This window comes from Mytilus trossulus, chromosome 7, assembly GCF_036588685.1.
Source record: "Mytilus trossulus isolate FHL-02 chromosome 7, PNRI_Mtr1.1.1.hap1, whole genome shotgun sequence".
Classification (NCBI taxonomy): domain Eukaryota; kingdom Metazoa; phylum Mollusca; class Bivalvia; order Mytilida; family Mytilidae; genus Mytilus; species Mytilus trossulus.
The window spans coordinates 19046833-19105852 of NC_086379.1; the positions used below are offsets into that span (position 1 = coordinate 19046833).

Consider the following 59020-nt stretch of genomic DNA (forward strand, 5'->3'; position numbering starts at 1 on the left):
AGCTTTATCGATGAACCATGAGAATGAGGTCAGATCAGATGAATCTTACCAGAAATACATGTACACCTTACAGTATGTCCATATACCAAATATTTGGTTGACATGTTACTAAAAGTATTGGAAAAAGAGATCATTGCTGAAGGCCGTACAGTGACCTATAATTTTTGTGTCATTTGGTCGCTTGTGGAGAGTTGTCTCATGATGGCAATCATACCACATCTTCTTTTTATTTTTATATAGATATATTATACATTTGTACAACCATGAAAATCTTAATGATGATCATCAATTCAAGAAAAAAGGTCAAGGTAAAGTGATCTCTGTCTGATGGATATGTATAGCATTGCAAAGTTTCTACACCTCCAATATACATGGGTAGCTGCCCTATAATTCATAAGTATGAAAATCATGTGATAAAAAAAGCCAAACTTTTCCAAGCACCCTGAACCATGAAATAGTTTTTTATACGACCGCAAATTTTGAAAAAATTTTCGTCGTATATTGCTATCACGTTGGCGTCGTCGTCGTCGTCCGAATACTTTCAGTTTTCGCACTCTAACTTTAGTAAAAGTGAAAAGAAATCTATGAAATTTTAACACAAGGTTTATAACCACAAAAGGAAGGTTGGTATTGATTTTGGGAGTTTTGGTCCCAACATTTTAGGAATTAGGGGCCAAAAAGGGCCCAAATAAGCATTTTCTTGGTTTTCGCACTATAACTTTAGTTTAAGTTTATAGAAATCTATGAAATTTTGACACAAGGTTTATGACCACAAAAGAAAGGTTGGGATTGATTTTGGGAGTTTTGGTTTCAATAGTGTAGGAATTAGGGGCCAAAAAAGGGCCCAAATAAGCATTATTCTTGGTTTTCGCACAATAACTTTAGTTTAAGTAAATAGAAAATAATGAAATTTATACACAATGTTTATGACCACAAAAGGAAGGTTGGTATTGATTTTGGGAGTTTAGGTCCCAACAGTTTAGGAATTAGGGGCCAAAAAGGGACCCAAATAAGCATTTTTCTTGGTTTTCGCACCATAACTTTAGTATAAGTAAATAGAAATCTATGAAATTTAAACACAAGGTTTATGACCATAAAAGGAAGGTTGGTAATGATTTTGGGAGTTTTGGTCCAAACAGTTTAGGAATAAGGGGCCCAAAGGGTCCAAAATTAAACTTTGTTTGATTTCATCAAAATTGAATAATTGGGGTTCTTTGATATGCTGAATCTAACTTTGTATGTAGATTTTTAACTTTTGGTCCCGTTTTCAAATTGGTCTACATTAAGGTCCAAAGGGTCCAAAATTAAACTTCGTTTGATTTTGACAAAAAATTAATCGGTTGGGTTCTTTGATATGCTGAATCTAAAAATGTACTTAGATTCTTGATTATCGGCCCAGTTTTCAAGTTGGTCCAAATCGGGGTCCAAAATTAAACTTTGTTTGATTTCATCAAAAATTGAATAAATGGGGTTCTTTAATATGCCGAATCTAACTGTGTATGTAGATTCCTAATTTTTGGTCTTGTTTTCAAATTGGTCTACATTAAAGTCCAAAGGGTCCAAAATTAAACTTAGTTTGATTTTAACAAAAATTGAAATCTTGGGGTTCTTTGATATGCTGAATCCAAACATGTACTTAGATTTTTGATTCTGGGCCCAGTTTTCAAGTTGGTCCAAATCAGGATCTAAAATTATTATATTAAGTTTTGTGCAATAGCAAGTCTTTTCAATTGCACAGTATTGCGCAATGGCAAGAAATATCTTATTGCAAAATATTGTGAAATAGCAATTTTGTTTTTAATTAGAGTTATCTTTCTTTGTCCAGAATAGTAAGCAAGAAATATCTAATTGTAAGAATTTTTTTTATTTGGAGTTATCTTTCTTTGTCCTGAATCAATCTTTGTTATATATACAATATACAATGTATATATAACAAAGATTGATTATTTTAATTTATCAGTTGGTAGTAAAAAGTGAATATACAATATACAATGTATATTCACTTTTTACTACCAACTGATAAATTAAAATAATCTTTACCATTCAGTGATAACAAGCATTTTTTTTACATCTTAATATTTTATGATGTATTTAAATGAGTAGTAATTGTTGCAAACTCCATTAGAAATTTTAATTGAGATTAGTTTTGGAATAAGGGAAAGGGGGATGTGATTAAAAAAATTGGGTTCAATTTTCTCATTTGAAATTTCATAAATAAAAAGAAAATTTCTTCAAACATTTTTTTTAGAGGAATAATATTCAACAGCATAGTGAATTGCTCTAAGAGAAAACAAAATTTTTAATTTCATTAGAACGCATTCATTCTGTGTCAGAAACCTATGCTGTGTCAACTATTTAATCACAATCCAAATTTAGAGCTGAATCCAGCTTGAATGTTGTGTCCATACTTGCCCCAACCGTTCAGGGTTCAACCTCTGCGGTCGTATAAAGCTACGCCCTGCGGAGCATCTGGTTTTTAATTAAAATTCCTATGTCACATACTGTATATTCAGAAATTATTGTGAGGCTTTTATTATTGCGAAAAATACCACAGACTTGTAAACACAATAATTAAAACTCGCATTGTGTAATATTTTATCTGAATTAAACAGGATTTTTCTCAAAATCGTAAAAATTAAAATCACATTTAACAAAATCGCAATAATAAATGCACCCAATAATTTCTGAAATTACTGTATTCTTGGACTTTCTTTGCAGGCAAAACAATAACACACATATTCATTTAATTGTAAATATACAAAATTCAACAATTTATTGCAAAACATGATTATTTTTGGCACATAAAAATACAATATTCTATAACAAAGAGTATTTGAACAGTTATTGCAAGTTGTCATGACAATGGCAGAAAACAACAATAGAATACATAATGGACTCAAATTTTATATAGAAAAAGAAAAACTTAAATGAAGTGTCTAATTATTGCTATTGAAAAGTTTTAGTAATACATTTATAACTTTATTAACACAATTTTATTATTTACTTTTTCTTTGATTTCATGTTAATTTTAATCACTCTGTTTACTCCAGCGAAAAACTAAATCTGTACAACTCAGTTGAGCGAAACAACCTGTTGAACAATCTAACATGACATTATTGTCTAGATTTAAGACAAAAACAAAACAATTTTAAAATGAGGCAGTGTCAAATGATGAAGGCAAATTTATATCTTAACAATAACAGACCTTTAAAAGTCTGGAAAAAACAAAAAACAAAATAGAAAATGCAGCAGGTTTAAGTTAAGTTTTGTTCCTTGGATTTCAAAATTCCCAAATTCTATAAAATGATGTCACCAAGGCGTTTGCAGTCATCATTTTAGTATTTCAGATATCCATTGTTACAACCCTGATCTAATCAAAGATGATTTGTGAAACTGCTATTTTTTGTCAAATATGCAGACTGGGTTTTCGCATTAACTAAGTAAAAAACACAACTGCACTTTAATAATGGAAAGTCTATATTATTATATCAATAAAAATAACATAACCGTGATTGAAGATTCCCCACCCCCTGAAATAAAAGAGCAACCATAGTTCTTAACATTTAAAACAACACAACATGTCATTAACGAGTGATGTATCGGCAGCCCATGTTTTAAAAATATTTCTTAATTAAAAGAAAATAACTAAAAGATAATTTTAAAACAAAGATGTAACATTAAAATCAAGTTTGAGGGAATTCTGCAAAGAAAGTGATTTTCCTCATAATCTGGAATGACTCCTCTGGTTTAGGACTTTAATCTGAAAAGAAAGATAGAAACAATTTAAAAGCAGTTAGCAAGAACAAAATGTATATGTATCCACATATAAACTGCTGGTCTTATGTTTAAAAGTGAAAACCTCAAAGATTAAAGTGGTTGAAGGCTGTGGTACATCAATCTAAAAAAAAATATTAAAAAAACTTCATGATTGTAGTAAAATATTTTGATATCCAACAAAAGAGTTGGAGTAAATATCTATGACTTCGGAAAATTTAAGTGTAAAAATAGAGATTAAAACAAGAATGCCCCATCTGCACTATCATTTTCCATGTTCAGTGGACCGTGAAAATGGGGTAAAAACTCCAATTTGGCATTAAAATTAGAAAGATCACATCATAAGGACAATATGTACTAAGTTTCAATTTGATTAGACTTCAACTTCATAAAAAACTACCTCAACCAAAAACTTTACCCTGAAGCAGGACAGGCAGACCAACGAATGGACGCACAGACCAGAAAACATAATGCCCATAAATGGGGCATAAAAAACAACACAAAAATATAAAAATTAATAAAAAAAAACCTGGAGTTTTGGTTTACTAAGCACAGTACTGTCAGACACATGTAATTCCAACAGCAACAATTCTGTCAAAAAGTTACATAAATAAGATAAAATGTGGCCATTACTGGAGTAAGTCACCCAGCCTTTATCACCACCCTGTCTCTCCAAATTATCATCTGAGACATCTGGATAAACAGTCTGTATACAATATCTGTCACTGACATGGGAGTCTGGTAATTATCCATAACAAGATAAATGCAGTTTGTTTCTCAACATGTGACCTCTGGGAAGAGGTGTTATATCAAGTGTGTGTTATGATATTTTTAAGGGAGAGGATATTGCTTATGTTGTTATAACTTGTGTTCAATCCCTTTTTGCTACTTTTGCAAATACAATGTTTAAAAAAAAAATAAAAAAAAAAAAAATGCCTGATATTTCTATAGAAATATATATATTGTTTGGGACTTTAGGTGCATATTTCTAAGAGCGGTCACAGTGGCACAAAATGAAGATTCAAGCAAATTTGATATTTTTGATCAATGAGTGATACATGTATTTGCTATAAAGATAAAAAACCTCATTCAAAATTCTGAACATATAACAAGTCTGTAAATACTTTATAGATATTGTTGTCAAATATACATTATGCAGTATTGTTGACGGCCCAGTTACCTATAGTTGCTATTTTCTGGGTCATTTGGTCTCTGGTGAAGAGTTGTCTCATTAGCAATCATACCACATCTTCTTATTTATTAATTATATTTACTGCTTGACAAAAGTATCCATCAACAATTTAATGTATAAATAAAACTGACATGGAATCTTTATCAATACACTATAACTCAATGACACAACCACTAAACGATATCTAATGATCCACATATTGTCTTTAGCAATATACAAGTTTCTACCCTATATGTCAAGCACAGGGGGGGGGGGGGGGGTTCCAACTACATGTCCCCATTCAAATGCATTGTTCGTCCAAAATAAAGGGAGGGGTTCCAACCCCCGGAACCCCCCTCTGGATCCGCGCCTGAAGCATACTGCAACTTAACTTTCTGGATTTGTTCATTATATATATCATATGCTCTGCTCATCAGTTGCTTGTTGAGCAATTTCTATGAAGTTTGTATTTAATTAGTGAAAGGTCTCGCCTAATTAGAATGAAAGAAAATTATTTTTCAGTTCAATTCTTACACAATTTAAACAACAAATTTTAGAAGGCTATATTGGATAGTTTATGGATTTCATGTTTAGAATGAATTCTATTATCTATCAAAAAAAATTGTAAAATAGTTTCAACATTTAAAATAAGTACTTTTTATACGACCGCAAATTTTGAAAAAATTTTCGTCGTATATTGCTATCACGTTGGCGTCGTCGTCGTCGTCGTCGTCGTCAGTCGTCGTCGTCGTCGTCGTCGTCGTCCGAATACTTTTAGTTTTCGCACTCTAACTTTAGTAAAAGTGAATAGAAATCTATGAAATTTTAACACAAGGTTTATGACCATAAAAGGAAGCCTGGTATTGATTTTAGGAGTTTTGGTCCCAACATTTTAGGAATTAGGGGCCAAAAAGGGCCCAAATAAGCAATTTCTTGGTTTTCGCACTATAACTTTAGTTTAAGTTAATAGAAATCTATGAAATTTTGACACAAGGTTGAGGACCACAAAAGAAAGGTTGGGATTGATTTTGGGAGTTTTGGTTTCAACAGTTTAGGAATTAGGGGCCAAAAAAGGGCCCAAATAAGCATTATTCTTAGTTTTCGCACAATAACTTTAGTTAAAGTAAATAGAAATCAATGAAATTTAAACACAATGTTTATGGCCACATAAGGAAGGTTGGTATTGATTTTGGGAGTTTTGGTCCCAACAGTTAAGGAAAAAGGGGCCCAAAGGGTCCAAAATTAAACTTTGTTTGATTTCATCAAAATTGAATAATTGGGGTTCTTTAATATGCCGAATCTAACTGTGTATGTAGGTTCTTAATTTTTGGTCCCGTTTTCAAATTGGTCTACATTAAGGTCCAAAGGGTCCAAAATTAAACTTAGTTTGATTTTAACAAAAATTGAAACCTTGGGGTTCTTTGATATGCTGAATCTAAAAATGTACTTAGATTTTTGATTATTGGCCCAGTTTTCAAGTTGGCCCAAATCGAGGTCCAAAATTAAACATAGTTTGATTTCATCAAAAATTGAATAATTGGGGTTCTTTGATATGCCAAATCTAACTGTGTAAGTAGATTCTTAATTTTTGGTCCAGTTTTAAAATTGGTCTAAATTAAAGTGCAAAGGGTCCAAAATTTAAACTAAGTTTGATTTTAACAACCAGATGCTCCGCAGGGAGTAGCTTTATACGACCGCAGAGGTTGAACCCTGAACAGTTGGGGCAAGTATGGACACAACATTCAAGCTGGATTCCGCTCTAAATTTGGATTGTGATTAAATAGTTGACACAGCATAGGTTTCTGACACAGAATGAATGTATTCAAATGAACTTAAAAATTTTTGTTTTCTCTTAGAGCAATTCACTATGCTGTTGAATATTAATCCTCTCAAAAAAATGTTTGAAGAAATTTTCTTTTTATTTATGAAATTTCAAATGAGAAAAATTGAACCCAATTTTTTAATCACATCCCCCTTTCCCTTATTCCAAAACTAATTTCAATTAAAATATTCTAATGGAGTTTGCAACAATTACTACTCATTTAAATACATCATAAAATATTAAGATGTAAAAAAACTGCTTGTTATCACTGAATGGTAAAGATTATTTTAATTTATCAGTTGGTAGTAAAAAGTGAATATACATTGTATATTGTATAACAAAGATTTAAGTTGATTCTGGACAAAGAAAGATAACTCCAATTAAAAAAAAATTCTTGCAGATATTTCTTGCTTACTTTACTGGACAAAGAAAGATAACTCTTAATTAAAAAAAAATTTGCTATTTCACAATATTGTGAAATAAGATATTTCTTGCCATTGTACAATACTGTGCAATTGAAAAGACTTGCTATTGCACAATACTTAATATAATAATTTTAGATCCTGATTTAGACCAACTTGAAAACTGGGCCCATAATCAAAAATCTAAGTACATGTTTAGATTCAGCATATCAAAGAGGCCCAAGTTTAATTTTGGACCCTTTGCACTTTAATTTAGACCAATTTTAAAACTGGACCAAAAATTAAGAATCTACATACACAGTTAGATTTGGCATATCAAAGAACCTCAATTATTCAATTTTTGATGAAATCAAACAATGTTTAATTTTGGACCTCGATTTGGGCCAACTTGAAAACTGGGCCAATAATCAAAAATCTAAGTACATTTTTAGATTCAGCATATCAAAGAACCCCAAGGTTTCAATTTTTGTTAAAATCAAACTAAGTTTAATTTTGGACCCTTTGGACCTTAATGTAGACCAATTTGAAAACGGGACCAAAAATTAAGAATCTACATACACAGTTAGATTCGGCATATTAAAGAACCCCAATTAATCAATTTTGATGAACTCAAACAAAGTTTAATTTTGGACCCTTTGGGCCCCTTTTTCCTTAACTGTTGGGACCAAAACTCCCAAAATCAATACCAACCTTCCTTTTATAGTCATAAACCTTGTATTTAAATTTCATAGATTTCCATTCACTTATACTAACGCTATGGTGGGAAAACCAAGAAAAATGCTTATTTGGGTCCCTTTTTGGCCCCTAATTCCTAAACTGTTGGGACCGAAACTCCCAAAATCAATACCAACCTTCCTTTTGTGGTCATAAACATTGTGTTTAAATTTCATTGATTTCTATTTACTTTAACTAAAGTTATTGTGCGAAAACCAAGAATAATGCTTATTTGGGCCCTTTTTTGGCCCCTAATTCCTAAACTGTTGAAACCAAAACTCCCAAAATCAATCCCAACCTTTCTTTTGTGGTCATAAACCTTGTGTCAAAATTTCATAGATTTCTTTTAACTTAAACTAAAGTTATAGTGCGAAAACCAAGAAAATGCTTATTTGGGCCCTTTTTGGCCCCTAATTCCTAAAATATTGGGACCAAAACTCCCAAAATCAATACCAGCCTTCCTTTTATGGTCATAAACCTTGTGTTAAAATTTCATAGATTTCTATTCACTTTTACTAAAGTTAGAGTGCGAAAACTAAAAGTATTCGGACGACGACGACGACGACGACGACGACGACGCCAACGTGATAGCAATATACGACGAAAATTTTTTCAAAATTTGCGGTCCCAACAGTTTAGGAAAAAGGGGCCCAAAGGGTCCAAAATTAAACTTTGTTTGATTTCATCAAAATTGAATAATTGGGGTTCTTTAATATGCCGAATCTAACTGTGTATGTAGGTTCTTAATTTTTGGTCCCGTTTTCAAATTGGTCTACATTAAGGTCCAAAGGGTCCAAAATTAAACTTAGTTTGATTTTAACAAAAATTGAAACCTTGGGGTTCTTTGATATGCTGAATCTAAAAATGTACTTAGATTTTTGATTATTGGCCCAGTTTTCAAGTTGGCCCAAATCGAGGTCCAAAATTAAACATAGTTTGATTTCATCAAAAATTGAATAATTGGGGTTCTTTGATATGCCAAATCTAACTGTGTATGTAGATTCTTAATTTTTGGTCCAGTTTTAAAATTGGTCTAAATTAAAGTGCAAAGGGTCCAAAATTTAAACTAAGTTTGATTTTAACAACCAGATGCTCCGCAGGGCGTAGCTTTATACGACCGCAGAGGTTGAACCCTGAACAGTTGGGGCAAGTATGGACACAACATTCAAGCTGGATTCCGCTCTAAATTTGGATTGTGATTAAATAGTTGACACAGCATAGGTTTCTGACACAGAATGAATGTATTCAAATGAACTTAAAAATTTTTGTTTTCTCTTAGAGCAATTCACTATGCTGTTGAATATTAATCCTCTCAAAAAAATGTTTGAAGAAATTTTCTTTTTATTTATGAAATTTCAAATGAGAAAAATTGAACCCAATTTTTTAATCACATCCCCCTTTCCCTTATTCCAAAACTAATTTCAATTAAAATATTCTAATGGAGTTTGCAACAATTACTACTCATTTAAATACATCATAAAATATTAAGATGTAAAAAAACTGCTTGTTATCACTGAATGGTAAAGATTATTTTAATTTATCAGTTGGTAGTAAAAAGTGAATATACATTGTATATTGTATAACAAAGATTTAAGTTGATTCTGGACAAAGAAAGATAACTCCAATTAAAAAAAAATTCTTGCAGATATTTCTTGCTTACTTTACTGGACAAAGAAAGATAACTCTTAATTAAAAAAAAATTTGCTATTTCACAATATTGTGAAATAAGATATTTCTTGCCATTGTACAATACTGTGCAATTGAAAAGACTTGCTATTGCACAATACTTAATATAATAATTTTAGATCCTGATTTAGACCAACTTGAAAACTGGGCCCATAATCAAAAATCTAAGTACATGTTTAGATTCAGCATATCAAAGAGGCCCAAGTTTAATTTTGGACCCTTTGCACTTTAATTTAGACCAATTTTAAAACTGGACCAAAAATTAAGAATCTACATACACAGTTAGATTTGGCATATCAAAGAACCTCAATTATTCAATTTTTGATGAAATCAAACAATGTTTAATTTTGGACCTCGATTTGGGCCAACTTGAAAACTGGGCCAATAATCAAAAATCTAAGTACATTTTTAGATTCAGCATATCAAAGAACCCCAAGGTTTCAATTTTTGTTAAAATCAAACTAAGTTTAATTTTGGACCCTTTGGACCTTAATGTAGACCAATTTGAAAACGGGACCAAAAATTAAGAATCTACATACACAGTTAGATTCGGCATATTAAAGAACCCCAATTAATCAATTTTGATGAACTCAAACAAAGTTTAATTTTGGACCCTTTGGGCCCCTTTTTCCTTAACTGTTGGGACCAAAACTCCCAAAATCAATACCAACCTTCCTTTTATAGTCATAAACCTTGTATTTAAATTTCATAGATTTCCATTCACTTATACTAACGCTATGGTGGGAAAACCAAGAAAAATGCTTATTTGGGTCCCTTTTTGGCCCCTAATTCCTAAACTGTTGGGACCGAAACTCCCAAAATCAATACCAACCTTCCTTTTGTGGTCATAAACATTGTGTTTAAATTTCATTGATTTCTATTTACTTTAACTAAAGTTATTGTGCGAAAACCAAGAATAATGCTTATTTGGGCCCTTTTTTGGCCCCTAATTCCTAAACTGTTGAAACCAAAACTCCCAAAATCAATCCCAACCTTTCTTTTGTGGTCATAAACCTTGTGTCAAAATTTCATAGATTTCTTTTAACTTAAACTAAAGTTATAGTGCGAAAACCAAGAAAATGCTTATTTGGGCCCTTTTTGGCCCCTAATTCCTAAAATATTGGGACCAAAACTCCCAAAATCAATACCAGCCTTCCTTTTATGGTCATAAACCTTGTGTTAAAATTTCATAGATTTCTATTCACTTTTACTAAAGTTAGAGTGCGAAAACTAAAAGTATTCGGACGACGACGACGACGACGACGCCAACGTGATAGCAATATACGACGAAAATTTTTTCAAAATTTGCGGTCGTATAAAAATTAAATTCTTGGGCCTCTTTGATATGCTGAATCTAAACATGTACTTAGATTTTTGATTATGGGCCCAGTTTTCAAGTTGGTCCAAATCAGGATCTAAAATTATTATATTAAGTATTGTGCAATAGCAAGTCTTTTCAATTGCGCACAGTATTGTGCAATGGCAAGAAATATCTAATTTCACAATATTGTGAAATTGCAAATTTTTTTTTAATTAAGAGTTATCTTTCTTTGTCCAGTATAGTAAGCAAGAAATATCTGCAAGAATTTTTTTTAATTGGAGTTATCTTTCTTTGTCCAGAATCAACTTAAATCTTTGTTATATACAATATACAATGTATATTCACTTTTTACTACCAACTGATAAATTTAAATAATCTTTACCATTCAGTGATAACAAGCAGTTTTTTTACATCTTAATATTTTATGATGTATTTAAATGAGTAGTAATTGTTGCAAACTCCATTAGAATATTTTAATTGAAGTTAGTTTTGGAATAAGGGAAAGGGGGATGTGATTAAAAAATTGGGTTCAATTTTTCTCATTTGAAATTTCATAAATAAAAAGAAAATTTCTTCAAACATTTTTTTGAGAGGATTAATATTCAACAGCATAGTGAATTGCTCTTAGAGAAAACAAAAATTTTAAGTTCATTTGAATACATTCATTCTGTGTCAGAAACCTATGCTGTGTCAACTATTTAATCACAATCCAAATTTAGAGCGGAATCCAGCTTGAATGTTGTGTCAATACTTGCCCCAACCGTTCAGGGTTCAACCTCTGCGGTCGTATAAAGCTACGCCCTGCGGAGCATCTGGTTAGCTTTGTTTTATATCAGTTGCTAAACATTTCTGATTCTGTTGCTTGTCATACTCATAGCTTTTCTGATGGAAAATATAAAAATCATTTGTAAATGAAAAATAAACATACATTTTGCTGCCATATTTGATTATTTAAAAGTAAAAAAAAATATTTTCTATGGATTTCTTTCCATTTCACCTTGTATATCTTTACAAATTTATATTTTTTTATAAGGCCAAATAAAATAATATGTGTGTTTCCTTTTACATCTTTAAAAAAAAATAGGGTAAAAGGTAGTGAATTCTTTCTAATTGAAAAATGACAAAAAAAAACACTTTAAGATAGGCTATTTTAAGCTTCAAATATCAGGTAGGTAGAGAAATAGGAAGCACACCTTTTATTTTATTTGACCGAATCCTGACTTTTTTGGAAGCAACTTTAAGTACTGTCAAGAGAATATTTTATTTAAAGAATTCATCACTTAGACCGAATTGACCTAATGAGCAGAAATCCCTAATAACTAGCTAGGATTGTGATTTGAAAGACATAATGGTTAGGGAGGTAGTTACACCTTTTTTTTTTTAAATTCATTAGAAATTTCATATTTTATGAACAGCAAAATTTTAATAGCTTGTTCATCAAGGGGAAGTAATTCAAAACTTATTTGAATGAAAGGATGAATTATCTCCCATTATTACTTTGGTTGCAATGAATTATCCTGATTTCCCAGTGAAATAAAAACTCACTTATGAAACAACCCAGATAATTTCAATCCTCTAGATCTGATGTCTACAACAATAATCAGATAATTTCACTCCTCTGATGTCTACAACAATGCGTTTTGATATAACATTGCAGCAATACAGCAGAGAATGTGCAGAAAAATATTTATCTCCATTAAAAACTTCATTGTCCATGCAATAAAAATAATAACTAATCCAAGAAATAAAATATTGAAAAAAAAATTCATGTGACCAGCATCACAGATAACAATGCGTATTCATTAATTGAGTGTTCAGTAACTTTTTATATTTTGAAGGATGAGCTATTCTATACTTACAACATTTGTAGATTCATTCATTTAGACATGTACTTTTCAATTATTTTTTTTAATTTGTTTTTAATTCCTTAATTTAAAAACAAATCACAAAACATAAAAGATTTTTTCAATAATACTTATAGTAATAATAAAATAATAAGATTCCCTTCTTAATTGCCTTTTTTCTGGGATTTCAATTTTTAAACTCCTGAATTTGGGTTCATCATGAATTTTAAATGTACAAGCCATAAAATAAATAGATTGATTTTGTCTGAACTTTGAAATCACTATCATAATTAAACAGCAACCTTTGAATGTATGAAAAACTATAGTAGCCAAAAATTGGATAAGGGACAAAAAGTAAGGGTCAGCAATATTAGATCAATACCATGTTATGCTCATAAATTCTAATGGTTTATTGTAACCTAAAGCAATCACTTTTCAATATTTTCACAGGGGAGATAAGAATGGCACAAATTTGATCAATCTAAGGGAGATAATTCAACTGGATAATACTGGAATTTTGCACAAATCTTACCTTTTATTCATTAGAAAACATTCCTGTACACATTTCTGAATTTTTCTCATTTATAAAGAATGACTGTGGTGATATTCTTGTAGATCTTTTAACTTTGTGTCTATATCTTTTCTTCAAAAATCTGGATTTTTCAAATTTTTCTAAATTATATCTGCAAAAGAAATAATCTATGTAAATACAGTTGAGTAAAAGTCGGATAATTGAGTCTGCATATTTTCTATTGTGTATTTTACTTTTACAACTAAGGTTAAAATAAACAAATGGAGAGGCTTGTATGCACATAAAACTGAAATTGTTGATGCATCTGATGCCATAAAGAGCACATCAAAATCATAGTTCTTAGAACTTTAACGCAGGCGAGATAAAAATAAAATTGTGTAATATACATTACTTGGTGTTTAGGGGACAATTAAAGCCTAATTCTGGATGCAGGATTTTCCAAGAGCTGTTTTCTGCTTTTTAGTATGGTTGTCTTTTTGACACATTCCCTATTTCAATTATCTATTCTATCACTTACTTGTATTGTAATGGAGGTCTCATCATTTGTAAACACATTTTAAAAGGCATATTTGAGAAATCTACATCTGTTTTAAAGTCTATAACTGCTTCTGATTCAGCTGTAAAGTTCATTCCTCCTTGTAAAACTTCAGATTCTAACTTCATCCATCCATTTATAATCATAGCACCACTGCAAATAACACATTTGTCAAAAAATATAACAATAAAACATCTTTGGACAGTTAACAATGTTTATAGTAAGACAATAATCATAGCAGATGCACAATTTTTTAACTATTTTTCTGAATCTGAAACAACTTATACCTTGAAATATAAAGTCATTTCACATTAGAGTTTTACCTCTATTTTTTCTTATTTCCTTTTCAATATGGTACTACTAGAATAGAAATTCACAGTTTTTAAAAAATGTACAGTGTTGCACTATAAAATATATATTAATTTTTTTTTTTCATACTTTTTCAAATATCATATTGTCATTTCTAGTTGAATTTTCATTATGTAAAAACTCAGGAAAGTTTACAATTTATTTAAAAAAAAGTTATATTGCTACCGATATTTATGTCCTGATAGAACTAGTTGCCATTTTTCTTAAAGCTAAGTTATGACTTATTTAAAACAATAAGGGCCGTTCCAGAATTAATTGTATGGGGGGGGGGGGGGGGGGTGTGTGTTCAGAAGGCACTTTAATTAAATTTTATGAATGGTTGTTATTTTAAGAAAAGTGATGGAACTAATATCCAATTAAAAATTTATACAGGGTGGGGTCAAATAAAAAGTGCCTTCTGACATCCCCCCCTCCCCCCATACAATTTTTTTTGGGGAAAAGCTCTAATATATAATTTGTTTTTATATCATTTTACAGAAAAAAGCCTGATTCTTTACATTCTAATTCATCCTGTTCTTACATTTCTATCTAAACACATGGATACAAAATTTTGAAAATAATATTCTAAGTCAATTCCGATTCAGTATTATTTGTTGGATACCATTTTTTTGGATTTCCATACAGGGGAACAACAAATTCAAATTTTAAACACATAATCAATTTGTTCATTGGAATATATGCAGACTTTGAAAAATTTGCAAAATCCCACATCCATGAAAATGCAATTTCCCCCCTAAGTCAAGGTAATTGGTAACCATGGGAAAAAAAGAAACCACAATAATAAATTTCTGATTAAAATCAAGTTCTATACATAAGACTCACCTTGTTTTAATTAATGAGTTAGAGTTTTTGTACCATAAACTAATACTAATGCTGCCAGAGAGATCAATGGAGGCTACACCTGTCACTTGTACATCTATTATTAATCCATTTGATAAATGTAGTTTCTGTGAATGGTCATGTAGTAAAAGATTTGCCTGAAAAACAAAAATTGAAAGTCAATACAAAAATTGTTTATTCAATAGGTAAGGAAAAGATTTTCGGAGTATATCTCGACTGTTGCTGGAGAAATAAAGAAAAATGTAGAAAACGCTTTGAGGTCAAAGAGACAGCAATCCAAGAAAACAACAAAACAATCTAATGGTCAGTGATGTCTTGGCAAACATTTGTAAAGGTAGGATACAGTAGAACTATTCATGTACTCACAAAAATATTCCAGGTTTTATTATATGTTATTAGGCCAATTAAAATTAATTGCTAGATTTTAATCCCTGCCCGCCCCTTTGAAATCGTCCCGCCCCGATTTTTTTTATTTAACCAAAATACGATTTCCGGATTTTGTTCATGTCCGTTACCAAGAACCATCTATAATTTCGTTTCATTTAAAACTTCCTGTTTCAATTTTTTGTATTTCTTCGAGTAATCTAACGAAAATGATTAAGTCGACATATTCTGCTGCTCTATGATGACAACATCATCTACCGAGGATAGAGATTAATAATGAGAAGGGCATGAAATATTCGAGTTACGAGTAACAACCCCTCATTTGAGTAATCATTTCATAGTGCTAAAAACAATATTTTCTAAAAATGGGTCTTTTTAGTTAAAATGGCACCACTTTATAGAAAATGGAACAACTTCTTCCAAAGAACTATATCTTTATTACGGATTTTGAAAAAGTCAGAATTAAGCCTTGAAAAAGTCAGATTTTCTAAGTTTTCATAGGCTCGTATCTTCTCAGTAAATCAAGATAGGGATAATCATCTTTTAGATAATATGCTGATTTTTTCATGAATATGTGCCATTTTACGAAAAAAAATTAGTTTTTTAGCACTACCAAATGATTAGTCAAATGAGGGACTGTTACTCATTTGAGGAACAGTTCCCCATTTCGTGGGTTGTGCCCAACCTGTTATATTTACCCATGGCTGTTGACGAACAACAAACACCCTCTGTATTACTGTCCCAATATCCTCAATTTAGTCATTAAACAACAACTACTTTTTGGTTAAGTAGGATTCCTTATACAACATGAATATACATTATACAAGCTTGTTTTCCACTAGCATATATATCCCGCAGTATGAAGAACTCTTGACTAGGATTTCGTATGTCAAAATAAAATTTAAAAAATAAAATCCTCCCACCCGCCCCATTTAAAAAAAAAATTTGGATGAAAATCTACTAATTAATTTTAGTTGGCCTTAACAAATAAATTAATTTTGGATGTAACGCGTCTTCTGATTGGCTGACGTAATTTTGTTATGAGCCCATAGACATAATTAAGTCATGTGACCGTGACATCATCAACATTTTTTCATGGTTTTCTACGGTTTACAAAGGAATTTAGAATTAAATTATAAGAAATGACTGTAATATTTTTTCTGTCTATTCGAAATAACATAAAAAAATTGGTGCATACTGTTAAATAACTCGCTACACGCGTTATTCAGTGTGCACCAAATTTTTTATGTTATTTCTTCATAGACAGAAAAAATATTACAGACATTCCTTAAATAATGCAATCTTGAAATAAGTAAATTAGATTATCTCCCTTTAATATGAAGTGTAAGGCTTGTATTCCTGCATAAATACCAGCAGGAGGTGATCTGCAAATGTGAAAATTTTCATCGATAACATGCAAGCGGTTTAGAAGTGTTTTCTTACAGGAAAACAAACTGATTCTTATATGATTACAAAATTGGGTCATGAAACACCTGTAATTAATATTTCTGTACCTGTAATGCTGAGATTGGTTCAGAGGGTGCATTCCATACAGCCGACATAAGTCCTCCAGATCCACGGAAAAATTCTATTGGTCGTAATAAAACATCCATCAAAGATAAAGTCATGCCTGCAGTAGCCTCAGGTCCCCCTTCTGGTACCTCCTCATCTCCCCCTCCTATCAAGGCCTCTAAACCTTCTGCATACAGTTCAAACTACAATATAAAGGCATATAACATTTAGACATGATATCAAAACTCTGTATTGTAATCATGTTTTGAATAATGAAAACATTTAATTCAAAAATTTGTGTGCTTTTATTATTGCAATCTTTAATCTGCCAACCTCTGAAACCTTGAGAGAGGTTGACCACTGAGAGACAGATTTTGGGAAACCACAGTTTCAAGCTGTACACTTATATTTTCTACAAAACACCAATAAGAATTAATAAATATATATTTATTTCTTTAATTCATGGTTGTAATCTATACAAGTTCCCCCCATTTCCCCCTCTTTTCAGCAGAAATGATTTTCAATTACAAATAAATTGAACATAAAGACAACTGATCAAAGTTTCCAAATGATCATTGATTATTAAATAATTTTTATTATCGGGAGAGTCTATACTCTCTAATATGAAGTAACTTTGTTTTGTAGTAAGTGAGAAAAATGTGTGAAAGAATTTTGTTGGGAGGATAGTATGGATATATAGACGGAATAAGACAAGGTGATGGCAAAATAGCTCCCACTTTTATGGCGGAAATATATTATGCATCTAGTGCCAATATATACAGAGACTTACATTAAATACAGGCTGTATCATGGCATCATTATATACTCCGACATCCATACCACTTCTCTTCATCACACCAGTTCTAGCTGTCTCTTGATGGAGGTAGTAGGAGGAATTCATATCTTTCATAGCTGAAAAATAAGTTTAGCAATTGAGGCTGAAACGTGTGTAATAAGCTTACGCTATGTGACAGTATTTATCCTTACCCATCGTAATTTTGAGAATTCAGAATGTGAAAATACTTTTCTTTGTTGGCATTAAACAATGTTAAATTTTAGAATTATTGAAAAGCATTTTCGATTTATAGAATTTATAATCTTGTGGCTTTATATATAGACACTTTTAACCTTGAATATAGTTAAAATGGCAAGGTGGCAGGCTTTAATTGTGATTTGTACAATTCAAATGAACTGTGATTCAGTCTATTGTTCCACTAGTTTCAAGAAACAATTTAATACCCTTACCTGCCATTAGTCCTGTATATGCACTTGATTTTCCTCTGTGACCAAAGAAGTTATAGTTGTTTATATCATATCTCTTCAAAGCTGTTAAAAATGATTCCCTGTGGATACAAAACAATCTATTACAGCAGAGACCAGAACAAATATGTATGTAAGCTGTCAAATCTATTTAGTGTAGATCTGTTTCTGAAGCTTTATATAAAACTCGTCCTGAATATGCATGAACTATTTGACACTGGACGTTAGGCAACCAACAATCAATCAATTTATATAAAACTTGTTTGTTGTGATATTCTGGTTAATTTACATCAGGTTTTCTGGTACCTGAAGAAACCAGTTTAGAATTCAAAAGGTCTCATTATAGTTTTGAACAGAACTGACTGAAAAATGACATTGACAAATTTGTAAACATGTATATTACATAACTTTTTTTGTTTTGAATGACTACCTATAATAAAAATTTACATTAATAAATCTTTTAAAAAAAACATATATATTATATTATCTTTTTTGTTTGTTATTTCTGATGTTGAGGATGTATACTTCAATTTTGTAAATATAATAAACATAAAGTATTGTGGCAATAACGTAAAAAGAATTCTAAGCTCTTTGTTTTCCAGGCAAAACAATACTTTTATAACACAAAACGTTCTATTAAATGAAAATAAATATTTACAATATGCATACCTGACATTGTTATTAGAGTTAACCATATCTAAAACTCTTTTCATGGTATATAAAGACAACTCAAACTCCTTTCTATTGTCTAAAGCTGATTTTAATATACTATAGATTTCTTCTGGAGTAGGACTAAGCTGCACCAATAATTCAAGGGCAGCAACTCTGACACTGGAATCATATTCTCTGGTAATCTGTAGATACATCTTGACCAATCTTACTTTTGCCTAAAATAAGAAAGAGCAAATGACTTATTATGTAGGAACTTTAGTAATGTAGACCAACCTAAGGTTGAGGTAAAATTGAAATTGAACCTATAACATGCTAGATCACATGGTATCAACCAGAAAGAAATTCATCATTTGCTATACATATCCAGCTTCCCAGTATATGCTCCTTAATATACAGTTCTTAGAGAATCAAATACTAAAATTAAGTCAGCCTGGGATTTGCCCAACAGCCTCCTTAATTAGTGAGACTTCCAGTACTAATGAATATTCAGATAGGAAGTGAAAGGGACGATATAAAACTAAGACATTATGATAATGAGTCATATACTGTGCACCATCCAAATTTTTGCAAGTGATCATGAATATAAATCATGTAAATATATAAGCTTTGGTGTTCTCTTATATGAACACATCATTTAAGCTTAAAAATAATTAAAATAAATTCCTGCAATAATGGTTATAAGAGTCAATGAGATAAAAAATCTGTAAAAGTAAAAGGATTCCATTGATTTTCATTTTTACTTTTTGCCAGGTTGCTGTAACACCAAAAACAGTATTTTTTTTAAATTCCTAAGACAAACATTGTTACCTGATCTTTGAGGAAATCTTTGTCCATCCTTCTCAGTGCTTGTACAGCAGCCAATGATACGGCTGGGTTTTTATTGTTTTGAGCAATAGTAAGTAACTCTGGTAAGAACTCAGCTAATCCTGCATTCCCTACAGATCTAAGGTGTCTCAATGTACAAATGTCGTCATCACAATCCTTTAACATCTTTCTTATCAATTGTTTGTATTCTTTAACTATCTGTGAAGAAAATATAAATGATATACCCGAGGGTCACATGGCATAAACAACATTGATCATCGGAAAATTGGTTCTTACTGTGAGATAATTACAGAAGCATTTTGACATAAGAAATTTATGGGAAGGTTGTCTATATTCCAGTTTAAGTGTGTCACATAGAATTTTTATATTTCAAATCTTAATCAAAGTAAAGACCTATTTAGAGCTCACAACTTTTTATCCCTGACACATTCTTTAAGTCCTTGTCCATTCTGATTTTTATTGTTATCTGTATTGTTTCATACTTTCATAACAGGGCTTTTTAGTGATTATCATATACAACTTATTTTTCTCTTATTTACCTTCAAGCATTCTCCCTCTTTAATACCAATTTATGATATTTCTATGGAAAAAAGATGGTGTGAGAAATCTTCAGCTGACTCTGTACAAATCTCTGACAAGTTTCAGATCAAGAAGTCTGTCACAAGCCTCTAAAGAATATATTACCTCATGCTGACACTGATCTGGGTATTGACAGTATGTATGTATAACAGCTCCAGTTGCCATGGCAACAGATTCTTGAATATTAACATTTGGTAGTTTCTTTTTCATTAAATTCTGAAAAGACAAAACTATCTATAAATTTAAAATGGACCATTAAATGTTTATTAAAAATTCAAGACATTTTTACTCATTTTAATAATTTAGTTAACAGAATTATTTTGAAAAGTGTTTTTATGAAAAAAAATGTCGAAGTGAGTGGCATAAATTAAGAAATATTTTCCTGCATTTATTATTGCAATTATTGAACAGTAAACAAAAATGTGATATTAAAATTTGCAACTTCAGGAAAATTTTGCATAAAAAAAATGCTTTCAAATATTTAAATGCAAGCCTTCATTTATTCTAAACCAATTGTGTCCAAATTTTTACAGAAATGTAAACATTGAAAAAAAAATTGACACTGTGGACAGGTATTTTAAATATTCTATAAACAATTACTACTTTTTGTATAAATAAAACAAGAGTGTTTTCATATTTGATTACATACAATTAAATCCTTTAAGACATATTCTCCAGGATGAGTACTGTAAGCAAGGGCCAGTAACAATCTCTCTGGGTATTCTGTAGAATAGTCCTGTTCAAACTGGACCAGGTCCATCATTGCTCTCTGTGCAAATGGGGTCTGGGTAGCTGCTCCTACATCTATTAACTGAGGACTAATAAATAAAAGAGACATAAAATGTAAAGTGTGAAATCCCAAATGTTCATAATTTTCATTAAAACGCTTTTTGATATTTAAAAAAAACCCATCTACTTTTTATGTGATGTTGACAATAAGCAATCATTGAACGATCAAATTTCTTTTACAGTAAAATGATCTGTGAAAAATTAGTATATATTTTTTGTGTTTAGATCTCTTCAAAGTATGATTAACACAAGAGGCTGTCACAACGACGGCAAACCGGATTTATTAACATTTATTTGTGTCCTGGCAATATCACAAGAACCATTACTGATGAATGGTGAAAGTGAAAATCGTCAATATCAAATTTGACCTCCATTTTGTCATCAGTATCAACATATTAAAATTTGAAAAGCTTAGATTGAATGGTTCATGTCAGAGTAAATGTAACAATGTGAATGGAAACGCTATTTTACAATCTTTCAAGAACCATAACTCCTGAACGTCAAAATCGTCATTATTGAACTTGACCTCTATTTTGTCATCAGTAACAACATATAAAAATTTCAAAAGCTTTGGTTGAATGGTTCATGAGAAAATGCACGGACACGACTGGAAACACCATTTTTCAATCTTTCAAGAACCATAACTCCTGAACGGTAAAAGTCAAAATCGTCATTATTGAACTTGACCTCCATTTTGTCATCAATAACAACTCATTAAAATTTGGGAAGCTTTGGAACAACAGTTCATGTGTAAATGCACGGACATGACTGGAAACTCCATTTTTCAATCTTTCAAGAACCATAACTCCAGAACGGTAAAAGTTAAAATCGCCATTATTGAACTTGACCTTCATTTAGTTGTCAGTACCAATATATATTAAAATTTTAAAAGCTTTGGTTGAAAGGTTCATGAGTTAATGCACGGACAACATTTGATTGCCGCCCGCCCGACTGCCCGCCTACATCCCCAAATCAATAACCGACATTTTTGTCACAAAAATCCGGTTAAAAATGCATTTTCAACTATTACAATTGCTGAGATATGTTAAATTTCCACATAAGCTTGATGGCATTTGTTTTCTGTTTGATCCATCTCAAATCAGGAACCTCATAATTTGAAAATTTGGTATTGAAGGTAGATATTGGATTGTTTCTCGTCTGATTTCTAACTTGATATACTGATGACCTTTAAATGTTGCCTTCTTAATGTATTTTGGTTTGTGTGTCTTTCAGTTGATGTCTCATTGATGTACACCCCACGGGGGGGGGTCTCTTCCTATATAAAGGTATATACATATGTGCCGCTGGAATGGGTCCCTTTTTTGATCCGTCAAATATATGAATGGGGTGCAATTTTACCGAGGAAATATATCAATAGGTAGTAATTGACCGATTGTGATATATCAATGGGTCATAAATTTCAGTTTGTTGTGCAACGATCTTCACTGAATTTCCCAAACTCTTTGTCATTAAAATTTCCACATCTGCTGAAACTTATTTACACAAGTTTTGATATTGATTAAATTTAATTACACTGTCACAATTGACAAATATATGAATGGGTTATGATTTCGCTGTGAAATATATGTATAGGTAGGGATTTCACAATTATTCAATATATGAATGGGGGTGTTTTTAAAATCCCAGCTGCACACCTGTACCCAAAATCCCATGTTGAGACCCCCTGTGGTACACCCCACATTGTTTTTGTCTTTATTTAAACATGCATGAAAATATTTGCCACTGGACATAAAACAAACAACAATCAATACATAATAAAATTGAGAATAGGAATGGGAATGTGTCAAAGAGACAACAACCCGACCATAGAACAGACAATATCAGAAGGTTACCAATATGTCTTCAATGTAGCGAGAAACTCCCACACACGGAGGCGTCCTTCAGCTGGCCCCTAAACAAATATATATACTAGTTTAGTGATAATGAACGCCATACTAAACTCCAAATTGTACACAAGAAACTAAAATTAAAAAATAATACAAGACTAACAAATAATGTATGCTCCACATATATCTTTTTATTCAAACTTAAAGTAGATACATGTATTAACAAGTCATGATGGTAATCTGTTTTGCCTGTTTCTACTGGAACCAATGTAAACAATGGTAATCTATAAACTTGTTCATACTTACACAATATAATAGCTATCAGTGTTGGTGAGAATCTCTTCAATAGTTAACTTCCCTGTGTTTCTAAAGGTTCTCAATAGTTCTATAAAGGCTTTGCCAGATTCAGCTGTAGCTAATTTATCACTTACTAAGCTTTCTTTCAAATTTCTTAAAACGTCTATTGGCTGTTAGAAAAAATAATTCAGTTATTATACTTCATGTAGTGGAATTGTAAAATACCTCATCTTGGTTGATTTTATGCTTGTGGTATATGATTCTTCTATTTGGTTATCAAATATATTTCTGTATCTAACAATGCGTTCAGAGCAAGTTATTTTAAAAGCAAATGTGTTCAATTAAAAGTTGTTTTCCCCCGCACAATAAATGTATACATATCAAAACTTTGTGGAAAGTTTGAAAGTTATCACAATATATTTAAAAATAATAAAAATTACAACATTACAAATCTACTTGAGTATTAAAAGATGCAAACCTTCTGACAGTTATCTAGACATGATTGTACTTCTGTACCACTTGGCAGTAATGTTGATGTTAAACTCAGACCTAAATCTGGGAAAAAAGAAATTTTATCATGAAACAAGTAACATAGTATAATTTATGAATGGACCTGAGTTATATGATCATAATGGGTATCATTCAATCTTCCAAATATTTTTTCACATGAATACTAATATTTTTTCAAATTCTTCAGTAAATGACAAGAGAGTAAGTAGCTTAGCTATATTAGTGGTAATCCTATCCTTCTTATTTGCATAGGAAGTGGTCTATCTGAACCTTTGCCATGTCAATTAAACAACTTTGAAATTTGTATTTGTTGTTTTGTTAATTAAGTACGCTGTATTTTTTGGAATCGGGAACAAAAAAAATCATAACCACTGATTCTATTTTTTTCCCATTCAAAGTAACTTTTGATAAAATATATAAAAACTTAAAATAAAATGTGTTTTCAACCAAAATTGCTTAATTTACATCTTAATTATATATTATTTTTTTCGCATAAATTTGTATGATCGTCAAAAAATATCTAAATCAGTCAATGTTAATGTGAAAATATGGCAGCTAATTAATGTCATGTTTTAAAGCCGAAGTTTAACAATTGTCACCCGTTTGTAAACATTCAACAAAGAAGCATGTATATTCAGGTAAGCATGTGTATAACAGGTACAATAAGATATAGTGACAGAGAAATGTACTTTTGGTTTTCTATTCGCACTTGCGTATTGTGATCACTAGATTTTTATGAGAAAAGTTGAGCTGTATACGGAAAACATGTCGGCAAATTGTTTTCCGGAAGCAAGCAAATTAAAAAAAGAAAAAAAAAAGTATATGTACACAATATTTATGATAAAAGCTAGCCATTTACTGTAATATAAAAAATATATGCATATTTTTTTTTTAATTTGAAGTTTCATAGGACTTGTTATATATAATTTACCTTTACTAAGATGGGTGACTATATCATCTATAGATGAACCTTGTTCAGTTGACTTCCCTGCTTGTGAACTGATATGTTGTAATGATTGTCTACAACAGAAAAGAAACAGTCCTCACTGTTGTTCATCAAGTAAATAAGAGTTATTTCCCTTGAGGCATTCATTTTTGATAAAGCAACATTTTTCAAAATTAAAATTTTTAAACTTTTGGCTTCACTTTCTCATCAAATCATTATGTCATCAGCATAAGATTGGCCACAATGAAAAACATAATTACTAAGACAAATATAACCAATATTTCAAATATTAAGTGAATCTGCGTTTTCTACCTTCTGTACATAAAGTTTTCATGTGTCGACTGTCAAGGAATTTGTGTTGAGCCTCCACAAAAATGGTCATAAATTTCTACTTAGTACTCTTAGAGTAACAAACTTGAGCTCAAAAAGCTGAATCCAGTAAATTCTCAGTCACAGTTTAATTTTTATGACTGTAAAAGTGTAAGTCTAGAATAAGTAGTTAAAAGATTTTTTTATTTTTTTTTATCATTTATCAGAATTGATTGTTTCTTACTGAGCTGTAGCTGCTGTGTTTATAGATGACTTGATGTTTACTGTAGCTACACTGTGATGTATGCCTTGAGCTGTCTGTATAACAGTTCCTAACATTTCATACTGTGTTGTGGAGGTGCTGGAAACAGATACTCCAAATAACTGAAATTTAATCACAAACATAACTACTTTAATTTCTGTAAATCATAGAAACATGAATTTAAGGTTACATTTTTAATCAAATAACTTGAATTAAAAGCAAAAATTGCATTAAAATGAAACAAATTACTGATATTTTCTATTATTTTGAAAATTATACAATAACTTCCAGACTAAGTACTTCTGCTACTAATATAAACAAACATAGTTTGCTATGGGGTACAGGTTTGGCTCATTCCTGAAGGTTGTACAGTAAACTGTAATTGATTTTATCACTATTTTACATAAAATTTACTTAGATCTTGCTTTCTAATAATTTCCTGTGACTTATTTCTGTACACAGATTTTCATAAAATGGCATTAAATAATCTTAAATTTTGTCCATATTTCAATAGTAAAAATAAATGCACACAATAATTTCTGATCATTATACCTTATTAGGATTTATATACTGTCCAGCGATCTCTAGATTCTGACAGCCATGTTTAGTCTTTGTAACTGTGGACCCTGTTTTTACATAGGAAACTTTGCAATCTCCTGACACATCAAGCTGAAACAAAAACATTTAAGACTTTATTTTTAACTTAATACGTATGTTTCATGATTTGTAAAAGGTCATCATATACAACTGTAGTTGTTTTCTTTTTTTCTTTTGGTGGATAGTTGTCCAATAGGCAACCATACCTCCTCTCCATATTTCTATAAGGGCTGTTACAAAAATAAATAATATATGGGGATCAGAAGGCACTTTTTATTTGACCCCAACATGCATAAATTTGAATTGGATATTTCCTTTAAATGCTTGCTTAAATAACCATCACCCATTAAATTCTAATAATAATGCCTTCTGACACTCCTCCCCCCCCCCCTTTACAATTTATTCTGGAACGCCCTTAGTAGCTTCAGAGGTGCCAAAGAAATTCATACGATGTTTTTGATGTAAATTATTTATTTAGAGCTGTCACAAAGTCTTCTCAATGAAATTGTTGAAGTAATCTGTTTGAAAGTTTTAAAAGATTTGGTAAATCATTATGGAATATTTGTCTCAATAAGATTTCCACTTGTAGCAACATTTCTTCCTTTTTCTCTATTTTTCCTTGCCATGAGAAATTTGACAGGTGCCAATAGTGAATGGTAATATAAAGACCAAAAGTTTGGGATGAAGAAAAAGTTTGAGAAAGTAAAATTGAACTATGGTAATTCAATGGTAAATAAAGCTCTGAGAGTAAAAATGCCCTGTCAGATTTAGCTTTTTCAATAATTACCTCCTCTCTGTTCCCATCTTTATTTTGCATTTGAAATAAAGAAATTATTCCTTTTTTCAAATTGCTGCAGAAGACACTTTCCTTCTCCGGCCCAAATACTCTTCCCACAGTTCCATCAGATAGTTCAAAGTATACTGGGTACTTCAGTAGGGTGGCTAAGGCATTTGTAAGATCTGGTCGAGATACACTTGACAATACTGCACTAGTAACCTGTGGACAAAAAATATTACAAGTTAAGACTCCATCATCAACAAACAATGTTTTCCATCAACAAACAATGTTTATCAAATTCATTTTATAAGAAATATGGATAAAGTATAGAAGCTTATATCTCATTGGCAATTAAACAACATCCCCTTGTTTCATTTTTATGAAATTTTCTTACAATATATTTAATCAGAGTTATCTCCCATTTGCTGTAACAATTTGATGAAAATTCCCCATTACAATTTCAGCAAGAATTAGCCTCTAGGGTTATCCCAGTCAATAAGCATAGTTTACCCTGGCACATATATAACTTGACCAAATGTGGATTTCTGGGATAAAAGTCCGATAAAATACATTTTTTTAGTCTTGTTAGGTATTGTATAGTATATATGCTATGCTACCTTCAGCAGCTTGTAAAACATTTTGCAAATTATTTTTTTTAGAGAATATTCCAAATGGTCAGAAGTTATACACAATAGTCAATATCATTCAAACTTGTCAAGTCAATCTTATTCAAATATCGATAGTGATAGAATTCAGAAGTCAAAATATAATCTATATGTCTATTGTCAATTTTTGGCAAAATATAATCTATATGTCTATTCTCAACTTTTGGCAAAATATAATCTATATGTCTATTCTCAACTTTTGGCAAAATATAATCTATATGTCTATTCTCAACTTTTGGCAAAATATAATCTATATGTCTATTCTCAACTTTTGGCAAAATATAATCTATATGTCTATTCTCAACTTTTGGCAAAATATAATCTATATGTCTATTCTCAACTTTTGGCAAAATATAATCTATATGTCTATTGTCAACTTTTGACAAAATATAATCTATATGTCTATTGTCAACTTTTGGAAACATCATCCTCATGTTGAAGTTTCTGTTGTTTGGTTATTTTATTATTGACATGTAAGCATCAAGATTCCATTCTTACTTGTAGTTTCATCAGCTGTTCATCACCTGCTTGGAAGACAGGTGACAGATCAAATTCTGTACTTAAGTAATATCCAACATCTTTCTTCCCTCCTGAGTTAGCTTCATTGAACACAACATTGGTGGAGTATGAGTATTTATGGGTTTTTCCATTTTCAAATGATTGTGAATGGCCTGTAAAAAAAGAAACATTTTCCTACTGCTCAAATATATATTACAGTGGAGGATCTAGAAATTTTCATAAGTTGGGGCCCACTGACTGCATAAGAGGGGGCCTGATCCCGTCACACTTCAGTGATGCCCTATATAACCAACCACAATTTTTCCCCCTAAATCCTCCTGTGTATAATAACACTTACATAATGTGAAAAGAAGCAACAATTGTATTCTATTAAAAAACCTTTAAGGCGGTTTGTACCAAATTATAATGGTTGTTGTTCTTATTTGATAAAAACAAATTTTCTAATGAGGTTTAAGTGGGCACTCTAAAATTTCATATTCATTTGTTTTGTTTTTTTTGTATTTTGTTTTTATATTTTAAGGACTTTTTAGGGCAACCCCTTTCTTTCTTGATAAAAAATTAGTAAAAGACTTACAATGTGGTGAATTTTTTCAACAACACATCTAATTCAAAGCAAAATAAACTAATGAATGTGGTGTATCCTAACTTAAACTAATACCCAGTAATTTCCAAAATATTGGTAAACAAGATTGTGTCCAAAGTACATGGATGCCCCACTCAATCATTTTCCATGTTCCATGGACCGTGAAATAGGGTAAAAATCTAATTTGGCATTAAAATTAGAAAGATTATACTATAGGGAACATGTGTACTAAGTTTCAAGTTGATTTGACTTCAATTTCATCAAAAACTACCTTGACCAAAAACTTTAACCTGAAACTCCCACTTTCATTTTCTATGTTTTCAATGGACCGTGAAATTGGGGTCAAAAGTCTAATTTGGCTTTAAAATTAGAAAGATCATATCATAAGCAACAAGTGCACTAAGTTTCAAGTTGATGATTGGACTTCAGCTTCATCAAAAACTACCGTGACCAAAAACTTTAACCTGAAGCAAACAAACGAACAGACGAATGAACGAACGGAGCCACAGACCAGAAAACATAATGCCCTTTAATATGGTAGGTGGGGCATAAAAAAGGAACTAATTGCCAGGGCTACTTAGCATTCAGGGTTGACAAAAAATACATACATATACCCAAAGAGGGCAACACACCTTTGCATGCATGTAAACAATAAATAACTTTTTGCACAATACTATGTAAGTTGTAACAAATATCAAAAATATTAAGACTCAATACATATATATAAAGTTTGAAAATGTGTTTATCCAATTATAATAATTTCCGTTCTTCTGTTCATACATACATGTATGCAATTAACCAGCAAGAAAATCATTTAAACATGTTGAAAGACAAAAAGTGCAGTGAACCAGGAAGAAAGAGAGTAGTGCAAGGAGTCTTTTCTTATTTTGAGTAAATATATTAGTTATCACAGTGGTTCCCAAGGCTTTGAGAAATCAACTGGACATTTGGTCCTGTAAATAATTCTTCTTGACTGGACCAGACTTTTTTTACAGGACATTTACACATACATTACATACAATTGATACAAAATAGAACATTTCACTGGTCCCTCGGTCCAGTAATGCATATTATTTAGCTGATCAAAACAATTTTTTTACTGGACTTTACACAATGTCCTGCGACCTTGGGAATGACTGTATCATGCTTATGGATTGGAATAATATCATATCCTGGTTAAAACTTAAAGAGATTCATGTGTAGGCCTTGCAAGTATACATGTTTGTATTTTGAATGGTGCCCTACCTACCTACTGACCGAGTACCCAATTTTGGCATAATACCCCGACTCAGTACACCTTTAAAAATAATCAAAATACATTCATGTGTATTTTCATAATAAAATTTTTGTTGTTTTGACAGTTTTTTAAATCTAATCTTTGCTTTTTGAAGTTTTTCAAGACATCTTGTATAAATTCTGGCAAATAATAACATTTTAGCTTTAACATAATTCGTCATCATTTTATCGCAGTATTCAGTTATCATAATCATTCTAACTCCTTTTTAAATCTTTAATTTAGAACAGACACTTGTTATTGTATAGCGCATGGCTTTTGATATCAGTATATATACATTGATATAGCAAGCATGTTACTTTTCAAATTTGTCTAAATATATGTACTTAAATCATTATCAAGGATCATGTCATAAACAAAAAGGAATGTCCAATGTCAAAATAACATTACATTTGAATTGTTAGAGCTGAAAATAGCCTGTTTATTTTACTTCATTTAATGTTTTCTCATAGGCAAAGCAAAATATAAAATGTGGGATAGAAAGCACAAGGGTTGTCAATTAAGTCACAATTCATGAATTAAGAATGAGAGTCCATTTTCACTTTTTTGGTAATTAATAAAATTTCTAATAAAAATAACCATTTAAATATTTTAATTAAAAAAAATCTTATGTTTTAGCATATTGTATCTTGAACTTCCTATTATGTCTATATATAGTACATATTGTACATTTATTTTCTACATCAAATCAAATAATTTGATTAAACCATGAATATCTAACTTCTTTAAAACCACAAAACAGTGATGCAGAAATATTTTTGTAATGACTGAGTCCTAAGATATTTATCCTTGAGCAACTATATAAATGTATTTCATGCTTAAATATAACTCAGCTATCTGTAAAATGAATTTTGAATAAAAAAATGTTTGATCATTTTATTATTAATTTGTTAATGATATTCAAATCAAAGGATGCAATTTTAAAAAAAGGGGGGAAATGAATGAAAAAATTTCATGATTTTTACACCAAATTTATCATAAACTATTTGGTGTCATCATACTTTAACTGTTCATCAGACTATTTAATACACAAAGATTTCAAACGATGAGTAACAATGGCATGCAAGTCAATCAAGTATACATGGATGTTGTGTGTGCCAGCATCATCATCATCAAACATGTGCATCAAAGTTTTAGTGTACTGTGTATTTTTGGAGAAAAAATTATTTTGTTCATACTCACAGTGTAATGTTAATAACAAAAGAAGTAGAATTACTCTTATATCCACTAAATTTCTACCAGCCATAATTAACATTAATTTAAAGTGCACAGGGAAATAATTGTGTAAAATATGAGTGAACTTTTATAAAAGTCCTCAAGTCCACGACTGTGTGTTCCAAAGTTCAGGAGGAGATTAAGCCAACCCCGAATCTACACGTTATTAGTTAATCATTCTGATAACACGGCTGTCAAACAATCAAATGTTTTGACAGGGCTGTTAATTGTGTTATATAACAAAGCCATAAAACTGATATCAAATTGATCCGATTGGAATCCATTGGGGTGCTGATCTGGCGGTGTGACCCTTTAAAGTTTTATCGCTCTGTATCAAAATTAACCTTTTTGGGGGGATCAAAAAGAAACATTACCAAGTTTTTTAATATGACTTAAAGATATGTTCATGTAGTCCTTAACAATTGAAATCAATTATATTACAAAAGTTATGTCTGTTGTTTCATTAAAATCATCTTGTAATCTCTTTGATGCACATGCATCTTTTTATGCAGACGAATTTTGCTTTCAGTTTCGATACGAGATCTCACGAGAGTTGACGTGATCAAAGATGTCAGCCTCCATGAAATAAGGACAGAAAACATATTTCATAATATTTCATTACAAATCTTTATATATTTGTGGTTAAAGACGAAAGGATGGATGCAGTGGATAGCAACTCTAGTGACGATGACAGCAGTCAGCATTTAGACTCTCAGGAAAACAATACTGATCAAAATAACGAAGCAGCTACCAACTCTCTGGGACACTTGTCAAAAAGACAACTTAGAAAATTAAAGAAACATGAACAATGGCTCGAAAAGAAACCCGAAAAAAGGTATTGTAATGATATGTCATATGTTTCTTTGATTTTGATTACCAGCAAAATTATAATGTAGATAAGAGAAGCCTGCCAAAAATTTTTTTTTTATAAAACATTGGACCATATGGTTTTCATATATCCTCGTGTATTGTATAATTTTCGACCTACTAACATATTTATCCGAATTTCCCTGTTGTGTGTTTGAACATAGACATACCTAATATTTTGAGAGTCGCTAGTATACTTGTGCATAAATAATTGTATCGGAAATATGTTTCGATCTTTAATTTATTTTTTTATTTGAGTTCATTAAATCGATGGCACCTTTGTTGACAAAAGCAAGCGTCTTGTGTTTTCGACCTATTTAAAAAACCGGTTAAAAGTCACAAAAAACAACATGTCGTACAAATCCGGAATTGGTTATAAATGTTATACTAAAGTTAATATCAAAGTATTAGAGGCGATCAAACTTATGACTTAAAGAATTAAATCGTTAAATATACAACTATAAGATATAAAATATTATTTTGATGTCTTTTTTGGACAATTTGTACACATTTCAGAATGAGGCACTTTGAAGCCTTTTATGGTCTTGTATACATTCATGTTTTTGTTAAATAATTGGTTAATCCACTGGTGAAGTGAGGTTGGGAAGTATTTTCTGTAATTTCCACTGACACTGGTTTTTTTTGTAAATAAAATTTAACTGATATTTTATTTTTTTAGTAAAAATCTGTAAGGAGCATGCATATTTCCGTATTCAAATTAACTTTAAGTATTACAACTAACCACCTTACAGCCATGTGACTTAATGAACTTGAAGTTAACTTTGCATGCAAAAAGACCTCTGCCATAAGTTTAGAAAATTCCTTTATTTTAGACCGATTCTTTTGGAAGGTAAAACTAGCATTAGTGAAAAGGGTGAAAAAATGTGATATCAAATAAAAAAACGTAAATACTTAATATAATAACTTTATTTGAAAAATCTTCACTACACGTGGTATCATTTGCTATTGTTACTAAGTATAGCAGCCAAATATGACGTCATTTGGGCATGCGCAGCATACGGGAAGTGAAAGTAGAATTAGGTCGAAAACGTCAGACGGTCGAAAACACAATACGAGACGATACATTTGTAAAACAAACAAACAAACAAATATTTTATTTGTCAATCATGGAGCCCAAAATGAGCCAAATAATTACAGTATAAATTTTGTAACATAATGGTCCAAGACCACAATTAATTCGTAGTGCATTTCTTTTAGAGCATAAATGAAAATTAAAATTATCCCACCTGCGCTCTCTCAATAAATTTTTTACAGTGTGTTGTACTTTTGGGACAAATTATAACAAAATTATAGAAAACTTTATCGCCTCTAACAATTTTATGTTTAGGGCGTCTTGAAATCTTTTGACAGCTTCCGAAGTGCTTATTTTTAACCTTTTTCAGCTGGACCAAATCAATACTTTCCTTTAAAATTCTGGATCCAATTTTTTTAACAGTGCAATTTCACCCCCCTACTTCCAATTTGAGGCATAAAACATAGAGAAATACATTTGGAAGGGGTATGAAAAATATTGACAAGTAACCCACTGTCAACACTTAGGGACTATATTCGTGAACAACGAAAATCAAGGGACGACAATTGTGGTCTGGGACCTCATGTAAAGTAAATTAAAAATAGGTTAAACAAAGTACATAATATGATTGATTTTGATTTAATTGATTAATATAAAATATCAAAGCAAATCAAGTATGGAATTTGTAATAATAAAAATATATTTATATCAGGTATCATGAACATCTGTCTGGACTCATCATTATCAAAACTAGTGAGCTACATGTATATGCATGAAGATTGTTTCAACTGATCACATACATCATCATTTTAAAGCAAGAGTTAAATTAGATTGAGAAACAAATCTAAATTCTATGCAATTTACTAGTCCAAAGAATTGTGACGTCTTGGGAGGCTATTTTCATTTTTTGCTTTGACACCTTCCAAAAAAAAAATATAAACATGATAATAGCCTTTCAAGATGACATAATTATTTGGACTAGTAATTTCATTGCTATATTTATAAAGTGTATCATCATGATCATGGAGGTTAAACTAATATGAGGCATGTGCTCCCTGTGAAAGGGGACAAAGTCTGTATTAATTATTTTTTTACATTCTAATATATTTCAATGTTTAAAAACAAACGGAAATACTGTAAAGTTTCCAATGTTAGTCTTGTTTAGATTTGACTTCATTTTAGTCATTACATCGTTTTCAATGTAAACACAGAAACTATATCATCAGGTAACATTTATATTTCTTATCAAAGAATAATTAAAATGAAATTGTGGTCATTCCTATATATATCATGTATATATATTACTCACACTTAGCATGCTTTTAAACATCGTACAGACAACCAGAAGCATTCAAAAAGTTGATTGAACATAATATGCACAATAAAGATTCATTGTACATGCTGAGTGAACTTGGTCACTAAATTTGACAGAAAAGAAAACTCCTGTGAAATATGAATGCCAGTCACATATTGGAAATCAGGGGATTTCCACAATATCATCATCTTTGTGGGAAACTCCTGCTCAAAACATGAGGGTTTGGTAGGTATGATGATGAGTCTTTGCACTATCCCTCTAAAAGCTTTAGCTGGAATAGTATCGTCTCCCCCGTTATTAATATTTATGAGAAAAATTGACAAAGAAACTATGTGGTAAGATACTTACTTTTCTACATAGATATAGGAAGATGTGGTGTGAATGCCAATGAGACAACTTTCCATCAAAATAACAATTTAAAAAGTAAACCATTATAGGTTAAAGTACGGCCTTCAATACGGAGCCTTGGCTCACACCGAACAACAAGCTATAAAGGGCCCCAAAATTACTAGTGTAAAACCATTCAACCACATGTGTCGATCTCCATTTTTTGTTACAAATTAAGTTATACTTAGAAGTTAATACATACATGTACATGACATATTATTTAATTTTATATTAAAGAAGTTAATGCATATTATTTAATTATATTAAGACCTACTAATTAACCTTATACTCATTCCATGTAAGAAATTTTTCCTTGTTTACATGATTTTTTTCAGAGCCAAAGAAAAACTGAAGAAGAAGCAAAGAAGACAAGAGGCTAGAGATAGAGGAGAAACCCTTGGTCCAACTCGTAAAATGTTAAAGCTGAACAGTATGGAGAAATCTACATGTAAAGTTAAGGTTGTACTGGATTGTTCATTTGATGAGTATATGAATGATAAGGTAACTAATTATGAGTTTAATTATCTAGTGTTTGTAATACATGTTTTAAGTCATACATGTACATGATATAGGAAAATGTAGAAACCAGTTTTCACACAACTATATAAAATCCGCAATTGTTTGGAATCTTTGGATTCTGCATACTTTGAAAGAATAACTTCTTCAAACTTTATAAAAGCAGTAATTTATGGTTTCAGTAACATTTTCTGCCTTTTTTGATTGATTTAAAAAAAGATAATTGTCAAAATTATTCCCCTATAAAACAAGTCCATAAGTCATGGTCTCATGAACAAATGTCTTGACTTTTTATAACTGGTGAGTCCAAAGATGCTTTATAATTAAATTTTTTTTTATCTACTAAGCACATATTATAGAAAAGCATGTCTGTCGTACACAGTTGCAATCCTGATATCTATGTCAGATGAGTTTATCTGATAATATATCAAGCATAACCAAGATTGAACTATACTTGACCTACATGTACCAATGTGTTTAAAATTCTTTTGTAAAGTGCATATCCTCTAATTTCAGGATATAATGAAACTAACCAAACAAGTAGGATTTTGTTACTCAGCCAACAGGAGAGCAGAAAATCCTCTACAGTTCTATGTATGTGGTTTACATGGTCAGATGCAGCAGAGGTTAGAATCTATAGGAGATTATAAAAACTGGGATGTAAGTTACTTTAGAAATGTTTTAGATCCGTGTTTGTTTTTCTACTACAAAATAGGTAAAAACATCTCTTTCAAAAGAAAACTCACCACTGTGGAGTTTTTGTTGAGCCTGCAACTTTTGACACACAAAGCTTAACATAGGAATAGTGATCCGTTGGCGGCAGCAGCATTAGCTAACTTCTTAAAAGCTTTATATTTTAGAAGGTGGAAGACCTGGATGCTTCATACTTTGTATATAGATGCCTCATAAATACTTTGTATATATAGATGCCTCATAAATACTTTGTATATATAGATGCCTCATAGTACAAAGTTTCTGTTTGTCACATGTCCATTGACCTTGACCTCATTTTCATGGTTCAGTGACTACTTGTAAAGTTAAGATTTTTTGTAATGTTAATTTCTTTCTTATTTTGAGTGATAGGATGACTATATTTGGTATGTGTGTACCTTGCAAGGTCCTCATGTCTGTCACACAGTTTTCAATTGACCTTGACCTCATTTCATGGATCAGTGAACAAGGTTAAGTTTTGGTGGTGAAGTCCATATCTGAGATACTATAAGCAATAGGTCTAGTATATTTGGTGTATGGAAAGACTGTAAGGTGGACCTGTCCAACTGACAGGTGTCATTTGACCTTGACCTCATTTTCATGGTTCAGTGGTTATAGTTCAGGTTTTTTTACGACCGCAAACATTTGGTTTGTTTTGGTTCATATAATGCTATGATGTCGTCGTCTTCATCGTCATCCAACATGTACAAAAACACGTTTTGTTTCCGGACAATAACTTTAGCTTAAGTGAATGAATCTCTATGAAATTTAAACACAAGATTTATGACCACAAAAGAAAGATTCAGATTAATTTTGGGCTTATGGTCCCAACAGTTTAGGGATAAGGGTAAAAAAGGGGCCCAAATAAGCATTTTTCTAGTTTCTAGACAATAACTTGTGGAACCTTGTATGCGTCTCTCTGAAATTATACCACAAGCCTCCATACCACAAAGGGATGGGTAGGCTTTTGGTGGTTGTGGCAATTCACAACAGCAGAGTGTATTGCACAAAAGCAAAACAAAATGGGGTTAATTTTTTTTTTTTGGGGGGGGGGGGGGGGGGGCAATTTTGTCTTCAACCAATTCTAAGTTCTTTTCTGGTGTCAGAAAACTGTTATGTGTCAAATATTTTAGGCCAAATAAAAAAATATGTGAGGTTCCAGTTACATATGTTTAAAAAAATAGATTCTGTCATGTCTGTAGGTTTCGGCAATTTTTTTTTCTTTCTTCTAAATTTTATTTTGGATTGTCAAAATGTGGAAAAATATCTTGTGCTACAGAAATTGTTTCCCGTATTATACACGCTGCTACCTGAACTTCCCCATGTAACATGTGTTTGGTTGCTAAATAAACAGTCTTGTTAGATTTATAGTTAATTTTGTTGCATTTTAGCTGACAGATACTTCTGATGGAAATTTAGATGACAGAAATCTATGAACTTAATTGTTTAAATTAAAAATCCTCAAAATTTGATGGTTTGAAAATTTATTTTTCAGAAATGAAGTTCTAGGGTTGGGGTTTTTAACTCGGGTAGGTCAGTCTACTGGAACTACACATATTTTTATTTGGCCTTAATTAGTAATTACAATCGAAATTCAGACCTGTATCAAGCGCCTATCTTGTGTCCTTTTTTGTCCCAACTGTTCAGGGTTGGACCTCTGGGGTCATATCCAGCTGCGCTTGGTGAAGTAATTTATTGTGTTTTGGTTTGTTTTTCTCAAAATGTATGCAATAGGTCTACTTTGGTGTTTTGAATGATTGTTAGGTGAACATGTCTAGCTGGCAGGTGTCATCTGACCTTGACCTAATTTTCATGGTTCAAAGGTCATAGTTAAGTTTTTGAGTCTGGTCAATCTTTTTTCTAATACTATTTGCAATTGGTCAACTATATATGGTGTATGGAAATATTTTATGATGTACATGTCAGTTTCGCATGTTTTATTTGACCTTGACAAATTTCACGGTTCAGTGCTCAGTGTTAAGTTTTTGTGTTTTGGTCTGTTTTTCCTTAAACTATAAGTTGGTGTATCTGACCTTGACCTCTTTTTCTTGGATCATGTTTTATGAGATAGTTGTAGCAAAGCTTTATATTTAAGACTAGCAACATAATATCAATGATTAGTAGATAAAGCGAGTCATTTCATTGTGTGCACTCTATCGATCTTGTTATGCCTCCTTTGTAGTTTTATTTGTTGTTTGCATCTGTATTATGCCTTTTATCATTATAAGTGGTTACTGGACTATGATTTCAGAATAAGTCATTTGATCTCTATGAAATATAACCACAAGTAGCTTTTACAAAATTAAAAATATTTTAAGATCTTTGACCACACTAATTTTGTGTCAAAAACCTATAGTATGTCAAAAATTTAAACACAATCCAAATTCAGACAGTATCAAGCTTGAAAATTGTGTCCAAATTAAACATGCCCCAACTGTTCATGGTTTTAACTTTGCTGTCTTATCAGGATTTGGGAATTATTGGGATTCTTTAATATGCTGAATCTAACAATGTATTTATGTTTTTATGTTTTTGATTTTGGGCCTCATTTTCAAATTGGTCCACATGATTGTCCTAGTGGTCCAAAATTAAAAGTTTTTTATTTGATTTCAAGGCTGGGTATTTTGTGTTATGCTAAATCTGACTGTGCATACAGATATTTAATTTAATTTAATATAGGTTTAGGTTTTTCTCATTGTTGAAAGCCAGACTGTGGTCTTAAATTGTCTTCTTGGCAATCATAGTCAAACCACAACTCCTTTTTGTCCACTTTCATCACTATTTAATATTGCTGTGATCAAGGATTTACCGGTATATAGTTTATAAAATCCTTGCTGTGATATAGCCTTTTATCATTATGTGCTGTCAAACAAACATCAACCAACATGACCAAACTTCCAATGTGAACAGATAAATTAAAATCAGTTTGTCAATTCTAATTTTATTAAAAAAATACTAACTAACTTATGTTAATATACAGTGTATATAAGAAATTATTTCCAATTCTTTTTCAACATTTACTAAATTGACATGAACAAATTTTACAAAATGATGTTATAACTTGACACAAAAGTTTCATAATTTGTGCAAGGTGCAGGTATATATTTATAGATTATAGTTGATCATCTCAACAAGATTGAATTTCTCGCTTGAGCCGTTATGTCGAAAGCAAGAAAAGCAATAGAGTTGAGATGACCAATGATAATCTGTTTATCGCTATTTTACCTATGACAACGTTGTCAATTTCATTAGCAACGGCACATGCGTCATAAATTTGGAGCGATAATTTTCCATCTCAAGCGATAAGAAAAATTATCACAAAAAAAGATCATAGGAAAAATGCATTAAATAGTGATAATATTTTTTCTATAAGAATGTAAAAAAAAGGAAATCTTTAGAATTGGAGTTGTCTTTCTTTGTTCATAATGGTATTTGAATCAACTTCAACTAATGCTTTATACTATGCAATGCTTAATTTTACTTCCCACTAATATATTTCAGCAATCTTTATCCTTCAATGCTTACAAGCAGTTCAATTAAATGTGTCATGAAATTATATGCTTTTCTGATGTCTTAAGGTTTAGGAAATCTCTTTCATACAAAGCAATATTCAAGTTTTCTATTTTAAACAATTTTTTTCATTAAAATTCATAAAGACTTGTAAATTTCAAACTTTATGATATAGAATTAATTTTCAGAATGATGATGTGTCTCAGGTTCAACTTTTTTTTATATCATGGCTCAATTTATTATAACAGCAGGGCTGAAATTGAATTACAATTCTTTATTTTTTTTTATTGAAAATTAGGGGTCATCCATTATTGTCAACCATTATCCAAAATGTACAAAACATACACTTGGGGGAGGAGGTTAAAAATCAACATTTAAAGTACCTATTTTATATCAAATAACACAGTCAGATAAGTTTTATTTAAGAAATAATTCATGGGGGCTTGAATATATCGTGATTTTACCAAAGGTTTGCCTTTTATGACAAATATTTTACCCTGAGCGTTAGCGAGGGGTAAAATATCGGCATAAAGGGACAAACCATGGTAAAATCTAGATATATTCAAGCCCCCATGAATTATTTCGATTCTAATAGGACAAGTACGGCAATTCTTTTGGATCAAAGCGCTCTAGGTGGAGGCAAATAATTGCCGTTCTCATAAATAAACGCACTGTTAAATTGACGTAAAAGAACGGAGCAAACTGAATTAGTGACATGTTTTAATTATTTAAATTAACGTATGTAGATAGTTTTGGATGAATTTAAATGATAATTTACTTATATGTCTTACATGTATTAAAAAAAATGGCTTATAACACATTTTAGCGTCGTTTGTTTACGTTTCCTTGTTGTGATGATATTCGGATTCACAAGCGTGAATTTCCCCGTAAAATGCTTATATGCTTACATCATCGTTCTATGACGTTGGGTTCCTCATTCATTAAAAACATATGACGTGGGGGTACAATGGGAACAGCCCATGAAATATATTCATATTTTACCACGGGTGGGTACTCAAAGCGTTTGAAGGACGTCATGTTAGAATGTATTTTAAATGCAAATTTCTATATTAAACTGAACTATAATAGACTTGATCTTCTTTTATTAAGAATAATTGATTCATGTCTTGAAACCTGAAAATGGTTGATGTACACTTTTTGAGGGAGGGTGGGGGTCTAAAAAAAGTGTGTTTTGTACACTTTGACAATCATGGAGGACCTCTTACATAATGAATAGGTTCAACTACAAATGGGCAATCATCCTGAACAAAGGAAGATAACTCACACACACAATTTTAATTTGACTATCAAAATATCATTAAATATTTGATTTAGAAAATTGCAATCTTAACCTGTCAGTGATTGATAAGTTTTCAAGAGTTAATGGGAAAAGAATTGCAAAAACAAGTTTTAAGTGTAGATTATACAGAAGAATTAACAATATATTTGTTTTGAGGAGGGGGTGGATTAAACAAAAAATTAATTATACATTGTAAATCAGTCATCATGATCGGATACAAGACTTATGATCTACGTGGGATAGAAATTGACCTTATGCAAGTACATATTTACATGTACATGTTTACATCTTTGATTGTTTTAAGGAATATTCAACACTTCCAAATACAAAAAGATAAAGTTGGTCTGTTTTATAAGGTTCTTAAAACAACTCAATTTTCAAACAGTTACAGACTTTCATAGTGATTTTATTTCAAGCCGAAATAGAATTACAGGTATGTTGATATAAGGTTGATTTCTATCTCATGGAGCCCATATGTTGCTATCCATATTTTCATTTTTGTTTTTTTCGCAAATTATGTAAAACTTGCTTGCTTATTGATAGATCAAGCTTAATCATTTCTCTCAGCATATTTAATATTTGTGTCACCCCAAAGACAACTAAGATTAAAAAAAAAGTTATTACATGTACATCAAATAAAAATAATCTATAAAAAGTTTGTTTTTTTAAATAAAATCATATCAATTTTTTTCCATTTATATATTAGCTATTATGAATATACACATGTAATTTGCGAAAAAAACAAAAATGAATAATGGATAGCAACATATGGGCTCCATGAGATAGAAATCAACCTTATATCAACATACCTGTAATTCTATTTCGGCTTGAAATAAAATCACTATGAAAGTCTGTAACTGTTTGAAAATTGAGTTGTTTTAAGAACCTTATAACCATGTGACATGTACCAGATAACAAAAAAAGTCACAAATATCATATACATGTATAACTAAACAAAATTGGTGTATTTGACAATCAAGATCAGGGTTGGCAAAGTATTACCTGCCCTCAGAAACCCAGGTGGGAAATCAAGGTTTTCACAGGCTGGGCAATACTCCCAGAAATGGGTAAATTAATACTGGGCAATACTGGGTGGCCCAAAATTAATTCAAGATGGTTAAATACTCCTAGTTGTAGCACATGGACATGATGGAAGATCTATTAACAGTTTCTATCTACTTAAATTGAACTTTTGAGTTGTCATACTTAAATAGTTCATTTACACATGACATTACTAAAACAAATGTGAATTTGATATCACACATTATGATGAATTCACTCTTAAATTAATATCAAACTAGTTAATAAAAAAAAAGGTCTTTCCTTCTGAAACTTCTGGTTTAAAATGTACTTTCTATTGTCAAAATATAGCATATCTTGTCCAAAAATACAAAGTTAATGATATCTTATTGATTTTAGTGCCACTTCCAGTTGACTCAAAGTTATTTCAGGTGTGAATTGATTCCAGAAATGTATAGTTGTGATGATCTTTTGATTGAAATAAGGGAGATAATTTGCTACTTACGGTTGAAAAAATAATATACATGTATAAAAGATAACTTCACACTGGTTTAGAAAATATCTAGGTTATTTGTTGATTCAATTCAGTTCAATTCAATTCAATTAAAATCTTTATTGCCTTAAAACAATGAAATTAGTAGTTTCAAGGTCAAAGGTCATAAATCCAAAATGAAATGACCCAAGGTATCTCAGTGCTCCAGCTTAAATCTCAGGGCAGAAGGGTGCTAGTAATTGTCTAATAGAGCACTTAAGCACAATAAAACAGAATGTAATTAGGACAGTAAATGACCTTGAATTTTGGAAAGCTCAACTGGAGGACACTAGTTGTATATTGAAACATATATCTTAGAATTATTGTGTCACTTGATGTTAGTTTTAGTAGGAAATTTTTATCACATGGGGCATAGCATACTTCTTTAATTTTACCTGAAATGCTGATCTGCTGATAGGCATGTAAACTTTAGTTTAACTCTTTGGAGGGGGTAAGGGCAACAAAGGCAGGGCATCCTTCTATTTTATGCAGGTGGAAACATTGTATAATCTTCCTTTGAATAGCTTATTGAATTATAATTTATATCCCTAATGTCAAACAAACCAGCGGAGAAAACTCCTATAAGGGACATTTTAGTCTGTGTCCAACAAACCATTTAAACATGAAATTTGTAAAGAAGTAGTGATAACGAAAAAAAACCAGTGTTATACAAAAAATATATTCTGTTAAAATAGGGTGAGTTTCAAACGCATAACTAATAACTTTTGTTATCATATTCTTGATATCTAATCATCATCTTGCAAAAAGAAAACAAAGTGGTGGAAGAAGAAAACAGAATAAAATAAAAACTAATCAGAACAAAATCAAAAGGGTTTCTATGGAAAGTGAAAAGACCTGATTTATATTCAAACACTGTCAAATAAAAAAACCACATTTGTGCACTAAATATTAGCTGAACAACAACAAAAAATTGTATATACAAATCATTATTAGTATCTCAGTAAGAAATATTAACAAGTGACACAAAGAATAATACAATATCCATTCATGAAATTTCTTCCTTGATACAAAGAATTTGTGCCTTTAATGAAATATTTAAGAGTTTTGTTTGAGTTAATAATTAGTAACAAAATCAAAATGCAATGGTATTCAGCATGTTCATTGTTAAGACAGAAAATGGGGTTTCAAAATTAAAATTGAAATTATGTTTTTCATTTGTTGAAATGTGGTTTATTAGCATGTTTTATTTTCATACTGTCAAGCATCAGGTTCTGCAAAATTGTTCCATTTTTTTTATTTATTACACATGAAAAATTTAGTTTCAGGTGATAGAAATAAAAATAAAGATGGAATTTTGAAAGATGGTAATTTGAATAATAAAAATATAAAAATGTTTCTCCAATTATGTGCTTTGCAAATAAAAGAATAGGGGTCGTTGATTCCTTTTCTTGCTACAAAAGAAAATATATCAAAATTACTATTACTATTTTATTTGAATAAAAGTTACATTATCTGAGTTATCTGCACTTTTATAAATGTTTTTTATGATCTTGGACACCAATTTTCATTTTTTGAGAAGAACTTATGTTTTCATAGATATTTTATTTTGCTGTTTTGCCTAGTTCTGTTAAAGAGCTTCAGAAAATATATACTTCATTGTACATCTGAATGTTTGGTTAACAACTACTTATTCCAAGATAAATTGGTATCCCATAAATAATAATGAATCCACAGTATATGACAATGTTGAAAAAATTCAAACAAACAAACAAACAATATTCTTCATTTGTAAAAACAGTTGTAAAAATAACATATAAACCAGAAATTTCTTCATTAAGATGAAAAGTCTTACAAATGATTTACATTCCTCACAAAATTTGCAGATGTCATTAAGATTTTCTTCAATTGTACACTTCAAGATGGTAAAGAACACCTATATTTCTTAATATAATTGAACAATTAAATGGTTTAACTTTAACATTATGGATAGATTCTTCAATATTCACTACTTGACATGCTAGAAGGTTCAAAACTTATTCTTTTTCATTTAATCAGTTAACTTGGTTATGTTCAAAGTACCACATACTTTTCATTGTCAGAAGTAATGTTTCTATCAACAAAGTTCATTTTACTTTCAAATATAAGTTGGGTTCTAAATATTTTAGATTGCTGTCAATCTAAGTTTGAAAACCACATTTCAAATTACTTGGGAAATTTGTATTTTATAGGATATGAGATAATTTGTGGTTCTCAATGCTCTTGTTTGGCTTTAAAACTATTTTTATCTGAGAGTCATTGATGAGTTTGTGGAGACGAAGCGCGTGTCTGGTGTATTAAATTGTAATCCTGGTAGCTTTGATAACTATTGTATAAGCTGAATATCTTTTTCATTAAAATCTTTTCAAAATAAGAAAAAAAAAATCAGGCTATTTCATACAAATATTTTGACAATTATTTTCCTTTTTGTGGTTCTTGAAGATACTCTGAAATCCCAAAGTATTGAATATTGAAGAGTAACATTAATACCAAAACTTTGCTTAAACCTTTTGCTAAAAGGCTTGTTATTAAATGTTACTTTATCTGTAATAAAAATTTACAAAATCAAATTTGACCTTAACAGTAGTTTCATTGAAGGTTCTGTTCATTTATTCAATTAAAGTTCAGATGAAGAATTTGATTCCCCATTTGAAAAGAAGATTTTTTTTAAAAATTTGTTATTAGAATCCTGAATATTGAATCTGATAAAGTTTGGCATTTGTTGTACTGGTTGTAGGTGGTGAACATCCCAGGTAGAATGTTGTTGGACTGGTGAAAACAAGGCCAAATGAATTCTGTATTCCTATGTCCTTTGTATTGTAGTAGAATAACAGGTTACCAGAGCTGTCAAGGATGTGAAGGTGATTGTAAGCATCAACTACAATTACTTTGCTTGATGGTGTATTTGTCATACTGACGGGATGAAATGGTTGATCCTTTGTTTTTATATCTTGACCACAACCTGTGTATTCATTTAAGATATCACTCTCCTTACCTAATACAAAAACACTTCCTCTATGGTCCTCTGAAAGCTTATCAACAACAAAGATATTTCCATTACTGTTGCTGGTAATTCTCTTTGGATATGAAAATATGTTTTGTTTATGTTTATCTTGTTCATACACAGTCAGATGATTCCCCTCCTTGTCCATTACAATCACCACTCTTCTTCCTGTCACAGGGTAGACATCACCAGGACTCATTGCACCTACAATAACCTTGTTATTACGGGTTATATGGACAGACATTATACATAATGGATCCACACTGTACTTTGAATCACTGACTTTCCCAGTCTGTCCATTGATAAGTTTAAGCTTTGATGTTGAATCTGAAATCAGAAGATCATTATCAAGTGTGACTGCTATACCTCGTATTAAAGTGTTTGTGGTTAACACTGTTGTGAGAATATTCCCCTCTAGCTTCACTTTGTGTAAGAGCTTAGTTTTATCATCGCCTATCCACAATGATCCATCAGAACAAGCAGATATGAATTGACAGTGTTTTAATCCAGTGGTAAACTCCTTGGTCACTTTTATATCTATAACAGTAGTATTTCTTGAACTAATGTTTCCAAACAATGTCCCAATATTCAATTGTGACATGCTTCCTGACTTAAACTTTGGCACACTTTTATGGATAATGTTGACCCCATCTACATCATCATCTATGGATTTGGCTATGATGTTAACATTTTTAAAGAAAAACGATGCGTCCATTGTTGTAAGAATTTCCTCTGATGTCTTAGAATTATTTTTCACTTTTTGTCTATTTGTTTTGACTTTTTCTCCTCTTCAGAAATTGAATCTTTGATGGCTTTTGTTTTCTGATTTACTTCTTCTATTAGTTTGATAGCATATTTATCTACCTCTCTTTTTAAAGCTTCCCTTTGATGTTGAATATCTTGAATGGTCTTCTGACAATTGGAATTCTCCCGGACTGTTACTTGATCAAGTGTTTTCTCAACATCATCTATCTTCTTCTCCTTCATTACTAATTTTCCTTTCTGACTTTTTAGGCATTCTACTTTCATTTCATATGCTTGTTTAATTTCAATGAAAGTATGTCCTGTATGTCCCTTTGTAATACAGCTTGGACAGGCCAGTTTATCACAATTACTACAGAAAATACAGCATGATTGGTTTGTGTGTACTTGGCACTTAATGTTTGTAAAGTCTAAGTATCTATTGGTACCACCGATTCCTACCTGCTTTATATCTACTATTGTGTGGTCTTTGGCATTTTTAAACTTAGGATGAACTTTATCACAACACTTATTACACATTAGCAAGTCACAGTCAAGGCATTTCCATTTCAATTTGGTTTCTGATTCACAAAGGTTACAAGAAATAATATCCTGAGCTTTTATGACAGATTTTGATAATGCCATCTTGTGCAGATAGTCTTTTTCCTTGGTTTGAAAATTTTTAAAACATTATATAAAATCTATGTAAAGGTGCAATCAGTGATATTGTAATAAATGAATGTATTGATTCTGTTAGTATAAGATTTACAATCTATTTTGAATGGGAAAGTAAACATTTAGGTAATCTACAGGTCGCATTTATGCAAACATATAGACAATGCAAATTCCCATAAAACTTCCTTTGCAGCTAAAACTGTGACACTTTTGCTATGAAAAATTATATCCTAAAATGGAAAGTTAATATGCACTACTATTTTATTGAAATGTCATAACATAGGGCTGTGATGCATATTTTCAACATTTATATGCCCGAAATTGATGGAATTTAAACTAATACTAAAATTATCTACTACCACTACCTTTACTTTTTGCCTACTTCAGAATTTATTTTTCACTGCAGAAGTATGTTTTCTCTTTGGTTACATTCCCAATTTATGTCTCTTTGTGATACAACATATAGATCATATCTGGGAAGCAGTATCAGTCAACAAACCAAATAATCTATGAATATTATATATCTCCCCCAAAGAGGCGTTGTTTATAAAACAGCTGTATTTACAAAGTGCAACCTAGACATTTGCATATTTTTCACTAAGTAAAAAGTGAAATAATTAAATTACTGAACTCAATGGAATTTTCAAATCTGGAAGTCTCTTATCAAATAGCAAAATCCAAAGCTTAGACACATCAAAACAACTGTCATATTCCTGACTTAGTACATGCATTTCCTTATGTAGAAAATGGTGGTTTAAGCCTGCTTTTATAGCTAGCTAAACATCTCAATTCTCATCTGAAATTACAAGACCATTCCAATTTCATTTCAACTTGATGAGTTGAATGATCCTACAGGTAACTTAAATAAAGTTTGTGTTTTTATATGGCCACAACAAAAAAAAATTGCTGCCGTATATTGGTATCACATCGTCGTCGGAAGACAGTTGGTTTCTTGACAATAACTTCAGTACAAGTAAATATAAATCTATGAAATTCAAACAAAAGGTTTATAACCACAAAAAATAGGTTGGGATTGATTTTGGAGATGATGGTGTGAACAGTTTAGGAATGAGTGGTCAAAAAGAGGCACAAAAAGTCATTTTTATACGACCGCAAATTTTGAAAAAAAATTTCGTCGTATATTGCTATCACGTTGGCGTCGTCGTCTGCGTCGTCGTCGGCGTCCGAATACTTTTAGTTTTCGCACTTTAGTAAAAGGGAATAGAAATCTATGAAATTTTAACACAAGGTTTATGACCACAAAAGGAAGGTTGGGATTGATTTTGGGAGTTTTGGTCCCAACATTTTAGGAATAAAGGGCCCAAATAAGCATTTTCTTGGTTTTCGCACTATAACTTTAGTTTAAGTTAATAGAAATCTATGAAATGTTGACACAAGGTTTATGACCACAAAAGAAAGGTTGGGATTGATTTCGGGAGGTTTGGTTCCAACAGTGTAGGAATTAGGGGCCAAAAAAGGGCCCAAATAAGCATTATTCTTGGTTTTCGCACAATAACTTTAGTTTAAGGGGGCTCCTGGGTATAAATGATTTTTTTTTCTAATATAGGATTTCACTATATTTTTTCATAAATAAACTTTATCATATACTTAAAAGAAAAATGAAATAAAAAAATGGGGTCACCGTTCATTTATGCTGAAATCTGCAACTGGAAGAAGCATACATTTTTGTTAATGTCCTTTTTTTCTGTTGAACTAATAGGAGAAAAAGAGGAAATATCGAAATAAAAAAATAACCTAATATAAGAAATCGCTTAAATTTTACAATTATTTAGTTTATGTACAGCTTATTTGAAAACAATAATAAAAAATATAGGTCACCGATGAGTTAAAAAAGATATTTCAAATTTAAAGCCAAAAAATGGCATTTTTGCACCAAAGGGAGATAATTTGAAGCTTTTTCAATTTTTAAAGTCATCTGGGGCCAAACCAAATAATTTTTTTGGGTTGTTTTTTGTACCATATCATAAAGTAACAACTAATAGTGTAATAAATAAAATTTGTAATAAAAAAATAAAGGTTTATTTTTTTGCTAAAATTTTTGTACCCATGAGCCACCTTAAGTAAATAGAAATCTATGAAATTTAAACAAAATGTTTATGACCACAAAAGGAAGGTTGGTATGGTTTTTGGAAGTTGAGGTCCCAACAGTTTAGGAATTAGGGGCCAAAAAGGGACTCAAATAAGCATTTTTCTTGGTTTTCGCACCATAACTTTAGTATTTATAAATAGAAATCTATGAAATTTAAACATAAAGTTTATGACCATAAAAGAAAGGTTGGTATTTTGATTTTGGGAGTTTTGGTCCCAACAGTTTAGGAATAAAGGGCCCAAAGGGTCCAAAATTAAACTTTGTTTGATTTCATCAAAAATTGAATAATTGGGGTTCTTTGATATACCGAATCTAACTGTGTATGTAGATTCTTAATTTTTGGTCCCGTTTTTAAATTGGTCTACATTAAGGTCCAAAGGGTCCAAAATTAAACTTAGTCTGATTTTAACAAAAATTGAATCCCTGGGGTTCTTTGATATGCCAAATCTTACTGTGTATGTAGATTCTTAATTTTTGGTCCCGTTTTAAAATTTGTCTACATTAAAGTCCAAAGGGTCCAAAATTAAACTAAGTTCGATTTTAACAAAAATTGAATTCTTGTGCCTCTTTATTATGCTGAATCTAAACATGTACTTAGATTTTTGATTATGGGCCCAGTTTTCAAGTTGGTCCAAATCAGGATCCAAAAATATTATATTAAGTATTGTGCAATAGCAAGAAATTTTCAATTGCAGTTATAAATTCAGTAATAGCAAGAAATCTTCAATTGCACAGTATTTTGCAATAGGAAGAAATCTTCAATTGCACAGTATTGTGCAATAGCAAATATTTTCAATTGCACAACAGCAATAAATATCTAATTGCATAAAATTGTGCAATAGCAAGAAATTCCAATTGGATTTCAATTGGAGTTATCTTTCTTTGTCCAGAATAGTAGTTGAATCAACTTAAATCATTGTTTTATACAATATACAATGTATATTCACTTTTACTACCAACTGATAGATTAAAACAATCTTTACCATTCAGTCATTGTCAGTGATAACAAGCACTTTTTTACATTTTAATATTTTATGATGTATTTAAATGAGTAGTTATTGTTGCAAACTTCATTAGAAATTTGAATTGAGATCAGTTTTGAAATAAGGGAAAGGGGGATGTGAAAAAAAAATTGGGGGGGGGTCAATTTTTTTCATTTCAGATTTCATAAATAAAAAGAAAATTTCTTCAAACATTTTTTTGAGAGGATTAATATTTAACAGCATAGTGAATTGCTCAAAGGCAAAAAATTTTTTTTAAGTTCATTAGACCACATTCATTCTGTGTCAGAAACCTATGCTGTGTCAACTATTTAATCACAATCCAAATTTAGCGCTGAATCCAGCTTGAATGTTGTGTCCATACTTGCCCAAACCGTTCAGGGTTCAACCTCTGCGGTCATATAAAGCTGTGCCCTGCGGAGCATCTGGTTCTAGTTTCTAGACAATAACTTGTCCAGGTTACAAACTATAACTGACGGAAACACATCAAATATAAAAGGAGAACTACAACACAACAGAAACACAACATTAAATTGTAACACATACAGAAACGAACTATAATATAACAATGGCCATTTTCATGACTTGGTACAGGACATTTTAAAACTAATGGTGGGTTGAACCTAATAGTTTTGTGGCATGCCATACCTGCCACTTTTATGACAATGTTAAAAATAAGATTAAAATGACAACATTAAAAGAGGGACGAAAGATACCAAAGGGACAGTCAAACTCATAAATCAAAAACAAACTGACAATGCCATGGCTAAAAATGAAAAAGACAAACAGACAAACAACAGTATACATGGCACAACATAAAAAAACAAAGAATAAGCAACACCGACCCAACCAAAAACTAGGGGTGATCTCAGGTTCTCCAGAAGGGTAGCAGATCCTGCTCTGCATGTGGCACCTGTTGTGCTGCTTATGTGATAACAAATCCGGTAAATAGTCTAATTTGGTAGGTCACATTCATGAAAGGGAAGGGGATTGTAGTTACAACATAAGGAACATATCTGATATCATTTAGGAAACTGTTATTCCATAAGGTAACCAACTTGTGATAGCATCCGTAAAATTTACAAAGCGATGATTTCAACTTCACCATTTGGAACTCTTGGTTTTAACAGCTTCCTTGCTTGTAACATTAAATGACAGGTCTACAATACAAATAAATGGGAGAACATATAGGACAGAGAAACACACAAATAATAGCTAACCGAATGTACTAGGTTTAAATTTTAATATGCAAGACTCGCGTTTCGTCCAAACAAGACTAATCTGTGACGCTCAGATGAAAAAAGTTTAAAGTGTATATATGGATATCTCTGAACTTATACCTCAAGTTTCAATACATCAAAGGGATTAGGGAGGGGGGGGGGGTTGCTCAAACAGTTTAGGAATTAGGGGCAAAAAAGGGGGAAAAGCAAGGGTTTCTTGGTTAATAGACAATTAAGGTGGTACCCAACACCTTCACTAAAATAAATTTGGCTTGTTTAATTCTCTTAAAATTTTGGCAAAGTATTTACTTTGACCCTTTGAAAAAAATACAAAAATTTCAAACAAATTTTGAACCAAGCATTCTATCAGAAAAATTACACTGGTTATATAGTAGTTTGACAAACACGAATTTTTATCATTGAGAAGCTTAATATTCCATTAACAACTTTTTACTAATTTACTTTAAGAAGTTATATTAAATTTATGCTGATTAATGAATATCTTTTTTTTTTTTTTTTAAAGGTTGGGGGAGTAATTTTCTTTAAATTTTGGGACTTGGGAAGGGGGCAATTCGCAACAGCATAGTGTATTGCACAAAAGCATAAAATTCAGTTTAAATTTAAATTATTTAACCAATTCTAATTTTTTTTACTACAGTTCTTCTATGTCAGAATCATATTCATTTTTATACGACCGCAAATTTTGAAAAAAATTTCGTCGTATATTGCTATCACGTTGGCGTCGTCGTCGTCGTCGTCCGAATACTTTTAGTTTTCGCACTCTAACTTTAGTAAAAGTCAATAGAAATCTATGAAATTTTAACACAAGGTTTATGACCATAAAAGGAAGGTTGGTATTGATTTTGGGAGTTTTGGTCCCAACATTTTAGGAATTAGGGGCCAAAAAGGGCCCAAATAAGCATTTTCTTGGTTTTCGCACTATAACTTTAGTTTAAGTTAATAGAAATCAATGAAATTTAAACATAATGTTTATGACCACAAAAGGAAGATTGGTATTGATTTTGGGAGTTTAGGTTCCAACAGTTTAGGAATTAGGGGCCAAAAAGGGACCCAAATAAGCATTTTTCTTGGTTTTCGCACCATAACATTAGTATAAGTAAATAGAAATCTATGAAATTTAAACACAAGGGTAATGATCATAAAAGGAAAGTTAGTATTGATTTTGGGAGTTTTGGTCCCAACAGTTTAGGAAAAAGGGGCCCAAAGGGTCCAAAATTAAACTTTGTTTGATTTCATCAAAATTGAATAATTGGGGTTCTTTGATATGTCCAATCTAACTGTGTATGTAGATTCTTAACTTTTGGTCCCGTTTTCAAATTGGTCTACATTAAGGTCCAAAGGGTCCAAAATTAAACTTAGTTTGATTTTAACAAAAATTGAATCCTTGGGGTTCTTTGATATGCTGAATCTAAAAATGAACTTAGATTTTTTATTATTGGCCCAGTTTTCAAGTTGGCCCAAATCGGGGTCCAAAATTAAACTTTTTTGATTTCATCAAAAATTGAATAAATGGGGTTCTTTGATATGCCAAATCTAACTGTGTATGTAGATTCTTCATTTTTGGTCCCGTTTTCAAATTGGCCTACATTAAGGTCCAAAGAGTCCAAAATTAAACTAAGTTTGATTTTAACAAAAATTAAATTCTTGGGCCTCTTTGATATGCTGAATCTAAACATGTACTTAGATTTTTGATTATGGGCCCAGTTTTCAAGTTGGTCCAAATCAGGATCTAAAATTATTATATTAAGTATTGTTGAATAGCAAGTCTTTTCAATTGCACAGTATTGTGCAATGGCAAGAAATATCTAATTTCACAATATTGTGAAATAGCAAATTTTTTTTTAATTAGAGTTATCTTTCTTTGTCCAAAATTGTAAGCAAGAAATATCTTATTGCAAGATTTTTTTTTAATTGGAGTTATCTTTCTTTGTCCAGAATCAACTTAAATCTTTGTTATATACAATATACAATGTAGTATATTCACTTTTTACTACCAACTGATAAATTTAGATAATCTTTACCATTCAGTGATAACAAGCAGTTTTTTTACATCTTAATATTTTATGATGTATTTAAATGAGTAGTTATTGTTGCAAACTCCATTAGAATATTTTAATTGAGATTAGTTTTGGAATAAGGGAAAGGGGGATGTGATTAAAAAATTGGGTTCAATTTTTCTCATTTGAAATTTCATAAATAAAAAGAAATTTCTTCAAACATTTTTTTGAGAGGATTAATATTGAACAGCATAGTGAATTGCTCTAAGAGAAAACAAAAATTTTAAGTTCATTAGAACACATTCATTCTGTGTCAGAAACCTATGCTGTGTCCAAATTTAGAGCTGAATCCAGCTTGAATGTTGTGTCCATACTTGCCCCAACCGTTCAGGGTTCAACCTCTGCGGTCGTATAAAGCTACGCCCTGCGAAGCATCTGGTTTATACATAAATTAGGCCGTTAGTTTCCTCGTTTGAATTGTTTTACATTGTCATTTCAGGGCCTTTTATAGCTGGTTATGCGGTATAGGCTTTGCTCATTGTTGAAGGCCGTACAGTGACCTATAGTTGTAATTTCTCTGTCATTTTGGTCTCTTGTGGAGAGTTGGCTCATTGGCAATCATACCACATCTTCTTTTTTTTATATTATGTGTCAAATATTAAAATTCAGCTTCAGACCTGTATCAAGCGAGAATATTGCGTCCATATTTGCCCCAATTATCTAGAGTTAGACCTTTGTGGTCGTATCTAGCTGCGCTTGGAGAAGCTTTTTATTAATTCTTGTTTAAAAGATACATTGCCTGCTTGGCTTAAAATGAAACATAAGGGTTAATACATTAAATTTTGTAAATCTTGAGAATAATAATAGATAGAGAAAATGTGATGGTGCAAAAACATCAAGTTTGCAACAAAAGTATTTGATAAATCCATTAGAGTTAACTCCCCTTAATGACAGGTTTTGGATGTCTTAAATGTTTTACTCAAAAACAGTAGTAGGTAGATATATTGAGGTTAGCTTTAAGCTCATTCAGGTTGTAAATATAAACACTTTATAACACTATATAATTTTTTTTTAACAAAATGAGTTCTGTTTCACTTTCTTTTGTGTCTTGTCATCAACTAGAAACAATTGACTTAGTGAGCAACCATTTAACTTCAAAGGTGGAGGGAGGAAAGGATATATTTATTTTGTCTTGAGTCAGGGTTTTTTTTTTCACGCAATACATAAAAATTTGTTTTTCACTTTCTAGATGATATCAATCAAGTTAATTTTTTTTTAAATTTAACACCATCAGAATTCTAAATTCTAAGAGCGGGATCAAAGTATCATTTTTAGGAAAAAAAATCATTTTAAATGTAAAAATAGCTTTTAGTATCATGATAACTATTAATAATTATATACCTGTTTTATAAATGAGATGATAGCCAGAACAACCATTTTTGATCCACCTTATCAGAAGGGAGATAACTCAATTTAATTTTGTTTATTTCCATTTTCAGGTCAACTTTACAGAGAATGATTATCATGAAGAATTTGACAAAGACAAAATTGTTTACTTGTCAGGTGATTCCCCTAATGTACTTGAAGATCTGTCTGATGACCATGTGTATATAATTGGTGGACTAGTGGACCACAATCAGTACAAGGTTTGATACTGCTTTAACTCAGATTATTATTATTTTCTACAGGGACAAATTTAGGGGTGGGAGAGGAGGATATCTTGTGGGAAAAAATTGGTTCTTCCCCAGATAATTATATAACTACTGAGGATTCATTATTGTGTAGATTTTAGTTACTATGTTTCACCATATGCAGGAATCGAAGTCTGCAAAAAAGAATCCTTCACAATATACATAAAACTCTTTAAGAAACAGAAAAAATATCATATTCTTTTTATTGTAGCAATAATTGTCTATTGTTATTATTTTTTTAACGCCATTTTGATCCTGCACTTTATTAATAAAAAGAGAAATTGATTGTATTACATGTATTACCATATTTTATGTGAAACTGTTTTATGTTACCGAGTTTTTCAGGGCATGGGGAACAACACTATATTATCATACTGTTATCTGGATGTTATTTGATGTGTTGTTTTATGTTATTTCATCATCTTGCAGTAGCACAAATCTGAATTTCCATATTGTTTCCTGAATGTTATTTGATGTTATTTCAGGGCATGTGTCATCAGCTTGCAGTAGAACAAGGAATGTCACATGCACAGTTACCTATTGGACAGTATATTGAGATGAAGTCTCGTAAAGTACTTACAGTTAATCATGGTAATGAAGATTTTTTTATGGTTTATTAACCAAACTTTAAAGGGAGATAACATTTTACAGATCATCGTAAGACTTTAGATGCATTGTCAATTTAATGCCTCTAGTTACTTGTTCCACAAACAAATGTTTTAAGCAGACAACTTCTTACAGTTTCGCTACTGAAGATTTTTTTGTCATTTGATTGAGTAGAAGGTGTTTAACACTGCTTTTAGCATAATTTTTGGTGGAGAAAGTGGATCAAGTACCTATAGGGAATCACCTCCCTTTTGGTAGGATTACTTACAATTGTTGTTAATTTAGATTACAGAACAGCATATTTTACCACTAGCTTGTTTTGTTGAATTTATTCATATTCAACCAAAGCATTCAAAAACTATCACAAGAAATAGATTTAAATATGCAGTAATATACAGAAAAAAATAAGTTTTTATTCTTTAAAATGAGGACGTTAATTGGTAATATGCTGTTTAACTGCCAAATAGAGACAACAGTTCTGACTTATGACTAGTAGAAACTTAAATAGTGGTATGATTTGGCACTCATGATCATATTTTTGATATTCATTGTGCTTCATTAATTATAATTTATTAATCTATATATTTTTTTTCAGTTTTTGAAATTCTTTTGAAATATTCTGAGACAAACGATTGGAAAGAATCGTTCTTTTCTGTGATACCTCAAAGAAAAGTGGTCAATAATCCTGAAAAGGAAGAGACCAACTCTAGTATACAGGAAACAGATGTGGAGAATGCTCTTTTAAATGAAAATGGCAGTGACAGTAACCCAACAACAGCTGCTAGCAGTACTAATGAAGCAGGGGACACGCTTAGTAATAAACTTGAAAAAGACGATGTGAAATTGTCCAAAACTGGTTGTGACAATAGTGCTATGAATGATACAAGCTGTAGAATGATATCTGATATAAAACAGGACTTTGACCTCTTGAAAGTATCTAGTGATAAAGACATTTCAACTTCCTCCGAGGACAGCCATTTTAAATGCAATTCTGTAAAAAGTAGACATTTTGAAAATGGTTCTCAAGAAATAGAGAAGGAAGATTTGAGAACTATTAATAGTGATATTGAAGAGAATAAGCAAAAAACTTAATATAATGCTAATTCTTGAAAATAATAAGTTTTACAGATATGTATGTGAATTTACATGATTCAAGGGGACACATGGGAATATGATATAATGATTTGTAATTGGAAAATGAATTCATAAATATTCTCTATAGTTTTTGTCTTTGCCTGCGGAAAAGTAGCAATATGTATGCATATATGCCAGACATAGGTATAATGGGCAATAAGTCTACTATATTTGGTGTATGGAAAGACTGTAAGATGTACATGTCCGACTGGTAGTTTTCGACTGACCTTGACCTAATTTTCATGGTTCAGTGAAGTTTTTGTGTTTTGATTTGTTTTTCTAACACTGTATTTAAAAGCTGTATTTGTTGTGAGAAAATATTTTACTGTGAACGTGTCAATCTGGCATGTTTTATTTGACGTTGACCTCATTTTTACAGTAAATTAGGCACCTTGGTCTCATTTTCTTGGTTCATTGAGTAATTTTAAGTTTTTTTCTTAGAATTGCAAAAGGTCAACTATATTTCAAGCATATTTGGCTTTTTTATACTGCAACTAGTTGTGTTGATTCCCCAAATATAGTAACACAACTTTATTTTGTGCAACATCAATTTCATTACGGAACACTTTTTTGACAATCAAGGGTTTATAAAAGGATGAAGATAGGTTTGAAATTTGTGTTACAATTTGTATAACTATCAATGTTTTAATTTAATTTGCAGTATAACATCAATATTAGGTCAATGTAATAATAATATAACTGTTTTAATCGGCACAAACCTGGGGAAGGGATCGGTAGAACCTTGCTCTTTCCCAGTTTCTCAGCCTTTTACAAAAACGTTTTATCTTCTTTTTTTTCTGACATTGACCTAATATTGTATATATATTTGGACTTTCTACAAAATATCAATGGTCAGTAAAGAAGGTGAGACATTTCAGGGTGTGCCTTCTTGTTTTTATATAGATACGATCTGTGGTTTAACCTTTTGAATGGTTTTACACTAGTCCTTTTTGTGATCCTTTATAGCTTGCATTTGGATGTTAGCCAAAGCTCTGTGTTGAAAACCATACTTTGACCTATAATGGTTTACTTTTACAAATCGTGACTGGGATAAAGAGTTGTCTTGTTGACACTCCTACCACATCTTTTTATATCTTATTGGCAATCATACCACAACTCCTAATTTTATACGCTTACATCAATGTTTTATATCATTGTGATCAAGGATTCATTTAATTTATAAATCCTTGCTGTGATAAAACCTTTTAGAACTGTTGCGCTGTAAAACAAACATCAACCAACATGACAAAACTTCCCATGTAAATAGGTAAATTAAAGATCAGTCTGTCAATTCTATTTTTATTAGAAAAATACTAACTAACTTATTTTAGTATACAATGTTAATAAGAAATTATTTCCAATTCGATTCCATCATAAAAACTAAATTGACAGACATGAACAAATTTTACATTATAAACATGATACATGTATAAACCCTCATTCCAGAGTAAAACAAAATTTGAAAATTTTTAACAGACCAAATTGACTGTCAACTCTTGTAGGATGAATTTCAAAATGAAGTAAGAGATTGTAGTCAGCAATACTTTTTAAGTAAAAAAATAAATTTGACATTGTTTTATCAGTTATATTGATATGATGCGAAAAGACAAATGTTGATATCCATATTTTTTTTAATTTTTTTTTCACAAATTAATGTAAAACTTGCTTGCTTGGAGTTAGATAAAGCTTGATTATTTCCCTCAGAGTATGAATTATTTGTGTCTCTCAAAGGACAACTAAAAGATAAAAAATAAGTTTCAATTTAAAACTAATCTATTAAAAGTACAATTTTAAACAAAATCATCATACCAATTTGTTTCTATTTATATATTAGCCTATAATAAATACACATATGGTACCAGATAACCAAACAAGTCACTAATGTCATATATAATACCAAACTTGGTGTATTGGACAATGAGGCCCCTCATGGGGGTGTTGACATAATCACAAATATCACATTTTTTTTACCAATATTATAGGATTAAACACATTTTTTCTAGAGGTTATTGATGTGTAAACCGGGGCAATTAACTCACAAACTTAACATAAAAGTCCAGACTTTTATTCATTTTTTTCGTGTTTTGCCATGACGTAAAATTGCCAAATCATTAGTGAAATTTCCCGGAATTTTATTTAAATCTTATTTTTATACATTTCAAAGCTTTAGTGCATTTATTTTATTTTTATTTTTTTGGTTATATATGCATTAGAATATAAACAACTGTTATGCAAGTGTTTTATAATCTCAACTTGCGAATCGCGCATGAATAGATTACAAAAGTAGTTTTTTAAACATGGTTTATCGAATTGTAAACCAAGAGAAAAATTCTAATTGACCAATCCAATTCAAGTATTTATAGATATGCAAATGATATAAGAATTGTTTTTAAAAAAAATTAAACATGATAATCACACTTGAAATAGGTCATTTAAACATGAAATTAGAATGTTAGACATACATATGAAAATGATCTGATTTAAATACAGTTATCTATTATAATACATGTAACTGAACCTCTGTAAAACATCTACAAAACTAAAGGAAACAACAAATTGTGAATTCTATATCAAACAGTATGTTGAATTCACTCCTCAATCAATATCAAACTAGTTAATTAAAAAAAAAAGTCTTTCCACTTCAAATGGACATCATTTGTTTAGAAAAAAAAATGTTAACTTCTGGTTTAAAATGTCCTTTCTGATATCAGAATATAGCTTATCTTTCACTGAGTACAAACATACATAGTTTATGTATC

At 30.9% G+C, this 59020-nt stretch overlaps 2 protein-coding genes across 3 annotated transcripts; one reads left to right on the forward strand and one right to left on the reverse strand.

Moving 5' to 3' along the window:
• Positions 1–2738: 2738 nt before the first annotated feature.
• On the reverse strand, positions 2739–31172 carry LOC134724757 (microsomal triglyceride transfer protein large subunit-like). Of its 2 annotated transcripts, XM_063587980.1 has the most exons (20): positions 30841–31172; positions 29614–29661; positions 27761–27933; positions 26607–26816; positions 25775–25891; positions 25205–25344; positions 24637–24725; positions 23674–23750; positions 23205–23365; positions 20912–21080; positions 20368–20478; positions 19666–19881; positions 18856–19073; positions 18172–18269; positions 17717–17838; positions 16929–17129; positions 15013–15167; positions 13804–13974; positions 13287–13437; positions 2739–3760 (listed from the first exon to the last, which is right to left on the reverse strand). In XM_063587980.1, the coding sequence occupies exons 1-19, from the start codon at positions 30911–30913 to the stop codon at positions 13290–13292; spliced, it is 2697 nt and encodes an 898-aa protein (XP_063444050.1). In that variant the 5' UTR covers positions 30914–31172; the 3' UTR covers positions 2739–3760; positions 13287–13289. The 2 variants fall into 2 exon arrangements, with proteins under 2 accessions (XP_063444050.1, XP_063444051.1); XM_063587981.1 differs by lacking the exon at positions 29614–29661 and having other exon boundaries at positions 30841–31171.
• Positions 31173–31399: 227 nt separating this feature from the next.
• LOC134724758 (tRNA methyltransferase 10 homolog A-like) lies at positions 31400–56346 on the forward strand. The gene is made up of 6 exons (XM_063587982.1): positions 31400–31708; positions 34811–34976; positions 35508–35651; positions 54330–54476; positions 55007–55112; positions 55723–56346. The coding sequence occupies exons 1-6, from the start codon at positions 31530–31532 to the stop codon at positions 56217–56219; spliced, it is 1239 nt and encodes a 412-aa protein (XP_063444052.1). The 5' UTR covers positions 31400–31529; the 3' UTR covers positions 56220–56346.
• The last annotated feature ends 2674 nt before the right edge of the window (positions 56347–59020 follow it).

Coding starts and splice junctions, on each gene's coding strand:
- LOC134724758 (XM_063587982.1), top strand. CDS start 31,530: ATGGATGCAGTGGATAGCAACTCTAGTGACGATGACAGCAGTCAGCAT. Junction 34,977..35,507: donor ATGAGTATATGAATGATAAG/GTAACTAATTAT, acceptor CTCTAATTTCAG/GATATAATGAAACTAACCAA. Junction 54,477..55,006: donor TGGACCACAATCAGTACAAG/GTTTGATACTGC, acceptor ATGTTATTTCAG/GGCATGTGTCATCAGCTTGC.
- LOC134724757 (XM_063587980.1), bottom strand. CDS start 30,913: ATGTTAATTATGGCTGGTAGAAATTTAGTGGATATAAGAGTAATTCTA. Junction 25,345..25,774: donor AGTATATAAATCCTAATAAG/GTATAATGATCA, acceptor ATTAAATTTCAG/TTATTTGGAGTATCTGTTTC. Junction 21,081..23,204: donor ACTGATAGCTATTATATTGT/GTAAGTATGAAC, acceptor TTTATTTATTAG/TCCTCAGTTAATAGATGTAG.